The sequence below is a fragment of the Uranotaenia lowii genome, chromosome 2 (genome assembly GCF_029784155.1).
Source record: "Uranotaenia lowii strain MFRU-FL chromosome 2, ASM2978415v1, whole genome shotgun sequence".
Classification (NCBI taxonomy): Eukaryota; Metazoa; Arthropoda; class Insecta; order Diptera; family Culicidae; genus Uranotaenia; species Uranotaenia lowii.
The window spans coordinates 227,655,106-227,727,194 of record NC_073692.1 but is presented as its reverse complement, the minus strand read 5'-3'; the positions used below and the strand labels follow the sequence as shown (position 1 = coordinate 227,727,194).

General features: G+C 37.5%; 2 protein-coding genes and 1 long non-coding RNA gene across 4 annotated transcripts; all 3 read left to right on the top strand.

The window, feature by feature from the left end:
* The first annotated feature begins 37,663 nt into the window (after window positions 1–37,663).
* Window positions 37,664–38,741, top strand: LOC129749044 (uncharacterized). Of its 2 annotated transcripts, XR_008737908.1 has the most exons (3): window positions 37,664–37,889; window positions 37,958–38,188; window positions 38,525–38,741. It is a non-coding gene; the product is annotated as an uncharacterized LOC129749044 (long non-coding RNA). The 2 variants fall into 2 exon arrangements; XR_008737907.1 differs by lacking the exon at window positions 37,664–37,889 and having other exon boundaries at window positions 37,896–38,188.
* Window positions 38,742–44,857: 6,116 nt separating this feature from the next.
* On the top strand, window positions 44,858–47,677 carry LOC129742376 (uncharacterized). Its single transcript, XM_055734276.1, has one exon. It carries the CDS (start codon window positions 44,858–44,860, stop codon window positions 47,675–47,677), a length of 2,820 nt encoding a protein of 939 aa, XP_055590251.1.
* A 147-nt stretch (window positions 47,678–47,824) lies between these two features.
* On the top strand, window positions 47,825–50,212 carry LOC129742375 (uncharacterized). The gene has a single exon (XM_055734275.1). The coding sequence runs from the start codon at window positions 47,825–47,827 to the stop codon at window positions 50,210–50,212; it is 2,388 nt and encodes a 795-aa protein (XP_055590250.1).
* The last annotated feature ends 21,877 nt before the right edge of the window (window positions 50,213–72,089 follow it).

The following is a 72,089-nucleotide window of genomic DNA, read 5'->3' as shown; positions in this document are numbered from 1 at the left end:
AAAAAATCCATATGTTTTGGCCTATTGTTTAACATGATTACTATTGCAGATTTTATCAAGAGCCGGATTTCAAAATTAAACCTTACATTCGGATCAAGTTTGCAAGAATCAGAACCGTAATATTTCAATCTTATAATTTTATTTTTGAAAATTTGTTTTTTTCCATGAATGGTTAAAATATTTTAATTCGCTCAAGTTGATAGGCTCATTTGATTTGAGCATTGAATAGGTTTTTTTTAAGAAAGTGATGGATTCGGAATTTATAATATTCTATGTTCAAAACAAATAAGCTGCGTGAGATTTTTTTCTGAAAATTCAAAGATTTCAGTCATCGATGAAAGTTAGTTTCTTTAACATTACTGAAGGATTCCTTGGCTTACAATTTTGAAGATTTTAGGATGTATTGTTCAAAAGTTTTTATTTAATGCAAAAATATAATGATGAGAAGAACTTGAAAAGGAATAATCAAATAGTATTAAAGAATATTTCTTTATTATTTTTCTTTAATTCATGCATTGTTTGAGCAAAAACACCATAGAAAAAACCCCCGTCGCCATGGGACCCATATTGAGTGACGGGTGTATTTCCTGGGAGGCCACGTCACATCAAAAACGTGTGACGCTCTCTTACTCAAGTAAGCCGCTCAGTTTATTAGCCAGACGTTTCAAATGGTTGAGTTCTCTCTCTTTTCTTTCTCGCTCCGGAAAATTTCTTCGGGCTTGGATAGTAGGGTACTTCTGTCCATAATGCCCTTGCGAGGTAAAACGTCAGCGACTATATTTTGATAAATTGTGAAGATTTGCGAAGTTTTGAGTGGACTCTTTTAACACAAAAGTGTTCTTAAAATCAATACCTTGTAGATTGAATAAATATGATTACCAGATATTCATTTAAACACGAATAACAATCAAATTAAATTTTGTGATGGCTATCCATTACTTAAGTAGTAAAAAGTGATCAAATAAAACAGGCTTTTACATCAAGACGATTGCTTAACATCACATCACCATTGATTTTATTGATTATTCAAATTATTAATTTGAATTATCAATTGATGATGAAGATTTATTAAATTTTGAATATCCGATCAAAATTCCCCCATCAATTTATGGACAAATAGCCCTCCTCTCAAGGTGCTGTTCGGTAAGATGTAAACAAAACCACGTGTTTTGTTTTAAATTTTTGAGTGCAGTTTTCCATGAATACAGACCGATTATCGAAATGATATATCGATCATCTATTTTGCTCAGTCCTAAATTATCATTAGGATGCATAATAATTACAGCTTTCGATCGGGTTTGAGTAAAAGACGTGCACTGAAAATCGAATCGGTTCATTAAATTTGTCGCCAAAAGCAGCAGAAAAATTTGGTTGAAGCTGACACAGTTAAAAAAAAGTCAATAATTTCAACATTTTTCATTGTTTCACTTAGAAATGTTATCAAACCACTTGTTTTTATGTTTAGATAAACTTGGAAAAAAAATATTTTTTCACTTTTTCCGAATTTAATAACAGACTTAATTTATTTTCACTGTGAATATTGTGTTGCTTTCAAATCATTTTGATCCAATGTTTTGGAGCATCATTTGCCTACATTGAGGCGTTTTACATCACTGATTTCAAAAGTTGCTTTTAAGGGCATTTGTAAAAATACGAATATTTTTATAGTTTTTACAATAAAAAGTAATTTTATTGTAAAAATATGAGTAGAAGATAGAAAATACGAAGCACATGTTGCAATGTATTCGGGTGTAAAGCTGATGTATTCTGCATACAAAACTCGACCTGCCGGTTAAGAGGCGCGCACGCTACCACAGAACCATACCTGATGAATTGGAATGAGAGCTTAAAAATTCCAATAAAAGCTTTTGAAGCTGGCAAATTGAGGCAGGACTAATAGCTGTTTGAAATTTTTGAGCCTAATGCAGTTATTGAAGCAAAAAGTATTTTTTTCGTAAATGTTTTTTTAGGTCCAAAACTAAGCCTTTTCGAAACCAAACGTTGAAGAAAAAATAATTTTGCAGATAAATTACATAAGGGCAAAGCATTTTTGGTGTTTTTGTTTGAAAAACTGTTTTTGGAAGATTTTGGCTCTCTGTATCGAATCATTTCTGGAACTATGTCTAACAGCTCTTTTTTTTGATGATATGGTGTGAATTTTTTTTAAATTAATCGAATTCTAGTGAAATCGATCGTCGACATCTGACAACATGAAACCTACATGAAAAACAAAAACTGATTTGGAATGTATTCATTATCTTCCATTTAATCAAGGATTCCGATTTTTCCTAGAAACTCTGGTTACAGAGATACAATGCTTTAAAAAAATAAAATTCTGCAAATAGCAAAGATTACAACTATCATTGAAGAAAGTCTTTGCGTATTTGATACTGAAGATTCTAACTCACTGCAAAACTTTGTTGAAAACTGCAAAACAATTTTGCTTATGGTTTGTAAGATATCAAAAATTCAATTTGACTTCTAACTTCTTAAACATTTCTTCAAGATTCTCGTAATTTGCAAAATTGGAAAAAACAATAAGTTACTTCTTTAGATTTTTCTCAGATCAAAATTACATGCAGTTTTTGGAAAAGTTGATTTGACATTTTTGACATGTTACACAATTCTACCAAAAAATGCACAATTGGATTAAATTTGACTAATTTGCCGTAGTTATCTCGAAAACAAGAGCTGTTAGAAAAAAAAATTCCATATTTAAAATCAGCGCGCGCAAAAAGTCAAAATTATCTCTTAAGTTCTTTGCACCTCAGAAAAATGTTAATTTTGTTGCTTTGTGTTATTAAGGCCGAAACAAAATCAATTTCCTCTTTTGTCACCCCCCTTCCAAATTTCGAAAAAACATGAAGCGGGGAATAAATAAAGTTTAAAGTGTTAAAGCAAATTTTCGAAAATTCATCATCAAATATCCGAAAGATTACAAGAGCACAAATTGTGAAAGATGGGAGTATCTTTTGTACCCTTGATTTCATTGAATTTGTCGATAAAAAGTTTCTTGATTGATAGGTTTTGTGCAATGATATAGTATAAAATTTCTTTGCGTACAAGCTTTCGTGCAATTTATTCCAATTTCTTGTTTTTTGCATTATTTTTTATTATCCCCCTCCCCCTCGCGATGTTCCAATTCCGAATGACAAAAGACGGATTCGAAATTTATTCCGGCCTTAGTAGAAAAATTTAAAGTTCATAAAATGTCAACATAAATTGATAAAAATAGTTATTTGTGCAACAAGTTTGAAAAATATACATTTTTTAAGCACAATTCGTACATTCGTGCAACGTGGATCCAAACCGGATAACTATGACGAGTGATAAAAATCGAGTTTTGTACACAATTTAGTACACTCTAGGCCGATCTAACCCAAAACCAAGTTGAAATGCCGCAAAACCGGATGAAACTGGCTCCCGACAAAAATGAGTTTGAGGGGGTTTTCCCAAACTTGAGAACAAACGTAATTTTCGCAACTTAATTTTGAGCATGTCATGCGGCAGGGATTTTTTTTGGGATTTTTTCATCTGATGAACCAATAATCAAAAGGGATTATAAAAATTTGATGAAGACAATATTTTTGTTCATATTTTCTTAACATATTTCGTTTTCCAAAATTTTTATCACAATTGGCTGACCTCGGCAAGTTTTCAAAAAATGCAATTTATAGAAATCTGAGTCTCATTTTCCCCGGAGCAATTTTCAATGAATACAGTCAAGTATAAAAAATGTTGTTAGCATCATATTGAACGGAACTTATAGAAAACTTTCATTTTTCTTTCAAAATTAACCTGCACGATGCACCCGGAAGGAAAACCAGGCTCCAATCGTAACTGGAATTGACTTTCCTGTGGATAGCATCCACGACTACGATTGATTTTAGGAACTTCATGAGTCTTCACATTCTTTAGACCATCTACATCTACCATAATGATATCCGGAGCGCCCGTTTGAAAAATGCTGCGATTACTCCAGATCCTCATCCAGTTGTTCCGGTTCCCCAATGGTTTTCACCCTTCCGGAAATTCGCTGGAGGCATGATAGAAATGATGATCTGGTAGATACGACTTCTGAAGAAGGTACAATCACCAAACGATGAATAGACGTTTTCTGGAAAATTTTAAAGTAGAATTAATATTATAAATATAAATTTTATCAAATGATTAGAATTTTACCAGACATTGTTTTCGGTGCGGTACATTTTTTGTTTTGTTACAAAACGAAACTAACTGAAATCAAAGGGAATTTTTTTTTTGGGGTGGTCAGTTCGAGCTTCAAACTTTGCTTTTGGTGTTTTGACAGCAACCCAAAATTAAGAAAGCCAATCGAACTTTGTTTTGATGTGCTGGCGTTCTTATTTTTGGATTGTTTTGATTCTGAGTGTACAATGCCGCAAAATACCCTTCAGAATTTATTTTAATCCCTGAAGAAACAGACCACAACATTCTTTTCTGCACCCTTAAAGAGGCATAAAGAATCGACTTCCCCAGCAAAAAGATGCATGACCACTACATTCAATCGAACAAGAAAAACATTTTATGGTATTTTCATCCTATTGGATAATTCATCCAAAAAAATTAAAATGTATTGAGAATCGAACTCGCTGCATCATCTCATCTAGACTTACCAGTCCGATATCTTAGCCAGTGCCAAGGTTGCCGAAATCACAGAAAAATCTCTAATTTCACAGAATTTTGAACAAATTTTGATCACAGTATCTGTGTTACAGAACACAGAATTTTGGAAAGGTTTACAGATTTAACAGATTTTAAAAATTTTGCCCGTATTTCCAATATTATTGTTTTTCATATTAAAATACAGTTTCATTTTAAGCTATTAATTTATAAAATTTAAAAAGATCAGTGATGTAAATTGATTTTTCATGATTTTTCAACAACAATAATGAAAATGGCATCACAGAAAATCAACACAGAATTTTTTGATAAATTCACAGAAAATCGGAATTCTTTTCGTAAAAAACACAGAAATTTTTTTTCGGCTACCTTGCCCAGTGCACCATTTAAGTTGGTTACCAAATGAAAGTTCATTGTCAAAGCCCATCTGCCCTCGGATTCAGTCATATGCAATGCGGTTGCGCTTGTAGGACAATGCCAGTTTTTAAAAGTTTGTAATGCCGGTCCGACATAGAATCTTATATCGATAATTCCACCTCCAAGGGAGTTCATTATTGGAATAGAGTTTGATTTGAGGGTGTCTTGTTCATATCAGCTATTAGTGATGGGTTCGCAAAGGTGACATCAATAATTGACGTTCTGACTGGTATTCCATGCTTGCGATAGGTGCTAGTAGCTCCAATGCAATGTTTCATATGTTTCATTACAAGAAATCATATTGTACAAAAACTGACTCATCAGACTCCCAAAAATGGATGGTCCACGATTCCCCATTCTTCTCTACATGAATGTAGATAAATCTATGGCAAAATTATTGAAAACGGTCTCAATTGAACTGACATCAAGTCCCACTATCCATCCCACTGACCGTACAACAGTGAAAACTATCTGCATACTTCGCCTCATCGAGCAGAGAGCGTTTTAATGTACAAAGTAGCGCACTGGCAGCCCACAAAACAGACGGCAATCAACCCACTCTGGGGTACTCAGCAATTGTGCGAACAATCTCAACTGAACCCAAACACCGACCACCAGAAGAAACACGGTTCCGTTTTGTACCCTCAGCGTGCCTAAATGTGACGTGAACTATTATTAACATTCAAAATAATAAATTATTTTATAACATTTATCAAAGCCATGCATACCATTATTTCCCTTTTTTTCCCGCGCAACGCGACAGTGCCAATGAGCCAAACAAGCCAACATCAGCCAAGATGGACCACGGCGAGGGGTTTCAGTTTCACTGCCGGTATTTACCGGTTCTTGTGCCTTTTGGTCCCTCCGCGATGGCCATTATTCTGGAACCACTGCACTCGGCGGATTGTAATGGGTAGTCTTGTGCCTTCTGAGGTTGTCTCGAATCGGCTGACTGGTAGAGTACCTTCCTACCTTTGAACTCTCAGTCAGCCTCCGCTAATTCGGTGCTCAGTCATTTGACTGGCTGTCCATTTTTTTTTTGCTTCATTCCCCGAGTGGCCACAAAACGAGTGGCGGATCACGTGGAAAGGCAAACCCTAAACCCGCGGAATATCTGCGCCGTCCACCAACCATGGGGCAGCATAATCAACGTCTCTGTCTCTACCACTTCTTCACTTCGAAAGGACAGGACAGGAATGTGGTTGTTCCGCAAATGGTCTCCAAGAAGCAACGGCAGCAGCAGCAAAAATGAAAGACCAACCAACAAGGAACGACCGAAGTATAGATATTACACCCCGGCAGAACCCAGCCAGGCGGCCAGCAGTGCTTCTCCTAAAAGTCCAATCTGCACGCCCCCACTTTGGCTGGGATCCGTGGGAAATCGCCTCCGGTTACTTCTGAAAAAAATATTTTATTTTAATCATTATCATGAATGGCTTTCGTGGTTTGTGTCGAGCCTGCCACCATTTTCTTTCACCGCGCACAATTTTCCACCACTTTACATTTTTGCCCTTCGCTTGCCCTCCATGCCACCCACTGGTTGCCTGCTGCCAGTTTCCTGGACTCGGTGGAAGCAAGTCGCGATTGTGTCCTCAGCAGTGTGTTTACAGAATCCTGCGATGACGTGGATTTTATTGTTGCTTGCATATATGGTTCAGGGTATGCAAAGCCAGGGATGTGGAATTCGTTCTTCAATCGAAATTTCTGTTAGTAGAAAGCTCGATTATACTTTCTGGAGTGGTTGCAAAAAGTTGCCTAATCAATCGTGTGCTTTTAGATAAAAAAAATCTTTCTAGGTGGCCACAATAGATTTCATTATTTAAGTGATTTCAAGAATAAGCCAAGAATCAATTCAAAGATTAAAAAATTATATCTGTAGTCATGTTCCAAACTCGTTACAGCTCAAAGCTATGCATTAAAAAATAAATAAATAAAAACTAGAAAATAATGGTTTTTGTACCCAGAAAAACACGTTTACACATAAAAGATGAACTAGCTGGAAGCTGAAAATCTCTATAATACAGACATTTGAAAAAAACGTTGACACATTTCTATGTTGCTTATAAAAAAAGCAAAATCGAAGAATCGCCTTTTTGGTGATTAAAAATGTGTTTTTCAAATGTCATAATTTAAGCAGAAATTTAGAGTCAACACAGGCTCAACGATTTCTTAGCTCAAAATTGAAAACATAGAAATACAACATATTAAGGGGACGAATGACCATGTTGGTTAAAATCCTCTATAGGTAAACAATAAAAAAATTCAACATATAAGCATTGGCGCAGGCAGTGTTGGGAGCAATAATACCAGAAACTCTATTTTTCAAATGAATGTTGGAGGAAGAAATTCATTCCGAAGATATTTCAGTGAACCTCTATCATCAAAAAAGACAAAAAACACCCGGATTTTATGGCAGGGACAAAGGCCGGATTAAGGTGGGGAAGGCAATGGGAGCAATTGCTTCGGACCCCTTGTCTCAAGGGGGCCTCTAAGGAGAAAAAAATAAAAAACTAAAATTTGTTGCAAGTAGCTTCTTCCTCTGGATAGAATGAAAACACATGTTTTGGAGTTATTAAAATTACTGAAGAAACCATTATTTTTCCGACTACGCCAATGTGACAGGGTAATGGACTTATTTTGAACCGGGTACATATTTTGGACCACGTTGAAGCTTTTTTTCCAAAATTTCTCTCTTAAATCATGACTATCATGAAAATGTTGAACAAATATAGTTAAAGCTGCTTCTTATGATTCTAATCATATCTTATATTTCATTTAAACAAGCTGATGAGGGAGAGAAAATTGAAAATAATATTTTGATTTTTAACAGTTGGGTCAAATCAAGCCTATTTCAGGAGGATGTGCCATTATTGGAGTCAACTTTCAAGAGGTTTTCTGCATAACTGTGATGGATTTAATAACTACAAACATGTTCAGAGCTATGTTAAACACTTGAAAACTAGTGTGCAAGCTCGAAGACCAAGAAAAACTTGTATTAATAGCAATTTGACCTATGTCGAAAATAGGTCCTACTTAATTTCTTAAAGACTTATTTTGGACCACTCAACATAACCTGGGTATTAAGCATGCTGTTAAATGTTCATGAACGTAATAAGACGTTGTAAGACGATATGAAAATAATTATGCACACTATTTCAATCGCTTAAATATTATAAATAAAATTTGTAATTTTAACATTATTATTTTATTTACATAGTATTCCATGTAAATCCATTTTAACATTATTTAATTTAATTAATTCGCTAAAGCCAAAACCCGCCTTTAGACTGGGATCACTTCAATCGACAAAAACTAAGATAATCATTCATTTAACTTACTTTTTGTGCACTATACTTTAAACCACGTTAATCTAATAATCCACATTAATGGCAACCATTTGATAAGAAGTTGCCAAAAGCTACAGCTTCAAAAAGCTGTGAAAAAACTGGACATGCACCAAATTTTTATGAAGTCATTATTTTTAATGCTTCATGAAAAATTATTGACAGTTTGGTCTCAAAGCTACAACCATTAAGGGTCGAGTTTCAAAAAAAAAAATGGTTAGATAGAAGAGTCCCCCGTCTGAAGGAGGGGTTGGGAAAAAACGACATCAAATCGGTAAATATTTAGCGAGCTTCATTTTTGTATCACTTGAAATATCTGAACGAATAGTAGAACAATTTTAACAAGCCCCTGTGGTTATGCAATTTATTAATTAAAAACTGTTGTAAAATTTACTACAACGATCATTTTTTTTCGTAAAAAAAAGTTCCTAAAAATAATCCAACTGGCCAGTATTCAACACTGCAGAAAAAGTTTCTACTAGATTGCGTGCTGTCGGACTTTTCAAAATATTTGAAACACACTATATAAAGGAAGAGATTTTCTATGTTTACTCTATTCTTATCGAAAATTACTTTTTTTAAGCATAAGATGTTGTAGATAAAATAGATGGTTGTAGTAAGAAATATTCACAAACAAGTGTGCTTAAATGGAGGCTGGGTAAAAGTTTAAAAAAGTTAGTTCAGGAATGAATTAACGCGAACAAACAAAACTTGACTACAAGAATAAGAAAGGAAAAGATTAACTGAATTATTCGCATAATTGCTCGATCGCTGTGGTTAAAAAATAATATTTCTTCCTTTTTGGTCAAAGCGAACGACAGATTTTTTTTTTTAGATTTTTAAAATAAAATTTAGATACCCTGGTTTTAATTTGATTGTTGTTATGGAATTTTTTTTTTCGGACAATGGATCTTTTTTAGTTTTTCTTGAATATTTTGTTCTTATGCAATGCAATTGAAATTTCAAAATATGAAAATTACAGAAAAATTCTCTGGCTACAACTTTGCCGCAGACGGCAAAGCGGTAGAAGTAGCCTGAAAATAGTTCTATATCCCCGAACAGAGCACTATTTCTTTCACGGATGACAGATTTTCCATCCATCATTTAACAAGAATGATATTGGTTTCAGAGCATTGAAATGTTAAGATGAAATGATTTTCATTAGATCCTCTATCATTTGTAAAAAAAAATATGGTTAGCAGAAATTAAGAGTAACCTGACAGGGTTTTCAGCTTGATGGTGTTTTCTTATACGACTTCCTTTCAGTTAAATTTTTAGGTAGTTATACCAACTTTAATGTTTTATTTATTTATTGACGGATATATGGGCTGAGCCCATCATCCCGGTTATCTTAAAATTATCTTACATACAGTTGTCTTCTTAATAATAAAATGTAAAGATTTTTAATTATTAATAAACTTAAATTGAAATCAATGATACTGTTAACACTGTTTATTTCCCTCATGAACCTGAGGGCTAGCTCGTTGCGACTGTAATTTATTCGGCGATTCTCAGGAGTGTAAAGTCTTCGTCTTCTTAAGACCACATTGCTGGTGTTAGCTGTCAATCGGGAGCGTAGAAATGTTGAGTTGGTCAAACCGCGTTCAATTTTCATAAAAAAACATCGGATCATTTATGCGATGTCGGTTCTCTAATAAATCCAAATCCAAAAGGTGACAGATGTGTTCGTAATCTGGCAAATTTTCTCTCCAGCCTAGATTCCTGACAGCGAATCTCACAAAGCGTTTCTGTACTCCTTCCAGTCTGCTTATATGGACATTGTACATTGGCCTCCAGACTATACTCGCGAAATCGAATCTAGATCTTACCAAACTGACATACAGGCTTTTGATAGTGTATGGATCTTCCAATTCCCCAGCAAAGCAAGTGCAAGTCCATCCGATACCAAGTTATTAATGTGGTCTCTGAAACTTAATCCGGAATCCAAAGTGACGCCTAAGTCTAATACGCAGGAAACTCTTTGAATGTCATCACCGCCGAGAGGGTACCTGAACAGGATCGGAGTATTGCTTCTGGTAAACGAAATCGTTGAGCATTTGGAGATATTCACTTTTAGCTTGCATCCGTTCACAAAGCAGAGAGTGCGTTCAAATCTTTTTGAAGTTTCTTACAAGCTTCCATCTTTTTTACGGGTAAAAAAATTCACAGAAGTTCACATAACTTGCTAAACAGTCTCAAAAAGTTCTTTTGAAAATAAAATATTCCTTTCTCCTCTTCATGCGTGAATGCTTGAATTAATCGAACATATTTGTTACTAACTCACATTTTAAATACATTGTTTTTACCAAGTCTCGAACCCTGCTTAAAAGTCGACCTACATACTTGATGTTCTATAAAACATCATAAGTAGGAAACGGTTTTACTCAATTTAATTTTTTTTTCTAAAAGACTTAAGTTCAACTTTATTGCAACTTTAAAGTTATTAACAAGTTCTAATCAAGTAAAATTAAGCCTTTAAACCTTCTTTAAAGTTGGCGAAATTACAACTGCACGCCGGTTGATACTGATAAAAAACTTTAATGTTTATTAAAGAATACTAGAGAGGATTTTTATGAACTTTTAGGCAGTACAAAAAGACATGCAATCCTCTAATAGCTACTTTATGTTTAAAAAAGGGAAAGAACGTCACAAGTAGATATTTTTCTTTATATTAGCTTCAATGCTTCAAAACGTAGAAACAGAAACCAAAAAAGGACTTTGAGGCTTGTTTTGAGTAGAAACTGAACTTCATTAAGAATAAAGAATCATGGATCTTGAAATATTATTTAATACAGGCATTTTGCGTAATATAATTTTTACAATTTCACAAACAAATTTTTGTTTTCAATAAGATTTTTTTAAGCATGATAAAATCGAAAAACAAGCTTGATATTTTCAATATTGTGAAAAATCGTATTATTCTCGAATTTTTAAGCCTTTACGTTATTATCTAATAAATGTTCAATTAAATTGTTGAATAGTTTTCGAATTAAATAAACACTTAATACAATATAAACCTGTCATTTATATGCCTAAGAGACCTTCACAATGTATAAATTAGAACTTCTGAAATGTAATAATGGCCTTCGAGCGAACAAATGCAAATGCAATTATTTCAAATCATCAGGCCTTTGGAAAAGTCTTATTTGCTGTAAAGCGTATTATTATAAAACTATCTTTGGTATAGCAACCGTTATTTAACCCCATGATAAAACACCCTTCAATTTTAAATTCTAGTCAGTTATTTATATATTGGTTTTGAAGACCGCTACAAACCAATTTCGAAACCACACTCTAGATAGGGTAGGGGAAATAATGGCATTTCGAGCACCCGGGCATAATAAGCACTCCTATTTTCTACAAAAGTACGTATTTTCTTGAATAAATTTTCATGAGGATTTGTTGCGTACTTCCTGTAGTATTAATTTTTCACAAAAATGGAATCCCCTTATCATCTTTACAGAAATATTTAAAAAATAACCAGCTAGTTTCTCAAGTGACGAAAATATTATAATTTTTGAGCATCACGAAATAAGCTCTTCTGATCTTTAAATCATCTATAATGATCTATAATGTACGCACTGAAACATGATGTACATATTGTTCCTCAATTTACACCATCATTAAATTTTTCATTTTTCACTTTAATCAATTTTAAAACACGTTTTTACTTAAATTTGTTGGCTCGGGGCTAACAGAGCACTATTAATCGGGGCAAGATGGGCGCTTTCTGCAGTATAATCTTGCAGCGAATTCAACTCGATGTAGTCAACTGAATTATAGGTCTACAGCTTGACTAGTTTACATCTGAGGATGTGGCCTTTTGGTAAGGTGTCGGAGAGGTAATCAAAAGACTAGAGTTCGATTTCAGTTCGAGGTGATTTTTTGAAAATTGCCATTCATGGTCGTTTTTTTTTATATTTACATTATACGGCTAGTAGCATCATCCCCCAAACAAAGCATCAGAAACATAATGTATGAGCGTGTGTGAATTGTTTGTGTTCTACAAACAGACCTAGATTATTTTGTTATTGCATTGTTTGATGAATCTACGACTCACCTGACTTTACCGAGTTGAATTCGCTGCTGGATTCCCCGGAAGAAAACGCTCATCGTGCCCTGATTAATGGTGCCTATGCTGCCCCAGGGAGCATCTAAAATGCATCTTTAAAAGTTTTTATCTAGTTTTTCAAGTTTCAGCCAACTCGGAAATAAACTATTTTAGTGTTCGAACACGAAACATTGATGTGATTCATAAATTATGGCAACCAAGGTTGAATAAGCGTTTTCTTTAAGGTGGCCATTATGCCCTTATCTCCCCTACATATTGACTTGAGAAAGGCATAATTGCCTTGAACACAAATTTTACATTTCAAATCTTATCAAAGGTAAACAAAAATAAGAAGTGGTTAAAATTTCTACCCTTCCATACGCTGGAGGTAATTAAGTAAGGGGGCATCCATAAATTACGTAACGCTCCTAGGGGGGGGAGGGAGTAAGCTCGAGCGTTACGAATTGTGACATAGGGGAGGGGGGGAGGTATGCTCAACGTTACGTAACGATTTTTTCTTTTAAATTTCAGTTTCATCGCAACTTTTTTATGTCATGCAATTTTCGGAGGATGATATGCAAACCAAAATCAGTTTAAAATTTGTAAGCTTCAACATGATTGAAACTGGTTTGTAACCTTTCCTCTTTTAAGATTCATAGATAGATTTTTTAAAATGTGTATTCAATATCCGTGAAATAACCGTTGCAAAACCGAATATGAGGTACATCTACCCCCAAAACTCAATTCAACCTTAAGACGGAAATTTTACTATTTTTTCTCAATTGATTTAAAAAATGCAATTTTGTTTATTCTGACGAATATTACTAAGTGGAGTATATCTTGCATAACAAGCTATGCTCTTGTCACAAAATAAAGTAAACAAGGTGGATCATCAGTTAACAAACACAGAGCAACTTGTAATAAGACAATCAATGTATTTTATGAGAGAGTTATCATCAATGAGTACTAAGAAGCGATTTGTAAAGATATTAATTACGCTTTGAAGAACGTTAAAAAAATGTACGATAAAATTTTTTTTAACTTCGAAAATCAGTATTTAAAAACGAGAGAAGATGGGGGGGGGGTAATTATCTGAGTTACGTAATTTTCATAGGGGGGTACGTCAAAGCGTTACGATTTGTGACATACAGGGGGGAGGGGGTCAAAAAAGTGCATTTTTGCGTTACGTAATTTATGGATGCCGCCTAATGGATTCCCAGGGAAAAAGAAAACCGACACTTTTGGTACCTGAAACATGACTAGTGGTTTTGTATGTATGTATGTATGGTTCTCCCATCGGTAGCAAGGTCCAGCCTATGTCTGTGTGGCTTGGCCTTCGAATTGCTTCTTGGGATTCCACGGCCGATGGTTTGTCGAGGGAAGGCATCCAAACTTCAGAGACCTACAATGGTTGGCCATCCACTCCGCTTGCAATAGTCTCTTCAGATTAACCCCAGATATATTCCCTCTGAAACATATGATTATTTATACAATTAAACAAATCTCCACTAGACTACATCAGCGCTAATGTTTTACTTATTACTCAATTAATCGTTAGAAAATGTTTGCTTTATCTACACATCTTTAACTTCTTTGTGCTCGTGAATCAGTTTTCATGAAAGTCTTCTTCAAGTTGTTCGAGTTGTGTCCCATCTCTAGTTGATTTTGTATGGGAGCTCCCGTCCATAAAAAGTGAGATTCTTGGAACTATTATACAAACCATCTCTGACCCAAAAAACCCTCGGATACCAAATTTCACTTCATTCCACCGTCCATTTATACACAGAAAAAAATACTGAGCTTTACATTTCATGTAAAATTTGATTTCATGTAAAATTCGATCAGATGTGTTGTATACAATAACGCAGCCCTGAAAAAACCCGCGCGTTTCCTCATTTGGGTCAATTTGTTGTAATTTTACACGACTTTTGCATGAAATAACGTTTGAAATCAAACACGTTGCAGTCGCGCACCGGGTGTGTCTTATTGTTTGTCAATATTTACAAATATAAAAAAAGTTAAATCCTTTTTAAATTGTTCACCAAAAAACAATTTTTTATTTCTTTTTGTAAAACAAACTTAAAAATAGTATATTACTCGATAGAAATTTCTAAACTTTATTGGGTAAAAATGTCATTCTGTTCTAAGGTACGGTTCACCTCTTGTCTCTAATTCTAAATATTTTTGAAATATAAGAATAACTCTAACCGATAAGGTTGAAATGAAATCTAACAATAAAAAATGAATGGCACAAAATGTAGTCAAACTTTTCATTTAAATAAAAATTACTGAAAAAGGCCAACAATATTCTTTATTTGTTTTTTCAAAAGATTCAGCTCAATAAAGCTTTTTGATCTTTATTTTTTGACTTATGAACTGAAAAAAATCAGGTTCGTAAATTTTTAGACGAGTGGCTCGTTTTGATTTTTTTAATATTCACAAAACAAATGACAAGTTTCATCACCCCTTCCTCACATTCCATCATTTTGCAAAGAACATTTCAATGTACAACGAACAAATAACAAGTATGAAATAACAAGAAAAACATTCTAGACAAACTTAGTGCTACCTATTTTGAAAAGTAATGAAACATTGTTTTCAACATCATCCATTCAAAAAGTGTTAACGAAAGTAAAACACTGCAATTATCGCCCAATCTCCATACTATCGGTGTTCAGTAAGATCCTGGAGCAGTTAATAGCAGATCGTATCTCGCAATTCCTGAAGCACCATAACCTGCTATACAGCTATCAATACGGTTTTCGCGAAGGATCCAGTACCCAAACAGCAGCAATTGAACTGGTAGATGCCATACACAGTGCTCTTGATAATCGAAAGTTTATGGGAGTGTTATTCTTAGACCTAAAGAAAGCTTTCGACACGATTGACCACAAGATACTTCTCCAAAAATTGGATGCCCATGGAATCAGGGGTAATGCAAACCTTCTTCTTGCCAGCTACCTAGCCAACAGAAAGCAGTACGTCCAGATAAATCAGGTTTCTAGTGACCTTGGAGACCTGCCTGTTGGAGTCCCACAGGGTAGCAACCTAGGGCCTCTCCTCTTCGTCTTATATGTGAATGATTTGCACAAGCTACAATTACAAGGTAAACCCAGGCTGTTTGCGGACGATACATCGTTGTCATACGAACATAATGACGTCGGGACTATTATTTCCCAGATGTCAAATGATTTAATAGAACTGAAATCATATTTTGACAAAAACCTTCTTTCACTGAACCTGGATAAGACCAAGTATGTAATCTTTAGTGCAAACCATCGGCTTTCTAGCAACTATGGTCAGCTACTAGTTGATACGACTATCATAGAGCAGGTCAAAACTTTTAGATACCTGGGTCTGAACTTCGATGAACGTCTAAGATGGGACGCACACATAGATTATCTTAGAAGAGATCTAAGTGCTATTCACAGTATAATGTGGAAGCTTTCGAGGTTTGTACTGACCAAACATCTAGCGTGCCTGTATCATGCATTTGTGCAATCCAAGCTGCAGTACATGGTCTCGATCTGGGGCGCAGCTAGGAAGAAGGATATTAAACCGCTCCAAACAATGCAGAACCGATGCCTAAAAGCTGTTTATAAACGGCCCAGACTTTTCTCCACCTACAATCTTTTCCACGAAGCTCCACTATCTGTATTACCAATAGCTGCACTAAGGGAACTCCAAAGCGTTACTCAAGTACACCACCAGCTACACAACCCAGTCTTCCACCACAATCAACAAATTCAGCAGCAGAATCACAGATTTCCTACGAGGTCGAGAGGAAACCTGATGCTCAGAAGAGTAAATACAGAGAAAATGAAAAAGTCCCCTGAATACTTCAGCAAGATGAAGTACAACGCTCTTCGAGGATATCTGAAAATCACAACCAACAAAGCCAGCTTCAAACGTTCAGTTAAAACATACCTCAAAACCAACCTAGAAAACTACCTAGCATGATGTGAGAAAAAACAACTGAATTGTGAACTAAGCAGCTAACTAGTTCGTTAAGACCCCCTTAACAGAGAGTAATCTCACTGGGGGCCTTGGAAAAATCAATTTCCTCACCCAAAATTATCTAACCTGCCACTAATAGCCACAATACGACTTTGTTTATATCTCCTCTCTGCTAGCCACCGCCACCCACCAAAGCCGCCCACCACACCACAAAACCGCCCACCACACCACAAAACCGCCCACCACATGCCGCAACTGCAGAACCGCTAATTTAATGAAATACAGTAATACCTCGATATAAAGCAACTTCTTTTTAAAGCAACCTCGATATAACGTAACCCAATATAAAGCAACTTTTGCCTCTATATTACGTAACTTTTAAAAATGTTCTGATTTGAACAAATATGTTTAATTTCAATACTTTTTTGTCATAAAAATATAATAATGTTGGTTATGAGCCATGCGTAAATTCTCAGAGGCATTAAGAGCGAATGAGCGCAAGCGTTGAAAATGTAACTCCAGTACTTTCAGTATTGTGATAGTCGCTTTTGTGCTTTTGAAAATCCAGCCTACAGCATGTATCTCCATTTCAAAACTTGATGACTATATTTGCACCTACAGATAAGTTGCTTAAGCTGAAGTGAGGTTAGGGCATGTTATCTTTTATTCAAATAAGTTTTTATTATTGCTGACAGTTGATCAATCACTGTACAGACTTCTGTTCCATCGCGAATGCACGGATTTTATCACTTGCTATGAAAAAGTTCGGTATCCGCCTTCTTAAACTAAGCGGAGAAAAATTGTCCAGTAATATAGCCATTATAGACGAATATATCGCCTAATTTACAAAAGAAGTCCAAGATAAAAATCTATCTCCAGCTCAAATCTGGAATGCTTACGAAAGTGGGTTTGTTTTTTAAGAAAGGAAGTTCTTATTTAATTTTTGGCATTTCGGCGAGTTGTGAAAATTCAAGGTAGAATATTTAGAAAGAACATGAAAGTATTATAGGTGGAAAGATCAAAGCTAGAGCGCTTCGGGTAGAAGAAATTGAATAGTTGGTGAAAATGTGAGCAGGGCTTTTTTTGTTTTGTGAACAGCTTTTGAACTACTTGCGTGATTCTTTGCCGCGCGCCGTTTCAATGTTGATAGGAAGCGATGAAGAAACCCATCGCATTCCTACCCACATTGAAACACGGACGGGTCGAACACTTGAGATTGTGTCCGACCGGGCAAAAAATCACCCAAGCAGCGCTCACATGTGCTGTTCTATTGCTAAGCCAATTCTATCGATGCGTGCTACTTTTTTAGGTACATCGGATGGTTGCTACTTTTGTTTTCGCATATTATCCATCCGATGCCTTACTTTTTTGCCAAATGCATCGTGGTGAATTGTGTTGTAATTTTTGTTATCCCATTTCCCCCCTTCTTTAGCCAAGTGATTCTGTTATCTTATTTTAATCGCCGCTGGGATATATTCTTATTTAATTTTTGGCATTTCGGCGAGTTGTGAAAATTCAAGGTAGAATATTTAGAAAGAACATGAAAGTATTATAGGTGGAAAGATCAAAGCTAGAGCGCTTCGGGTAGAAGAAATTGAATAGTTGGTGAAAATGTGAGCAGGGCTTTTTTTGTTTTGTGAACAGCTTTTGAACTACTTGCGTGATTCTTTGCCGCGCAAGTAATTCAAAAGCTGTTCACAAAACAAAAAAAGCCCTGCTCACATTTTCACCAACTATTCAATTTCTTCTACCCGAAGCGCTCTAGCTTTGATCTTTCCACCTATAATACTTTCATGTTCTTTCTAAATATTCTACCTTGAATTTTCACAACTCGCCGAAATGCCAAAAATTAAATAAGAATATATCCCAGCGGCGATTAAAATAAGATAACAGAATCACTTGGCTAAAGAAGGGGGGAAATGGGATAACAAAAATTACAACACAATTCACCACGATGCATTTGGCAAAAAAGTAAGGCATCGGATGGATAATATGCGAAAACAAAAGTAGCAACCATCCGATGTACCTAAAAAAGTAGCACGCATCGATAGAATTGGCTTAGCAATAGAACAGCACATGTGAGCGCTGCTTGGGTGATTTTTTTGCCCGGTCGGACACAATCTCAAGTGTTCGACCCGTCCATGTTTCAATGTGGGTAGGAATGCGATGGGTTTCTTCATCGCTTCCTATCAACATTGAAACGGCGCGCGGCAAAGAATCACGCAAGTAGTTCAAAAGCTGTTCACAAAACAAAAAAAGCCCTGCTCACATTTTCACCAACTATTCAATTTCTTCTACCCGAAGCGCTCTAGCTTTGATCTTTCCACCTATAATACTTTCATGTTCTTTCTAAATATTCTACCTTGAATTTTCACAACTCGCCGAAATGCCAAAAATTAAATAAGAATATATCCCAGCGGCGATTAAAATAAGATAACAGAATCACTTGGCTAAAGAAGGGGGGAAATGGGATAACAAAAATTACAACACAATTCACCACGATGCATTTGGCAAAAAAGTAAGGCATCGGATGGATAATATGCGAAAACAAAAGTAGCAACCATCCGATGTACCTAAAAAAGTAGCACGCATCGATAGAATTGGCTTAGCAATAGAACAGCACATGTGAGCGCTGCTTGGGTGATTTTTTTGCCCGGTCGGACACAATCTCAAGTGTTCGACCCGTCCATGTTTCAATGTGGGTAGGAATGCGATGGGTTTCTTCATCGCTTCCTATCAACATTGAAACGGCGCGCGGCAAAGAATCACGCAAGTAGTTCAAAAGCTGTTCACAAAACAAAAAAAGCCCTGCTCACATTTTCACCAACTATTCAATTTCTTCTACCCGAAGCGCTCTAGCTTTGATCTTTCCACCTATAATACTTTCATGTTCTTTCTAAATATTCTACCTTGAATTTTCACAACTCGCCGAAATGCCAAAAATTAAATAAGAATATATCCCAGCGGCGATTAAAATAAGATAACAGAAAGGAAGTTGGAAAGTCAGTAAGGAGAGGATTACTTTCATGCCATGTAGCAATATGGATGGGAGTTTTAAACTTCCATTGATGTAAATAGAGAAATCCGCGAAACCACGAGCGTTGAAAAACATTAAAGAGCTGTCTGTATACTACAGGTCCTCCAAGAACGCCTGGATGACCAGTACATTATTAAAAGAATGTTTTTTGAGCAGTTTGTGCATTTTCTTAAAACCGTACAAACAGAATTTAGAATCAACTTTTTCACATTTACGATCACTATCGATGCTCCAAAGGACCCTTTTAAGTAGTGTTTCGATATAACGTAACTTCGATATAAAGCAACGAAAAAAAAAATTCGTTGCTTTATATCGAGGTATTACTGTAGTGTTGAAAAGAAAGTGTGAATTCTAAAGATTGTAAATAATGTTAGTTTTGAAAAGATATCAAACATGATCAATAAATGTGAGGAGGTTTTATGCCTTCGGGAGAATGGTGCTGCAAGAGAGGCCAACTCCCGGGGGCTTTTCCCTGCTCAATTAAAAAAAAAAAAAAAAAAAAAAACGAAAATTCAGATACACCCTAAAGCAGTATCGTTTCACCAACAAACACCAAACGGCCGACCTCTAAGCAGCAAGTTAGATTTGATGCGCAATGAAAATGCTCTTTCCAATCTGGAGCTCGCGGATTTCGAGTAAATATAACCATTATGAATATCTTTTTAATCATTGACATGATTTGTTATAAGACTGATGGCTAGAAGTTTATAAAGTAATGATTCAAAAACTAAAAAGGAATAATGAGCCGGAGCGGTTTCATTGTTATTGTCATGTAAATTCACAATAGCATTTTTTTCTTTTGGGAATTTACATTACGTTTAAAGTCATGTAAATTTAGAAGAAATAGCTTGTTCCAATTATTTGCAGGTTAAAACTTGTAAGTGTACAACATTATTTAATACTGTGTACGTGATGGGGTTACAAAGAAAGCGCCTCCATTTTTATATTAATCAACCTGTATTTAAATCAACCTGTAATTAACAAAACCTGTCATTTTAAATTGTTTTCCTTGAAAGTTAACGAAGATTCATTTATTATTACAGCAAATGTCCTGTAAAAAAGTTGTACACTGAAAATTAAATGCCACGTAATTTGTTTTTTGAACTGTAAAATTACGGTAAATGTCCTGCTCCTTTTTGTTACAGGACATTTGCGTAATTTACAGGAAATAATTTTTTCTGTGTATAAGATAAACAAATAGATTGTTGATTTCTGTTGAAATGATAAACAGACTAAAATATTCCAATTCTAAATTTTTCCTTCTCTACTTCTATAAATATTCCTAGTAGTTATTCCAAATATGTTGAATCTATCAAATTATCCCGTTGTTGAAATACTGTAATAAGAAAATAAGAAATGCATCAAGTTGTTCCAAAAAAAATTAGAACCGAAACAAACCGAACATAATTTCCTCTCAAGCAAAGCATTGAATCTAACTTTTATTTGATCTCAACTGCAAATAATTTACCAATATTGGTTCAACCCATCAAACAGTGTTGTGGCGCAAGGATCATTTAAAAGACATTGCACAAAAAAAATTCAAACAAGGCGGCTTCATTTGTTGCATTTTTTTCATTTGTTAAATTTTGTTGCACTTTTTAAAGACAAATTTCGTATGTTTTCCGATCGATACGCAACGCACCCAAAAAGCCCTTGTTTGTCAACAACAAACACACGCGATTGGACCTCCAATCCTCGGACGATTTAAGAAGAACCAAGCCTAGGTAAACAAACCGAAAGTTTCGCAAGTCCAGCGGGATCTTTGAGGATTCGATCCATTTCCGCTTGCAGCTTTGGAACTCGTAAAATCGATTAGCCGAAGTTGTTTTTGTTGTGTGTTTTCGAACAACAATTCTCGGGCCGCATGTTTTTTGGGCAATTGGACGCGTGATTTTTTTTGTAACGAGGTGGGAAACCGGCAGTAAATATTTACCACAGACAAATACTAGCATGAGTGGGAACTGTTGATAGGAGTTTGATGATGGAGATATTGTATCTACATAATACTTCAAAGAGTGCCTGAAGATATGCCGACACAGAATGTTGAGAGAGCTCGAAACCGGAAGGTCTGAGGTGGCAAACAACGAAAAGGCGCGTGATGAAAGTGTGCTGATGAATGGCGGCCGGTCGGTGTTTGTGGTTTTTTCAAAGATACTGAACGTTTTTAAGCACTTCCGATCCGAAAGGATGTTTGCTGATGTTGTATTCATACTGAGAACGATAGTAATAAAATATTGTTTTTTTTATGAAAGTATACTATCTGGAATGTTCAAACATGATGAATATATAAAAAAATATAATTAACGTTAGATGACAGATTAAAAAACTTAAGTTTTCAATATGGAGTTCAAATTATTTGAATTTGCAATTGGTCTTCAACTACCGATTTCTTAACCATGTAGTTGCCTGTATTTTCTATCCACTCGTTAATCCTAATGGAACTGAAAGACCGTTCGATGAAATCTTCTGCCAAGATGCATCTAATGGAGCAACTATTTCAAACTCCCAACTGACAGTTTACGAAGCAATTGCTAACCACCATCCATGGAGCAATTTCACACCCGATAGAGTACCACTACTCAATATTCGCTTCTTGGCCCCAAAGCGCCTCCGGTTGAAAAGTGTGCGGAAATTTGTGGCGGGGATTAGAACTCGTGCCAGGCCCGGTCACGATTTGTCCCACGGCGCCTTGCGCGATGATCCACACGGCCGGCGATGGGAAGCTCAAAGTACACAGCTAGGCGGAAAGAGAAATTGAGAAATAACACTAATCCAATTGTTTCTGTAAATTATTTGCTCGACACAATCTGGCTGCCAACGCCGGCGGGAATCTCCCACGGATTTCAATCCGGAGTCTGACTGATGGACTCCGGGTAACGATATGGTGATCTGCTGAAGAAATGTCGCAAAAGGGAAATCGACCGCAGGGATTTTTTTCATGTTTATACGTGGTGGAAAGCCAAAAACTGCAGTTTTAAAAGACAACAGTTTGAACGAATCACTAAGTTGAATTTGATCAATGGGTTCAAAAGTTTATGCTAGACAAGCTGACCCGGTGTGCTTTGCTGCACCTTTTAAAAATCAATAAATTGTGTGAACATAGTTTCATTATAAATAAATTTTCGATATCTTTACAATGAGAGCTTTCACATCACATGTTTTTCAATGATTGTTTTGAAATTTGATATTAGGTACTCGATTTTATTTGCTTTTCTCCCAAGCAGTGTGAGGGGAGTGTCCATGAACTGCCATAACAACATTTTTCGTAATCAAATAACATCATATTTAACATATGGCTCTATTTGCTTGATAAGTTTTCAAACTTTACATACTTTCCTTTTTCCCGTTTCTCCTCTGACAAAAGGAGGGGTCATGAATATTTAAAAAAAAAACCTCTCATGTAAAATATGGTTTCTATTGCTTGAAAAGTTTTTAAAACTAAGCGATAAAATCTCCGCCATTCCTGGCTCTGTACTGCATGGAATTTTTCTTTAAAAAAATAGAAACATTTTTTGTACTCGAATACTTTTTCTTTCAAATTTGATCCCATTGGTTGGATAAGTTCTCAAGTAATACACAAAATTGTGCGGAACTATTTTCATCTCTTAACCCTGACTGGAAGGTGAAAGATTTTTTTTTTTATAACCATTGAATCATTTCTCGTATTCTTATGCTTTCCCCTTCAAAATTTGGTTAAATTTATTTGATGAACTCTTGAATTTGTCAAAACAAACGTACGGCACCTCTCTTCTCTTTCCATCTCAAATCATCAAGATTCATCATCTTGAATTTAAATACTCTTCAAAATTTTTTACCATTTGCTAGATTAGCAATCGAGTTATTAAAAAAATTGTATGAAGGCTCCCCATCCCCCTTCCTATCGAATCAGTGAAAGGAGGTAGAAGCTTTAAATAATTATAGAAAAAAAAATCTACTCAAATACCCTTTGCTAATAAATTTGAATAATAAGTTCTCGAGTGATCCAAAAATATTGTATGAAAACCTCCCTCCTCCTTCTTCTCTTTCCGTTGGAGAGAGTGAGGGGTCTCAAAACATAAAAATAAAATTGTTCGTACTTGAATATACTTCCCTGTTAAATTTGTTTTTTTTTTGTTCGATTAGTTCTCGAGTAATGCATAAAACTGTAAGGGAGACCCTTTTTCCACATCTTATCCCCCAGTAAAAGGAAAGACGGACCTCAAACATAGTAGAAACTTGACTCGTAACCTTTTACCTTGCGATATATTTCGATGTAATTCATCCTTTCACGAAAAACTTTTTTTACATCCATCATTTTTTAGGAAGCTTGAATAGATTTGACCCTAATTTTTTTTTCTTCAAATTATGAAACTGTTTTTTTTTATCTTTCCTATCCCCTATCTAATGAAAATCTCTGATGGAGATTATCCCACTTTTCAAGATGGATAATATTCTTGTACATTGGTTTGTTTTAAATTAATAAATTCATAAATTTCTAAAAAGACTTCCGAACTTTGTTAAACCATGATAGAAACTTACTTTGCATGTTTTCAATTGAATGCGTGTATTTTTTTCCGCTTTTTTAATTTACACTGTTTTATTATTAGCTTACCTTAAATTTTGAAAGCTCACTTATAGTTTTTTTGAAGTTACCGAAAACAAATTATCTCTGAATCGAAGTCACCAATTCAAGTTTTATATTCTTGGTCACAAACATCCCATTAATTATTTTGAAGAGTAATCAATGTTTAATTCTAAAATATCATTTGTTTGAATTTGCAGTACTAAACAGTTTTACTATAAATTTTCTCAAAATTGTATGGTTGAATCGACTACATTGGCCATCAATGATAACTCAAAAGTTAGAAATTGGTCAATGAAATTGAATTGGATATAACTCAAAACCTCAGATTTAATAATTTTATCAATTTTCTAATCCCCCGTTTAAATTCCTCAAAGGCTGTTGAAGCTCTGAAATCGCACCTTGGCCTTATATCTCGGAATATAATTAATTTTTCTTTCTCTATGAAGATTTCCAAAAATATGAAACTGATTGTTTTTTAAAAGCTGGAATTTATGGAAATTGGTTCATCAGTTTTTCAGCACTCAGTCTAAATAGTTATTCAGCAGAAGAAGTCAATTCATTGTTCACTCTGTTCAGTTCACTGTTAGTTTTTGAAGACCCTAAAATCCCCCTAGCAGCGGTAAAGAGCACTTTGAAAGCCACTTCTATTTTAGTCAATATATTCCTAACAGGTTTGTAGTATTTTTCAATCCAACATGTAGGTTCATTATTGCATCCAAATATCTCGTACCGGTTCCACGTGCTTTAAACAGTAGAAGGAAAAAAAACATCCGTCAAAATTTCCCCTTTTCAAATTTTTAATGCTTGAAAGCTTTAATTTGCTATCTAGTACACGCAGGCCCGTGCGAAGGGTCCTTTCAGGGGGTTTCGAAAGTCAAATTCAGCTAACAATTATAACAATACCAAAACTACACAATAAATAAGGAAATGGATTACTAACATCATTTTCTTAATCATAGTTGTCACACAAACTCAAAAATTATAAATTTTACAAATAAAATTAATTAAAGCTTCCAAAACAAACCATAATGAAAGCTTCATATCAACGATATTTTCGATAAGTCATTGATAAATTTTTCAAAATTATGTTTCGTGTTGAGAACTAGAAATTTGCTTCAAAATAATTTCTAAGCACTCTAGCTTTAAAATTTGAAATAAATATTCCAAATACATAGATTTAAAAGAAAATTAAATTCTAAAATAAATGTCAAAACAGGTAAAAATTTATCATGATTAGTTGTTTAGAACATGATAATAATTGTTATTAATAATTATTAATTTTTATTTTTCCATAAAAACTATTTTTAACAGCTGAAAATGATGAGTACATCAAGAAAAAAATTAAAATAAAATACGATTTTCCTTTGTTTATGTATAAAAACACCAAAAATGCAGGATTACTTATAAAAAATATTTCTAAAAATTTAAATAGTTTTACTGTAAAATACAGTAAATTTATTTGAAACTTGGAAAAAAATCGGTAAATTAATTTGAAAAATTAAACAAAATATGAAGATCAAAAAGTTAAGTTTTGGCCATTTTAGAAAGATTTTTTTCTTCAAAAAACCCTTCTTAACATTATAAAAACTTATTTATATAATTTAATTGATAATTCAAGGGAAAAGCCTTTTGGTGCTTATCTTCAAATGATTGGTTTGGTAGATTTAAGCTTTCTGAACTCGAATCATTTGACAAATTTGGACTAACTCATTTAGTGTTTGTGATATGGAGTTTTAAAATGAGTCAGTTTAAGTGAAATTGATCATTGACGACTGATTAATTATTATCGAACCTACATTTAAGAAAAAATCTGTTTCTGATTTTTTTATTACAATTTATTTAATCAAGGAATAATATTTTTATGATGATGATGATGCATGATCTAAAAAAGTAAAATTTAACAGTTAATAAAATTATGAGAAATATGATAAGGTACAAATATTTTAGGCATAACTGCAGAAAATTAAAAAAAACCTTGATTTCATTGAAAAAATACTTGTTTAAACCAGCAAAACGATTGGGTTCGTGCTTTCAAAATTTTCTAAAATTCAATTTGGTTAAAAATTCGTTGAATGGGGATAAAACAAAAAAAAAATAGAAAACATCTATAACTTTTTTAGCGTGACTTAAAATTACATGAAGTCTTGAGGAAAGTTGATAATTTATTTTAAAGTTTTGTTTTAGTTTTTTCAAAAAAGTGCAGAACGTTCTTGAATAATTTTAAGGTAAAAAGTTATTTAAATAACTAAATCTGATAGAAAAAATGCATATTTAAATTTCAGAACCTTTTAAAATGTGATGTTGAGCATTAGAAAAGAACAAGAAAAAAAATCAATTGAGGCTGGAATTGGTTAATTAATTAATTTTAAAGTTAAAATGATTCATTTCAAACTCTGTTCTTGTTTAGTTACACTTCTCAATAAAAATTCATTCTCAAGAGGAGGTAGGGTTTTATGTCAAGTTTAATGTTTAAATACGAAAGGTTATCTGAAGTGCAAATCGAAATTTAAAATTAGAAATTAGTTTCAATTCGTGAACGAAATTTTATGGTCTTGTAAAATGAAATGTCTCAAGCCTGGGGTGATTTAAGGCTGAATTCCGCCGGAGGCGCGCCAAATTTCTGACTTACTTGTTAACACTTATTTTTAATTTTTAAACATCTTTTTCCTCCACCCAAAATCCAGTAATTTCCCGAAATTATTATTCGGAAAAAGGCTTCATGGGGAGGGGGAGGGGGGTTAAACCCCTAAACCCCCCCCCCCCCCGTTCGCACGGCCTTGAGTACACGTAAACTCTTGGTGATTGCTTCTAAAACCCGGCCCATGGTGATGGTGAAAATAATCCCGCCAAAGGAAACGAAAATTGCTTGACAAAATGGATGCATGACTTTTGGTTCGGGGGAATAAAAACAAAAGTTGTATGGTAGCCCCCCCTCCCTTAAGTCGGAGCGGTTTGTAACTAATAGGGGAAAAGTTCATATAACGCCCCATGTGGCTAATACGCGCCACTCTTGTTTGGAAGAATCTGGAACATTTTAAGCTGGCAAAATATTACCAATTTGTTTTAAATGCTGTGATTGGTCATGGCAAGTATGAATTTTTCCTTAAAATGCCCCTGTGTCGTGATGATTTTACAATTTAGGTTTTTCTTCATTTCGATCTAAATTTTAAAACACTTTCAAAAGGTGTCACCAAGCCGAGAAAAACGAATAAGACAATATTTTCTGACACAAAGATAGATAGAGGAGAATCTAAACTATGATTTTATGCTAAAAAATCATACTGAACTTGTTAAGGTATGCTTTTTATGGGTATGTTCTATCACGGCCCATGCGCTCGTTATAACGCGCCAATCGTAGTAGGCTGAAAATAGCATTAATTTTTCAAAAAGGCCAATTTTCATTGAAAATGAACAAAAAGTTGAAAACCATATTTTGAGCGTTAATTCAGCCCAAAAAAATCTACTTTTAATTTTTTTTTCAAATTTTGAAAGGCCGTTTTGATTTTCTTTTCAGTCAAAGTGTCTGTAAGTATTGGTGTGTTTTTGGTCTTCGGCTGCTTTCGGGTGGGTTCGGCTGCTATTCGCTTATTGAATACACAGCGGCGCGTATTTGCAACACAGTTTTGTTCTGCGGCTTTGAATATGGTTTTTAAAAATCAAGTTTTTGAAGCTACTATAGCAATTTGAGTAATAAAAAATCATAGGCATTTGTAGAAAACACTTTTCTTCAACGATTACACCCGTTTTTAAAACAATTTGTAAGTGGAATACATTGAACATGAGCGATTTGCTTAGGTGGCGCATAATAGGGCATGTTCCCCTACAGAATCATCTCCGGCCCCAAAAACCCTCAGATGCCAAGTTTCAGGATGATCGGTTCAGTAGTTTCCGAGTGTATAGGGAACAGACAGACAGACACACATTCATTTTTATACACCCAAAATTCAGCCTCTGTGCCAATGGCGTGTAGTCAATTTCATAGCATCATTGGTACAAGAAGATAACGCGACCGGCACTGATTCGATTTGCGCCCACCGGCATTAACCTCCCAGCGCAACCGAATTGCGTATGTCTGAATGAAACAAAATAAAAACGTTTTCGCGTCCCTCCCCATCGCATCACAAGCCGAAGAAGGATGGAAATAAATACCGGCCAACACCAGGCAGCCAGCGAACCGAGCACTGTGCGTGTGAATGTAGCAAAAGCAACAACAAAAACATCCTTCTAATTCAATCGACCGGCAAACACGGCTAAGCTGTGCGTGTGTATGAAGCAAAAGCAACAACAAACACATTCCTTCGATTCACCGGCAAACAACACCGGCCAAGCTGCCCGGCTTCAGCAGCTGTGTATATGTAGCGTGTGTATGTAATAGCAGGCAGTAAGCAAAGCACAGTTCTCATTCAATGGGTTTCCCGTTCCTTCACTCCCGTTCCCTTTCCCGTTTCCATCTTAAGACAAAGGAATGCATTGAAAGGAGGCCAAACGCCGGGAAGCCGCCGTTGTACGTTTTTTTTGTGATTGATCGGTAACAGAAAGCCTATGCCAAATATACCTCGTCCTGCATGAAGCTCGAATAGTACACTGGTTAGGATGTCGGACTGGCAAGACGATACAATTGGTGATTTGAGTTCGATTCTCACCACAGCGCTGTGGTTTTAATTTTTATTTTCTTGTTTCTGGGATGAATTATCCAATAGGAAGGAAATCCCATAAAATGTTTTTCTTGTTTCGCTTGAATGTAGTGGTCATCATTTTGGTTGGGAGCCGAGTCCTTATGCCAGTTACGGTTTTTCAAACATACCGTCTTCGGCACAGTGCACATTTCAGCGCATTATCGGCACAGAGATTTGCTAAATAGGCATAGGATTTTTGCAACCTCTTCTATGGGTGTATATATAGAGTGGAGCTTGGTTAAAATATAATCTAACAAAATTGCATGGTTAAACTTTTCTTTAAATAAAAAAAAATTCTTCAGCATAATTATTCTGAAATCAAAAGGTTTACATACACCTCGGAGTATTACACTTTCAAAAAATTAAAATGTGGCATTTGAATAGAAGCAATATGTCATGACTTTTTGAATCTTACATTAAATAGGTATGTGGTTGAAATTTGTAAATTTCCAAACTGATTTTTTTAGGAAAATATTTATTTCAATACAAAAATTACCATCACGTAAACATTTTATATAATTTTTTCAGCAGCATCAATCAGAGCAGTTCAATAAGTTTGAACGTTTCATAACATAAAAACATTTTTGTGGATATACGGAATGAGCATTATTTAAATTTTGATCCACTACCTGAAGATTGTGATTTTTGCATTTTAGTTTTGTTATAGTTCCTTAGTGAAACTCGTGCCCATTATGTCCAAACATACCTACACTTTGACCACTTTCTATAGCCACACATCGGTTGATCGCATTTCGTCATGACAGCTATCTTATCGATTTTAAGTAACATAAATAGGGGTAATTCCGATCATTTTTTCACGGTGTTGTTTAAAAGAAAAAAAAATAGTAGCTCTTATTTTTTCAGAAATAAAAAATAAAACCTTTTTTTTGTCATTTTTAGCAAACAAAAAATATTTGGTCTGTGAGTCCCCATACACTTATACTAACAGATAATAGTTTTAATAGATTTTCTGAGAACATATTTTTTGTTTTATTAATATCTGCGGAATTCAAAGCTTCCGTTAAAGAATCATTTTAATTTTTTTTTTTTTAATGTGAACCACAAATTACATCAATTCTCGACAACTTTCAAAGATTCTGAACTTGTTTCAAACAAAATTTCAGCCCGGCTCCATTCAACCGGTCTCCGGCTTCACAAAGGGGGCAAACGCAGTATTAAGTCGCACTTCATCATCGTAAAATTAAGCCTAAATAAGTAATTTTCAGCCTTTCAGCGGCTTCCAAGAACGCAAAAAGCTTTGCAACCATCAGCAGGCATCAGCAGATTGCGTTGCAACTCGATCTTGCAGCAGAAGGAGAAGCCCTTATTTTCTGCCAGGATCGTAAAATCTCGGCACCAACGGAAAGTGAGTGTTCAATTTATTTTACGATCTAGTTAGGAAATGAAGATTGAAGCGATGCCTTCCTGGCATTATCGGGATTCTGGTTTGTTGCTTCGAATCGATGGGTGTGCGTAAAGGTGACTTCTAAGGTTGGGAGTTGCGCGCAGAAAGGAAAAAAAAAAACTTGAGGAAACCAAGTCCGGCAGGCCTCCCGAAACAATGCGAACATAGACCGGAATCCGGAGATCTGTCAAATTAGATACGCGCTTGCAGTGTTTTATTTTATTATGTTTTTTTTTCTTTTTTCTTTTGCTGGGTCCAGAAGGTTTCGGTCTGGAGGTTTTATTTAGTTGCTTGGCCTGGCCACGGTTGGTGAAAGACGCCCAGAAATCTTTGTGTGGCTGGTTTTGTTGATTTGATGACGGACCTCAACTGTTAAGTTTTGAAAAGGATCCGCGCGAGGTCGTAAATTGTCAGATCTTCAAATCCCGGTTGCGGCCTTTGTGGTCAACTTGATCCAGTACCTCTACGAGGAATTGGCCGGGGCCACACATGTCCGTTTTCGGTTAACTTTTCGGTGAGGATTCGAAACGAGAGTGAGAGCCTTTTATTTCCTCAAAGAGCCCGATCGTGGGACCTCTTTCTCTAATGAAGGGGTGGAGCTGTTACTAATTTAATTTCTTGTTCAGCGGTCGTCTCGGCGTAAAAAAACCCTTCGGTGATAATCGAGGATTTCATAACTCCTCACCCGCAGAATTACCGATTTTCCGTGGAAGGATATAAATTTATGTTCGCTGCCACCTAGGTGGCATTTCCCATTGCCCATTGGCCATATGCTGCTGTCGGTATGAAAAAAAAAACATGTAGATTCTGCGGTCTCGAACAGCGGTTCGGCCTTTAAAATTGTAACAACTTTTTTACGACGTTTCTTTGTTTCGTCCGAAGCACCCAAACTAAAAACACAAATTCCGCAATGCCGCCAGTTATAAATTAGTGCAAATGATCGAGCAGCACTCCCCAAAACGTGTGCGCTCAACACTCCAGGGCCTCCAAAAAGCGCCGAACCTTTTGGCCAGAGCCGAATCCCAAAAACAAACTCTAGTAGTACCCTTAATTTATGCATGTTTTATGTTAAAATGTGTGTTCTACCAGAGGCAAGTCTCTCCCGTTTGCAAAATCCTTCGACTGTGCAAGCTTCTAATTTCAAATTTTGAAATAAGTTAACAACAACAAGCTGCAACAAGCGCCGAACATCATATCGAACCGGTGAATTGTTTTAGCAACGCCCACCCCTCGGGGGCATTTTTCCCGAAACAAGGAAACAAAAATCACGCGAAAAGATCCTTAAAAACGTGGTTTAAATTGGCTCCAGACTGAGAACATGCGTTCCACACAGACTTTTCAGTGTTTTTCCTTCCCTTCAGCTGTTTTCTAACAAGCGGCGCCGCCGCTGCTGTTCGACAGAGAGCGAAAAAAAGTGCCGAAAGTTCTGTGTTTATTCATTTGTACCAACAAATTAGTTTTTATGGCGATTTAATGCATTTTGACGCGTTTCTACATCATCGTTGCTGCACTCCACACCGGTCAGTGGCTGGTGAACATCATGCAACAAAGTGTGGTTAAAAGCTCATCAGGGAATTCGACTCTAGCCAGGTTTGGTACGAAATACAATGAATTATTGAGTTAAGTATTGGCACTGGGTTAAATATAAACCTTGTCGAACATTGAACTTTTAGTAAGGTTCCCGAATATGTTAAGAAGAAATCATGTTATTTTTTGGATTTTTATATGGAATTCAAGTGTGGATAATGTATTAACGAGCATCAAAAACTCAAACTAAATAAAATTGTAAGAATGAGCTGGTTCAGAAAATTAACCAGATCAGAAACCAGGTTGTTATGTTTTACTCGGAACAAACTGTTGAAGATCTACAAATAAATAATGCAGAAATCCATTAAAGTCTGTTTCACATAGAATCTGGTCGGATAAAATTGATCATTTCTCCGCATAGAAATAACGTACAACAAAAGTAAAAATGTCACTTTGTAGGGTTTTCATTGCACTTTAAGGAAAAAATACAAAAAAATCATTCGTCTGCTTTTCGGATGAATTTTCGGGTCCAAAATCCATTTTGACGTAAGTTTCGTCGTCCATCAAAATGCATCCGTTGTATTTGGTCAACGCTTTTTCGTACAACTTCCTTGCCCTGGTTTTGGCAACCAGGTTTTGTTTCAGCATCCCGTTGGGGTGTTTGCTTGCATAATACAACCGCAAGCCTTCTCGCAAACAAATTCGTCGAGCTGTACTGTGGTTCGTCTTGAACTTTTTCGCCAAATCACGCATGGAGATTCCAGGATTATTGTGAACTGATCGAATTACCTTTGCTCGCAGCTTCCGGTCATATGTTCCACATTTACGCCTGGTTTGTTTTGCTCAATCCACCGAAAAAGTCTCCCGGTAACGCTGCAGCACCGAATTTACAGTCGATTTTGGATATTTCAGGAATTTCACGATCTTTACCCCTGACCACGTCGATTTCTCTACGTGAGTGTGCAAAATTTTCTCTCGCCTTTCGCGTTACACCGTCGATAACTTTTGACTGACTGCTTCAATCTTGATGACATTTTCACCACTAAGTAAACAAACCATCCGGATCAAAACACTGTCAAAAGATTCACGATGTGACAACTAGGGGCGCTGCAGTAAATGAAAAGATGCGACCAGATTCTATGTGAAACAGACTTTAGTATGGTAAAGCTAAAGGGTGATACGGTCAAAATTTGGTCAAGGGAAAACGCGTGTAAATCGCTGAAATCATTTATTAAGAAAATCAAATTAAATTTCTTTTTCAAGTTTAATTAGTATAAAATTCAGTTAAGCTTCCGCTTTTCCAAATCCGAATTTCCGGGCCTTACGCTTAACCCCTGCCATCAGATTTTGTACAGCCACCTTGTCCACCTTCTACGCCACAGAAAGCCAGTTTGCCTTGAACTGCTGCTCGTCCTTAGCAGTTTTTTGGTCTTCTTTAGGTTCCGCTTGACAATAGCCCAGTATTTCTCAATTGGGCGGAGCTCTGGCGTGTTGGGAGGGTTCTTGTCCTTGGGAACCACCTGCACGTTGTTGGCGGCGTACCACTCCTTTGCCTTTTTACCGTAATAGCAAGATGCCAAATCCGGCCAAAGCAGTACGGAACAACCGTGTTTCTTCAGGAAAGGCAGCAGACGTTTATTCAAACACTCTTTCACGTAAATTTCTTGGTTGACAGTCCCGGAAGCTATGAAAATGCTGCTTTTCAAGCCACAGGTAGGGGAGAAGCGGGCTATATGCGCCTATTAAGCAGAATACTGATTTACTCAAATATTACAACAAATTTGTGTACAAAAACTATATACACATGAGCAGACATCTGTTTTCTATACATTGGAGTAAATTTTATGTTGAAATCTCCTTCAGTTTTTGAGACATTGATTTTATTCTAACTGTTGTCAAAATTGCCGAACCTCAAACCGTGCGGGCTAAATGCGCCTATTCATGTTTTAGGCAAAATTTCTGTGTTTTTGGCGATATTTCCGTATAATTTCATTGGAGATGCTACAAACTGATAATTTTCATACGACAAAAATGAAGTTTTATAAAAATCTATTTCTTTTATCAATTTATAGAACAAAACAAAAGTTAGGGTTGTCGTGTTATGGAGGCAATACATTCATAAAAAAAACTCCATCAAATCCGTTCAAAGATCTTCAATTCTCTCTAAAGGTGTTAGTTAGAGCATAAATTCGAAGTTTTAATGATAAAAATCAGATATTTAATCTATTTAACCTCTTATTTTAGCATAGCGGCATTTTACAAACATGATGGGGGCATACAAAAAACACTCTCTTATTCCACTTTCCAATAATTATGAAAACATCCTAAAAGCTTAAATTGGTTTTACTTTTAGGGTTAATTTGAATAAGAAACAAAAACCACCCAACTTTTCGTTTTGAGCTTCTTTACGTATTATTTTTAAAAGTCAAAATATTACATCAAAAGGTATCAAAACCTTATATGAATTTTTAAATTTTTTTGATTTGATTAATTCATAAATTTCTTTTTTGCCTTATGTTCTATGCGTATCACCCTCAAAATGCATTGATTAGATATATTGTCTTATCAGCCAGTTCGTCAAACGGCCGTAGGCGCATTTAACCCGATAGGCCCATTTAGGAAACCTTTCCCCTACAGATGGCTTGCCAAACTAGATATTTCTTCGCGAACTTCGACCGTTTCATGTGTTTGAAAATATCTGCTACCATTCCCCTTCCTTTTGCCGTATAAACCTCCTGTCCTCCTGTCCATCTAAACCACTCGATCGATATGGAAGCTTCAAACACCACGATGCCGGAGATGTCTTCACCGAAACGGGTTAACATGAGAACAGGTGATAATTAAAAAATCTTGTTAGGCCTTTATGTTGATACTTATATTTTTTTTTTAAACACAATGAATAATAAAAAGCATAATATACTGCACGATTCTCTGGATTCCTTATATAAAAATAGTCGAAATAAAAATAATCCCCACTTTCTAAGAGCTCTTCAACTGAATATCAGAGGTCTTAATGATCCAACCAAATTAGACACAATTAAGATTTTTCTAGAAAAATACCCTGCATCTGTTGACATCATAGTCCTTGGTGAAACCTGGTTAAAAGAAGAGAATAAACATTACGCAAATATAAATGGATTTCGTAGTTTCGTTTCCTGTCGCCCTGATTTCAGTAGCGGAGGTCTTGCTGTTCTTGTGAAAGAATCTCTAAAAATCTCGGAAGTGGAAAACACACACATTGAAGGTTTTCATTCTATTCACTTGCGACTTGATCCTGGGGGCTCTCCAATCGACATTCATGCCATATATCGCCCGCTCTCTCAGAATCCGCAGCTGTTGTTTGACAAAATTGACTCTATTCTTGCATCCGTGAAACCTGACTCTCGGTTCTTAATGCTTGGAGACGTAAATATCGCTATAAACAAGGAAATTTGTCCAGTTGTCCAACGATAATTAGATCTATTGACATGCTATGGTTGTCGTGTGTCTAACACACATGCAACTTGTCCAGCCAGCAGCAAAATACTTGACCATGTGGTATGCTCAGATTCATTAGCTGATCAAATATTGAATGAAACGCTTCCATTTGGCATCGGTGATCACAGCCTGGTGTTGACCACAATAAATTAAAAAAAAAACCATTTCGTATCAAACACTTGAAAAAGTTATCCTTCAACACGAGCAAATGAATGCAGCTTTCCGAATAGAATTCGAAAAAATACAAGCGTGCAATCCGTCAGAGAAACTTATCAAACTTATAGAATTATACACTTTGCTGAAAGAGAGGTTCTCAAAAACAGTATCGGTTCAAGTAAAAGTGAGAGGTTATTGTCCATGGATGTCGTTTGATGTGTGAAATTGATGCGTTTTAAAGACAGAACTCTTGCCCGATGCAAAAAATACCCCGCCAATGAAAACCTGAAAGAACTCCTATCGCACATCTCAAAAAAACTGCAGCGCGCCAAAGCTGAGGCTAAGAAAGGTTATTACCACAAACTATTCCAAAAAACTAACCAGAAAGCGGTGTGGAAAAATTTGAATGATCTGGTTGGACGTAGCATGTCACAAAGCGAAACTATTAAATTGGGAATCAATGGAGTGCTCGTGGAAGATGCGAAATTGGTTGCAAATGCGTTCAACGACTACTTCTGCAAGGTTGGGACACAATTAGTGGCCACGATACCGAGAAATGTGCAGGGTAGTAGTACTCCATCAGTTCACAATGCTAGAAGTGTATACCTGAGAGCAGCAATCGAACAAGAACTTATTGTTCTTATTAACAACCTCGCATCCTATAAAATTCCTGGACCGGATGGCATTTCTGCAGAATTTGTTAAAACTCATCATGTAATTTTGGCACCGCTGATCAGAGACATATTCAACGACTGTATTACGACAGGTCAATTTCCGGAGTTTCTCAAAACAGCACGAGTCATTCCGATATTCAAAGCAGGGATAAAGGCTATCTGCAGTAACTACCGCCTGATATCAATATTATCAGTGTTTAGTAAAATCCTTGAAAAACTCGTAGCAGAACGGATCTTGCACTTCCTAAAGCAGCACACACTGTTTTACAACTATCAATATGGGTTCCGGGAAGGTTCAAGCACATTAACTGCCGCAACCGAGCTTGTAGATGATATCCACAACGCACTCGATAATCGCAAACTTATGGGAGTGTTGTTCTTGGATTTGAAAAAGGCCTTCGACATAATCGATCATTCCACTATGCTCCAAAAACTGGATGCTTACGGAATCAGAGGTGTTGCAAATTCCCTCTTAGCTAGCTACCTTGCCAACAGGAAACAATTCGTTCAAATCAACCAAACTTCAAGCAAACTAGGAAACCTGCCAGTTGGAGTTCCTCAAGGCAGTAATTTGGGCCCTCTTCTATTCATCCTGTACGTGAACGATTTGCATAACCTGCGTCTACATGGCAAACCCCGACTTTTTTCTGACGATACTTCACTGTCGTACGAACATGCTGATCAACAAATAATTATGTCTCGAATGGCGCAGGATTTGGACACACTTCAAGGATACTTCAATTACAATCTTCTTTCGCTAAACTTGGACAAAACCAAGTACGTCATTTTTAGGACAGTCAATCGGCGCATTGAATGTGAGAATCTGCTTCAGACTGGTACAACAGTAATCGAAAATGTTAAAACCTTCAAGTACCTTGGGCTTATCTTTGACGAATTTCTGAAATGGGATGCGCACGTAGACAGGCTCAGAAAAGAGCTTCGTGCTATACACAGCTCAATGTGGAAAATTTCGAGGTTCGTACCCACTTAACAGCTGACGTACCTCTATCATGCTTTTGTACAGTCTAAACTGCAATACATGGTCTCTATCTGTAGGAAAAGCAATATTAGACCACTCCAGGCCATGCAAAATCGATGTCTGAAAGCAGTTTACAAACGACCCAAACTCTTCTCCACGCTCAGCCTATTTAAAGAAGCCCCGTTATCTGTTCTACCGATAGCTGCACTAAGAGAACTACTGAGTATAGTGCAGATTCACAACGTACTGTATAATCCACTCTGTCACCACAATCAACATGTCCAGCAACAGAGTCATAGATTCCTCACAAGAACGAGAGAAAACCTAACACAAAGAAGACCAAACACAGAAAACATGAAAAGATCCCCTGAATACTTCAGTAAAATGAAGTATAATAGTCTACCAGCACACTTAAAAATTATAAGGAACAAAGTCAGTTTCAAACGTCAACTCAAAGTTCATATCAAAAACAACTTGGAGAACTTCTTAGAGCAAGTTCACTGGTTGAGATGGAGTTGGAAATTTCGATGGTTTACATCACATCACAACACATTTGCCGTCCACCGGTGTTGGGAAAATCTGATATTCGAACAGTTTCGCGCTGCAAAATTTGTATCGTATAACACTTTTTGGCTGAGGGTGATAGAAAAACGCAATGTTTTGCAACACCGAACCGAGTGATAGAGTCGGCGTTGCAATACAGTATTCGTGCATGACACGATTCGGTGCTGCCATCTTTCTTGTGTTGAAAACCTCAGTTGAGGGGAAAATAAAGCAAATTTAGCAATGTCAGGATTTAAACATAAAGTGGTATTTTCTTTTTAAAAAAATACTTTTATCACTTGATTGGATACTTATTGCAAAGAAGTAAATCAACTCTTTAAAACATACAACCACTTTTGTTCATGCCCTTGCCAATCGAATGGGCTATCATGCATTTTTAGGGGCAGAGATGCCAGATAGATGTGTGAATACATAAATTCGGTTTGTTTGTTTTGTTTAAGCGGTTTTCGGGAGAAGGAAAGTGTTTCATTTTTTTTAATTTGAAACAGGTATTCCGTCGGAATGTCCGGTGACAAGTTCGGAACGCCGCCTTTAATGGTTCCATCATCTTCAGAACACGGAACCCTCGCTGTTAATTTGACAAGTGTTAATTATATCAAACGCAGGCGTCGTATCGGGAGTAAAATTCAGCTTCCAATCAATTTTTCGGTCCCAGTGCATCCGGACAAATTGCAACTTATTCCAACGAAGAGACATCGGAAATTGAATGTTTGTATCAGGTAGGTGTTCTCAAAAGTCGGTAAATTATTTAAAATCAAAACCCATATCACAGAGAACAGACGTACAAGCTATTTCACGAAACTTGTGTAAAATTTACAACGAACATTTTAACCAATTTTTCCTTTTTAGCTTTGTCACCAGATGTCTCCAAATACACCAAAGAGAACTGTGAAAATTTGATTTGTAACTTTTGAACGGCGCAATAGATGGCACTGTTTCAAGTCAATTTTCAACGTATTTTTTGGGTGTCAGCATTTGAACTTTTACACACTTTTTTAAAGATTTTTTGTTCGAGCTTGTACGTCTGTTCTCTGTGCCCATATCCCAAATTTCAGGTTGTGCTGCCGAAACGCACCAAGTTTGGCTTCCGATGGGTTGGATCTCTGATCGCTCTGTTCAAACACGGCCAGGAATGATTCTGCAATCGAAAATTTATATTCGAATAGTCCTTCAAATACCAAAATCACTTTCATGTGTGCTACATTGGTAGAACGTTACAATACCAGTACTATAGAATAACTATAATAACAACTGACTGATGATTTGAATACATTTTTCATGAGTTTTTTTTTATCTTAAGTGAACTGCAGAACAATCGTCCCATGCAACAGTTCCAAGCAGTAACATAGTTATGCTTTGAGACAAATTTGCAATGGTCATAAATTAGGCTAAATGACGTCTCGATCATGGCAAACCTAATACAGCTTCTCCAATTTATACGTTTTGTAATGAGAATTGATTACCTAAATCTTTTTTTTTAACCTTAAAAGAATAAGTTAAACAAAGTTAAAACAAAAATTTAGTTTTTAATTTTAAAAGCAAACTTATTTTTTTGAAGTTATTTGATTTTAATAAAAGTTTTTTTTATTTTTAATTTGAATGACGATTTCATGGAATTAGAAATGTGTCTGAAATACCTATACTTTCTATTCATCACTTATTTAATTATCACTTTGAAAATGAAAGTTTTTGGAAGAGATAAAAAAACTTGATCAACTCGTGTTATCAAATGCACTCCAATACAAAACACCTAATTCTGCAGAATATAGTTTAGTATTGGAATGCATAACTTAAACAATACTTATTCACACATATAAATAATAAAATTTTCATATTGACACTACTATTTCAAGTTAATGATCAAGTAAAATGAATTTGATTTCAATTTTCAAACGGTGAATTCAAAATTCAAAAAGTCAGTAAAATTACTGAAAAGCAAATTCTCTTGGCATCGCTGGTTGCTTTCGATTTTAACCTTCGTATTCTATCACACCGGTGGACGGCCAACATTTTTGGTCTATATTTCACGATAGAAAAATTCCCATCTGTGCTACAGACGTCAAAATTTCTATCACTTTTTCCCAACACCATTGGACTTGCTCTTAGTATGAAAGAACAGTAAAACAAACTAGATCGTTGAACCTGCCGTAGACCAGTTTTTCAAAGTCTCCTTAACAGAGAGTAATCTCACTGGAGACTTGAAAGAAGTCCAGTTCCTCACTTCAAACATATCTGCCTGCCACTAATTGCCTCCATACAATTTTGTTTTTATCCCTCTCCGCCAGCCACCGCAACCGCCCACCACCGCCACCCACCATCGCAACCTACAACAGTCACAATTTGAGGAAAATACAGCTCTCAAACAATGAGCCCGAATATTTGAAGCGTTTATTAAAAAAAATCTGTGTAATCATAAAAATTGTACGAAAAATATTGAAAAAAACAAATGAATAAAAAAAGTGAGGAGGTTTTATGCCTTCGGGAGAATGGTCTTGAATGGTGACCAACTCCCGGGGGCTTATCCCTGCTCTATTAAAAAAAAATCTCGGAGAGACAGGTTAGGGTTTCGCTTGAAACTACCGGCAACTACTATACTAATACTTACTATACTAAGACGGTTAAGTTGCATTTTAATTTATTCCCCTGTTCAGTCTAGCCAGAATATCTCTCTTCAACATAAATTTAGTTTTGATTAGTTTGCTTTCAATGGGTAAACGGTTCCAATTAGCAATGCCTCTTACCACAAAAGAATTACCATAATAAGCCGAACGGTGAGCCGGGATGACAAAGCTTGATATTCGTTCACTGCGTAAAGGGACTTACAAAGTGTGAAGGTAGTTAGGCTTTTTAAAAGAAATTATCATATGTATTGCTATTGACCAGATTTTTTTTAGAAATATTTTCCGTCAGCATAGGCCATTGTTACCAACTGAGTGCAATCCTAATAAATATGATTAACTAGCTGACCCGGTGTGCTTTGCTACACCTTTCAAAATCGAATGATATTTTCAGAATTTATTCAAATTTTTATTTTTTTTGATTATTTTAAATTTAATTATAATATAATTCATAAGCAACCGCTATAATATGAGAGCTGCAGCTGGAGTTTCGAATTGCAACCCAAAAATAACTTAAACTAATATTCTTGAATGTTAATCTATAAATTTGTGTTAAAGATCCGATCATTTCAATCTGTTTCTTTAAGCTTTGCCCTAAAAAGAAGGGTCTCAAATTAATCGTACGCAAACAATCCAACTTATAAAATATGGTTGTTTTTGCTTGATATGTTCTGGATTTATGCTAAAAAACTGATAAGAGAGCCCCCTCCGGTCCTTCCCTCCCTCACCCCCTGCTGAATGAAGATCGTGAAATCTTTTTGTATCAAATATTGTTCCATTTAAGTTTTTAAGCTTTACAATGAAATTTATATGGAACCCCCTCCTTTCTTCTCCTCTCTACATGTAAGGCGTAAGGGTCTATAACAATCGTAGAAACATATCTCGTAACCAAGTACCTTTCCATGCCATATTTGTTTCCATTTGCTGGCTTCGTTACCATAAATTGAGAACTTATTCTAAAAAAAATGTATTGGGCTCACCTTCCTCCTCCTATGTACCTACTCACTGAAAGGAGGATGGTGTGTCAGGTAATCATAGAATCATACCAACATGATTTTTATTGAAATACCATCGAATGCCAAATTTGGTTTTATTTGCGTTGTAAATTCTTCAGTTATGCATAAACTTGAAAGGAAGTACCATCCCGTTCTCCCCATTGAATGGAGGGGTGAGAACTTAATATTTATAAAAATATTTTTGTACTAAAATACTTTTTGATGCCATATTTTATTTCATTTGCTCTATTCATTCTCAAGTTATGCAAAAAAATGTATGGAAGCCCCCCTTTCCCCCTTTATCTTTCCGCTGAAAAAAGGTGGGGCGTCAATTTTATAATAGAATCATTTCTCATATCTCAATAACCTCACATGCCAAATATGGTTCAATTTGCTCGATCAGCTCTCCAGTTATACTGAAAATTGTAAGGGAGATTTCTTCTCCCCCTTTTCATCAACCTTTTTGAAGGAGTGAGGGATACCAAATATTCATAAAAGCATTTCTCATACCCAAATATCGTTCCCTGACAAATTTGGTTTCGTTTGCTGTTATAGTTCTTGAGTTATGCAGTAAAAATTGTATGAAACGTCCCTCCCTCTTTCCTTTCTCCCCGCTGGAAGAAGGAAGGGGTCTCAAACTCTCAAACAATCATTAGAACATGTCACGTTCCCAAATATCCACCCATGCCATATTTGATTCCATTTGCTTAATTAAATTTTGAGTTATGTACAAAATTAAAAAGAGGGCCCCTCCCTCTTTTATATCTCCCTATTGGAAAGAGGGAGGTGTCTCAAATAATCATAGAAATATTTTACGTATCCAAAAACCTTCCCATGCCAAATATGGTTCCATTTGCTTTATTAGTTTTTGAGTTATATAAAAGATTATGAAAAAGGCCCCTCCCCCTTTCAACTGGAAAGAGGGAGGGGTCTCAAAAAAACATTGAAATATTTTTCGTATCAAATTACCTTCCCATACCAAATTTGGTTCCAATATCTTGATTAGTGTTCGAGTTATATGAAAAATTGTAAGGTAGCCCCCCTCCCCCCTTCTTATCACCACACTGAAAGGAGGGAGGGGTACCTTATATTTTTTAAAATATTCCTCGTTCCCAAATACCACCCCATGCCAAGTTTGATACCATTCGCTTGATTGGTTCTCGAGTTATGCAAAAAATAGTCTTTTGTTTGGGAGGCCCCTCCCTCCCTTCCTGTTAGGGGGAGGGGTCCCAAACCATAATAGGAACCTTCCCCGGCCTCCAATACCCCCACTTGCCAAGTTTCACGTAAATCGGTTCAGTAGTTTTTGAGTCTATAGGGAACAGACAGACAGACAGACAGACAGACAGACAGACAGACAGACAGACAGACAGAAATTCATTTTTATATATATAGATTAAATAGGGAATCTGTTTTCTTTCATTTGCTGAACAACATATTCTATTCTCCAATCGGAAATAATAGTCAGTCATTGTAACTCCGGCTTCGCATTGTATTGGAGAGAAATTCGAATTAATATTTTCGACGACAAGTCCGTGTACATCATCAATAACGTCATTCCATTTCAATACGTCAATAAATATTGTCCTCAGAAGCCCCGGTCTGAACGATTTGGTCCCACCGCGGTCTGGTCTCTCGGGCAAAATCTCGGGAAAACACCGGAGGGGATTATTATTCTTCAAATGAGTAATGCTTTGGGAACCGCGACTTCACCGCAAGGAGTCGTTTCGGAGGTTTTGTGTGTGTCGCCCGTTTGGCGCTTCGAGATGCCTCTGCTGAGGGCCAAAGTCAGGCCCCATCATCAGTAGGTCGCATTACCAGCCGAAGTAAGTCACTTGTCTCTCGGGTAGAGTCTCCCGGTGAGGATTCCTCCCTTCTTGTCTCCTTTTTAATAAATATAAATACGAGATTATTAAAAATAATATGATAAACGGTTCCGCGTTGTCGCTGTGCTTGGCCCCTCAAGATGGGCTGGAAGGCGTCCGGAGACAGTCGCGCGGCCAATCGGTATTTCTGGAAATGCACTGTCACCTCGATTTTCAGAGGATCATATTGGCCCAAGCCTCGAGGAATATGGGCCTGTCCCATGGCTGGTGAGAGCTTTGATGTGAGCTCTTGCTGTTGGGCGACGTGCTGAGAATTCATGTCGCTTTTTTTATCCAATAACGCCCCCTGCCGGCGACGACGGACACACATTGCCCTTAGTCTGAGCCCGAGTAGTCACCGATCACAGATTCCTTGTTCCTTGGATAAATCGGGAAAGAATTTCTGGTTCATCGGTAGTGACTAATCAACAATCAAACCGCAAGCTCATAGGATCTAAAAAGTTGTTCAGAAATCACTGGTCATTCCGATGTTCAGCAGAACAAACTTGTTTGAAGAAACATTCCTTTCCAAAGTTTAAGCCATGTAGTTTTTGAAGAATTTTTTAAAATATTTTTCTATGAGGATTCAGGTTTTGTAAATGTTTGTTACCAAACCTAATACCGAAACGAAAAGTAACAATATTTGCAACCTTAAATTAATTAATTGTTATGTGTAAAATTTCTATAATTATTTTCTATTTATTGTAAAATGTAAAAAATGAACCATCCTAGTATAAGAAATAGCATAGCAGTGAGTTACCGGATGAACTGTTTTGAAACGGTAACTCACCAACCAGCTGATGCAACAACAACAAGTCAGCATAAACCAGTAGAAAATAAATCTCGTGGCGGCAACATCTAGTCCGTACTTTGATTGTTTGTTTTGTCGGTCGAGTTTGTAGAAGTAATAAAGTGGTGTTTTATTTGTAAATCGGTCGTCTATTAGTGCGTTCTAATTCACATCCGAAAACCGGAACGACGGATACTGTGCTGTGCGACGAATTGTGGACTGATTAAGTGCACACAAAAACCTTCCGCCCAACCTGTTAGCCAGTGGAGAAGCGCGCAACAAACCGAGTCAATAGCGCTAATTGATTGACTCTCCCGAGGTGTACCCGCTGCTGTTGCTGTTCATTGCTGTGCCACGGAAGCAGCAAATGGTAAAGCCTCCGATCAATTTGAACCCGGTAAGCTACCCCCTGAATCCTCAACATTGGTCCTTCGAGCCGGATCGGAGGAATTCCCCACACGGAAGGTAGCGGTGAGTACACCATTTTCTTTACTCGACGCGCTGGCTGCATCAAGTTGGGCCATTTTGCTTGCCTTTTGTACTGCTGTACATTGTTTTTCGAGCCAAGAAAGCGCAAAGTGAAGCCAAGCCAACAGCACAAAGCCACCAACAGCTGCTAATTTTGACCTGCTGCTATGTGGATGTTTTACACCGGTCAGCAAAAATTGGGAAAGTGGATTTGATTGATTTTTGGCGAAAAAGTTTTGGACTTGGAATTCTTCTGGCAAATTCAGTCCTTATGCACCTGAGGCTTATATATTGGCAATATTGATTAATATTATATGCGATTGGGTGTGAGTGGGTGGCAGTCTTCGCGAAAGAATTGTGTGTCGCGTCGGGAAGGATTTTTTCGTCGATTTTAACACACAATTCTCGGTTCCGTTTCGAATCAAAGATTGATACACCGCGACGGGAAGGATTGAATCGTACGATTTGTATCATTCTTCGTCGTGTAGAAGTGTAAATCCGCGACGGGAAGGATTTAATCGTACGATTGGTTTACACTTCCGCCGTCGTGTTAAAAACCAGTACATCGGTTCGGGAAGGATTTCGTTTGCGTTTTTTGTGCTGTGTTTTCGTTATCGTACAGTGGTGGTAGCAAGTGTCTGTGTATTTCATCATGCCAAAAACCAAATCCGACGAAAGGGTGGAGGATGCCATTATTCGTCGCAAGGCTATTTTGACAAACCTGTCGGATGTTGAGAGGTTTACAAAGGAATTCAACGTTGATCGAGACACAGGGCGCCTTCAAGTTCGACAAGATTTAGTTGATCGGATCTACGACCAGTTTCAAAAGGCGCAAACCGTCATCGAGAAGTGGGATGGGCCAGACCGGCTTGAAATGCGTTTGGCTGAGAGATCGACCATCGAGGAAAGGTTTTGTGAGGTGAAAGCATTCCTGTTGAACAATATCCCGGAAAGGTTGAGCAGTTCTACATCAGCAGAGCCGACCGCACCAACCAGCACAGCTATGTTTCACCTACGCCTGCCCAAAATAGATTTGCCGAGGTTCGATGGTGATTTTTCGCGATGGTTGTCGTTCCGAGACACGTTCAAGTCCATGGTGCACTCGAACCCAGATGTTCCAGCGGTTGCAAAGCTGCAGTACCTGCTTCAGAGTTTGGAAGGCGAAGCCAAGAAACCTTTCGAGTCCGTGAACGTTGAGGCTGACAACTATCTTATAACTTGGGACGCGTTGATGAAGCGGTATGATAACCAGCGGTACCTGAAACGACAGCTCTTCAGGGCAATGTACGACATCCAGCCTTTAAGGAAAGAGTCTTCAAAGGATCTTCATACGTTGACTGATGATTTTGACCGCCATGTGAAGGCCATGGCTAAACTGGGTGAGCCGGTAGGTTACTGGGATACTCCGCTAGTGAACCTACTGTGCTACAAGCTGGATCCTACGACACTTCGAGCCTGGGAGGAAAAAACAAGCGACCTGAGAGACATCACTTACCAAGAGTTGATCGATTTCCTGTATTCTCGAGCGATGATGCTGAAGACCATCGTCTCAGAAGAACAGCGCAACCTGCAAACTATTCCAGCGAGGATGACGGGATCCCAACCGAAGAAGGCGTTCCGATTAGTGGCCAATCCTGTTGCGTCTGATCCAAAACCCGATTTACCCGTGTGTGTAGTTTGTTCGGAACGACACCATCTATTTCGCTGTAGGAAATTCGCAAGTTTCTCTCCCTACAACCGACGGCAAGTTGTCACATCCCATCGTTTGTGTTGGAATTGTTTCAATTCCGGCCATTTATCACGATCCTGTTCCTCCAGACACACTTGTCGTTTCTGCAATGGAAAGCATCATTCTCTCCTCCATGATGCGATCAAGACCACCAACTTCAATTCGGTTCCGAAACCAACTTCGCTTTTGTCGAATCCACCACTCCCAGCTCCACAACGTAGCACCGCTCCTCCAGATTCAGATCCGCAACCATCTACTTCGAGCCAACAAGTTTGTATGACTGTTCAGGCAACGAACAGTACAGTTTTGTTAGAAACGGTGATGCTTTTGGTGGTTGACAGTACGGGGAAGGAAATTCCGGCGCGGGCGCTGCTTGATTCCGCTAGCATGTGCAGCTTCATGACGAAGAAGTTGGCCAACACTCTCGATCTCCGCCGTTCTACCGTTGACATTGCTGTTTCAGGGATTGGTGAATCATCCAAGCAGATCAAGCGCCAGTTAACAGCGAAGATTCGCTCAACCGTAACAAAGTACGCCACGAAGCTAGATTTCCTTATCCTCAAAAGGCCAACAGTTTGCCTACCGACAGTGAGAATTGATGTTGCTGCTTGGAAAATTCCCGACGTTGACCTGGCTGATCCACATTTTTTCATTCCTGCGGACATTGACCTCATCGTTGGCGGAGAAGTGTACCATGAACTTCACGGCGGCAGCAAGATTTCCCTCGGCAATGAGATGCCGACTTTAGTGGAGACTGTTTTTGGATGGGCTGTATCCGGATCGGCTCCGATAAATTCCTCCGTAACACCCCGGTTATGCCATCTTACGACCATCGATCGAGACCTAGAACAATCCATCGAAAGGTTCTGGGAACTCGAATCTCTGTTGCCGTCCCAAGCTCTGTCAGCTGAAGAAATAAAGTGTGAAGAAGTGTTCAGTGCTACCACCACTCGCGATTCGTCCGGTCGTTTCGTAGTTAGATTGCCACTCACTAGTGACCCCCTGGTACGTGTTGGTGAATCAAGATCCATCGCCGAGCGCCGCTTCCAAAGTCTAGAGAGGAGACTTAAGCGAGATCCTGCCACTCGAGAAGCCTACGTTTGTTTCATGGCCGACTACGAACGTTTGGGCCACATGATCAAGTTGACTGATCCAGTAGACGACTCTGTCCCCCACTGCTATCTACCACATCATCCAGTCTTCAAGGAGTCAAGCACGAGCACCAAGGTCCGTGTTGTTTTTGACGCTTCGTGCAAGACATCAACCGGCTACTCCATCAACGATATGCAGTTGGTGGGACCTACTATCCAGGACGATCTACTGTCGATCATTATGCGCTTCCGAACCCACCCAATCGCACTCGTAGCCGACATTGAAAAGATGTATCGCCAAATACAACTGCACCTGGACGACTGTACGTACCAACGAATTCTCTGGCGCCAAGGTCCCGAAGAGCCTCTCGCAACATTTGAGCTGCAGACTGTTACGTACGGTTTCGCTTCAGCACCATTTTTGGCCACCCGCGCTTTACAACGCCTCGCTGAGGATGAAATCAGTCGTTTTCCTGTTGCCGCCCCAGCTTTTAAGAACGACTTCTACGTTGACGATTGTTTGACTGGTGCCGAAGATGTCGAATCCGCTGTTCAACTCCGCCGAGAAGCATCCGCTCTAGCTGCTTCTGCCGGTTTACCACTCAAGAAATGGGCATCCAATGTTCCTGAAGCGCTTCGTGGTATTCCTTGAGAAGATTTAGCCGTATCCGAAATCCACAGCCTGCAGGACGATCAGGCTGTCTCTACGCTCGGACTTGTTTGGGAAACAAGGTCTGACGTACTACGATTTCGAGTCCAATTGCCCCTGCCAGCTCCAGTACTCACAAAGCGCAAGATTATGTCGTACATCGCCCAGATTTTCGATCCACTTGGTTTGGTTGGACCGATTATAACCGTCGCCAAACTGTTCATGCAGCGTTTGTGGGGACTTCGAACAGAGAACGGAGAATCTTTCGAGTGGGATCGCCCACTACCAGCGTCGTACCAGGCCGATTGGAAGGAGTTCCATAGCACGCTGGATACCATCGCCACGATCCAAGTTCCTCGATACGTGTCTTCCGCCAATGCCACATCCTTTCAGTTGCATTTCTTTTCGGACGCGTCGGAGAAGGCCTACGGCAGCTGCTGCTACATTCGGTCGGAATGTGATGGAGTCGTCCGTGTCGTATTGCTGACATCGAAGTCGAAGGTCGCCCCGCTGAAGAGCCACCATAGCATTGCCCGTTTGGAACTTTGTGGAGCCGTTCTGTCTGTCAGCCTATCGGAGAAGGTTAACCGTGCTCTCAAGTTGCCTGCCGAAATGTTCTTCTGGACTGATTCCTCGACGGTTCTTCAGTGGCTACAATCACCGCCCAATCGCTGGAAGACATTTGTGGCCAACCGAGTGTCTAAGATCCAGAATTCGACCGATGTAGATTTGTGGATGCATGTTCGCGGAGAATCGAATCCAGCCGATGTTCTGTCCCGTGGAATAAGTCCGCCTGAGCTCGTCAATCATCCGCTTTGGTGGACTGGTTCTCCATGGCTCCAGTTACCGCCTTCGCAGTGGCCACGAACCGAGTTGTCAGCCTGCCAAACCAGTTCGACGAGTGAGATGAGAGTTCCAGTTGCTGCGCTTCCAGCTGTCGTGAAGGATGACGAGTTTGCAGATCGTATCTTTGGAATGTACTCCAGTTACCAAAAACTTAGGCGCTCCATCGCTCACTGCATGCGATACTTCCGCTTGTTGAAAGCTGCTGCACGGAAGACGAAAATGGACCCATTCCAAGCGCTTACCACCGCCGATCTGCATGAAGCAGATTTGACACTTTGTCGTCTTGCCCAGAAACAGAGTTTTCCTGAGGAGTTAGCCACCCTAGCATCGACCGGCCGCCTTCCATCTTCATCGCAGTTGAAGTACATTCGCACAAAACTGGATTCGGATGGAGTCATTCGGATTAGAGGAGTTCTGGCCAATGCAATCGTTCCAGAAGCTACGAAGCATCAAATTGTTCTGCTCGCGAAACACCCACTTTCAAAACTGTTGGCGAAGTATTATCATGGGAATTTACTTCACGCCGGCCCACAACTAATGCTCGCCACGATCCGTCAAAAGTACTGGATCATTGGTGGACGCAATCTAGTGCGCCGCACATTCCATGAGTGCCACAAATGTTTCCGATGCAGACCAAAGATGATCCAGCAAAGTATCGCAGATTTGCCTACGTCCCGTGTTGCGCCCCGAAGACCGTTTGCCGTTTCTGGTGTGGACTATTGCGGACCAGTTTACATCAAGTCTCTCGTCCGTAACCGAGGCCCAACGAAGGCATACGTTTGCATCTTCGTTTGCTTTACCACACGTGCCGTTCACATCGAGTTGGTGTCTGATCTCTCCACGCCGGCCTTCATCGCTGCTCTTCGCCGATTTTCTGCCCGCCGAAACTTTCCCCACGAGATCCACAGCGACAATGGCACTGCGTTCCGAGGTGCAAACAACGAGTTGCACAGAATTTACCAGATGCTGAAAACCGAACACGGAGGACGCAAGAACATCCTGGATTGGTGTGCAGAATCTGGAGTTGCGTGGCATTTCATACCACCTCGATCGCCCCATTTCGGAGGTCTATGGGAAGCAGCAGTGAAATCAGCGAAGCACCATCTATTGAGAGAAATAGGCCACTCCAACATTTCCTACGAAGACATGACGACGTTACTAGCCGAGGTGGAGATGTGTCTGAACTCCAGACCCTTGATTCCGATGCCAACCGAATCCGACGAGTTAGAAGCCCTGACACCTGGACATTTCCTTGTCGGTGAAAGCCTGCGATCTCCACCCGAAGAAGACGTCGCAACTGTTCCGGACAATCAACTGTCGCATTGGAAGCTCACGCAGAAACGGTTCCAACGAATCTGGCGTAGATGGTACCCAGAATATCTGCAGCAGCTTCAAGCCCGAGCCACCAAGCACCGTAGACCATCAACTGTAATCCAGCCCAACCAAATGGTGATCATCCAAGACGATCTGCTTCCGCCAGCCCAATGGCCACTAGGGATCATCACAGCCGTTCATCCTGGGAAAGACGGCGTCGTACGAGTGGTCACCTTACGCACTGCGAAGCGAGATGTCGTTTCCAGGTGTGTCAACAAACTTGCTCTGTTACCCGTACCAGAACAACCCGAACCCAATCCAGCTGATGAGCAGCCCGTTGGAGAACCGGTCACCGCAGTTCCTGAAAACAACCAATGAGTAGAGCTGCACTCTAAGACAGCTCCTGTACGAAATTTCATGGATCAGGTGATTGCGGTTCCAATATTTTTAAAGGTTGTTTGTTGGTCTACTTGGTTCCCTTTTGCTTCCCAGAACCACTTGTCGTCGTCTCCGCCTGTATATTGCGGACCTCCCAGATCCAGTAGTCGCAGATTGCAGCCTGAATGAGTAGAGCTACACTCTAAGTTAGCTCCTGTATATCAATTTTGAAAATCAGGTGATTGCAATTCCAATACCCCCTTATTTTGTTTGTTGGGCTACTGGGTTCCTTCTTGCTCCGCAGAAATCAACGCTCCAAGTGTGGTCGCACTTCATCATTTCCGGCTTCGTGTGGTGGACATCTCCTCCCATCGGATTCCTAGCACTGGCTTATTGATAGCAGTAGTCGGTGGTCGCAGCTTATATGAGTAGAGCTACACTCTAAGTTAGCTCCTGTATGAAAACCATTAGCACCAGGTGATTGCGGTTCCAATCATTTTATTTTATGTTTGTTGGTCTACTGGGTTCCTCTTTGTTCCAGAAAGCAAAGCTCCAGATGGTGTCCGTACCGCCCAGTACCAATCGCTCCTCCTGCTCCCCTGGTGCCATGATGCGTCTCGTTGGTCCACGCAGCCGAAGATAAAGGAAACAGATGAAGGCTCCCCAATGTCACCGAAATTTATGTTGAAATGTCCGTGCCATTTCAAGGTGGCCGGAATGTTTGTTACCAAACCTAATACCGAAACGAAAAGTAACAATATTTGCAACCTTAAATTAATTAATTGTTATGTGTAAAATTTCTATAATTATTTTCTATTTATTGTAAAATGTAAAAAATGAACCATCCTAGTATAAGAAATAGCATAGCAGTGAGTTACCGGATGAACTGTTTTGAAACGGTAACTCACCAACCAGCTGATGCAACAACAACAAGTCAGCATAAACCAGTAGAAAATAAATCTCGTGGCGGCAACATCTAGTCCGTACTTTGATTGTTTGTTTTGTCGGTCGAGTTTGTAGAAGTAATAAAGTGGTGTTTTATTTGTAAATCGGTCGTCTATTAGTGCGTTCTAATTCACATCCGAAAACCGGAACGACGGATACTGTGCTGTGCGACGAATTGTGGACTGATTAAGTGCACACAAAAACCTTCCGCCCAACCTGTTAGCCAGTGGAGAAGCGCGCAACAAACCGAGTCAATAGCGCTAATTGATTGACTCTCCCGAGGTGTACCCGCTGCTGTTGCTGTTCATTGCTGTGCCACGGAAGCAGCAAATGGTAAAGCCTCCGATCAATTTGAACCCGGTAAGCTACCCCCTGAATCCTCAACAGTAAATTTTATTGAACACTTCTTCCTTCTTTTCTCTGTGCTGTTCAATCGATCCAACCCACTGCTGGAGTTGTTAATTCATCACACATTAACACCCCACATGGTTCCGTACAAATGATTTTGGTTGATGTACAGGAAACCCCTTGTATGTAGGAGAAATCTTTGAACATTAGGTGAACAGTGATAGTAACAGCATGGGGCCCAAATGGGATCATTTGTAACGAGTCAACCATTTAATGACAGTTTTTGTTCAATGTATCTCGCAGGGTCTGAGCATCAAGGTTAGCGAAGATTAATTTCCTTTCAACATTTCTAGGGATGCACTCGATGCCGTTTAGGTTCGTGGAGTGAAGTACATCTTAACACATAGATATGAACATATATTAAACAATCTGATCGATAACTTTTTTCCTTTTCTTATTGAGGGCATCAAACTGAACATTTGAATGAAAAAGGTAAAATTATTAATTACCAATAGATTCGTCCTGGATTCGGCTAAACATATACTTAAATTGGAACGATACTTCCATGAAGATTTATCGCATTGATTGGAATGTCGAATATCAAGTAGGGGAAAGGTTTCCTAAATGGGCCTATCGGGTTAAATGACCCTACGACTGTTTGATGAAATGGCTGACTAGACAGCTTATCTGATCAATGCATTTTGAGGGTGATACGCTTAGAACATAAGGCAAGAAAGAATTTTATGAATTTACAAACTCAAAAAAATTTAAAAAATCATACAAGGTTTTGATACATTTTGATGTAATATTTCGACTTTTAAAAATTATACGTAAAGAAGTTTATAACAAAAACTAGGATGGTTTTTGTATCTTACTCAAATGAACTTAAGAAATTAAACATATTTCAGCATTTGTGGACGTTTAATAATGATTACAAGTGGAATAATAAAGTGTTTTTGTATGCCCCCATCATGTTTGTAAAATGCCTCCATCCTAAAATAACAGGTTAAATAGAATAAATAAATGGTTTTTATCACTGAACCTTCAAATCTTAGCTCTGAATAACAACTTAAGAGAGAATTGAAGATCTAAAAACAGATTTGATAAAGTTTTTCTCATGAATGAACTGCCTCCATAGTATGGCAACCCTAACTTTTGTTTTATTCCATAAAATTATAATATACAAAGATTTTTATAAAACTTCAGCTTTGTCGTACGGAAATGATTACTTTCTAGCAGTTTCAATGAAATTATACGAAAAAATTGCCCAAAAAACAGAAATTTTGTTCAAAACATAAATAGGCGCATTTAGCCCGCACGGTTTGAGGTTCGGTATTTTAGACAACACTTACAATAAAATCGTTTTCTTGGAAACAGAAGAAAATTTTAACATAAAAATTACTCCATTATATAGAAAACAGATGCCTACACACGTGTATATAGTTTTTGTACACATATTCGATGTGATATTTGATAAAAGCAGTTTTCTTCTTAATAGGCGCATATAGCCCGCTCCTCCCCTAAGCTGGTATGCGTATGTTTGATTCAGCATTTAAAGCACAGAGAACAGACGTACAAGCTAGCCCACGAAGCTTGTTTAAAATTTTCTACGATCATTTTGAACCAGTTTTTGGCTGGGCCACCAGATGTCTCTAAACACACCAAAGAGAACTGTCAAAACCAAACTGAGAAAAAAAAAACAAGATTTCTATCAGTTTTGAGCACGTCTTGCGAAATATTTGGCATGTTTCAAGAACATTGCTGTTAAAGTTTTGTAACACTTTCGTCCGGTTGCATAATTGAAAACTATCTCAAATGTTAATCGCTTTTTCCTTCAAGCTAAAAGTGCTAAATTTTAGACAATGGAATGCAAAACTTTCTAATGGGGATGTTCCAAATTGACTGGATATATGAAAAATGGTTTTATAAATAGAGTTCAATTCTCTTGCCAAAAAAAAAACTATAACGAAGAAGAAGAAACTGGATATAGCCAATTCGTCCTCTGACGACTTCCTTTGAAGAAGTGCAAAAACTAATGGTAAAGCTGTTAGTTATTTCGACTGCTTCAGTGGTGCGGAAATAAAGGACAGAATAAAAGATTATCACCGGAACTTTTTATTCGATTTTTACTTATCAACTTTTTTCGGTCAGTGAAACAATTTAAAAAAAAAAACGTAACGTTTCGGGTTACTCTGGGGGACATTGATTATGGGTGAAGAAAAGTAACCCGAAACATTACGTCAACTAAAAAAAAGTTAATAAGTTAAACCCATATGAATAAAGTACAGTTAAACTCTATCTTACCTGTATCTATCTAACAAATACGGCATTAGAGAAAGGTATTGGATGCAGGAAGAAAGGATGTGTTTGACGATTAGAGGGTGGTATGATCCAAATTAGGTAAATATCAACTTGAAGTAGGGTAGAAGCACTAGTTATTGAACAGGTACCTGATATTGAACACTAGTAAAACACTCACCAATTAAAACAATAATATACAGTAGAAAAATGAATTAAAATTCGTTGTGCACCTGTTGAAGCATTTTCTACCTCTGTTAAATTTTTATCAAGAATTTCGGACTCTTAAAGCCACAATCCCCGAAATTAGAAAATGTGTTCAAATTTTGGCTTGGTTTTTCGACTGTATGAAAAAAATAGCCTTTTTTGATTGGGCGAAAAATTGGATTAAAGCCAAGTAAACGCCTTAGATAATAATATGAGTGTTTTTAACTAAGTCTTTTTAAATGATTTCTGGAAGAGTGGCAGCCTTCATTATCCCTATTTTCTTAAAATTTAACGAATCAAAATGTTCAATCATTGGATCACAGAAAACGCCAATGTTTCAATTATTGAACGTTCAATCTTGCAGGACTCGTTTCTAAAAGAAATGCATTTACCAGTTATTGAACAAACATCGGTTGGTGTTTGGAATTATAAACAAACTGTTTCTTGGATGCTAGCTCAACCAGAATCGCCCCTGCAAGGCATACTATCGACTGAAATACCCCTAAATATATGCAGTGATATTAAGGTTGCCAGAATTTTTTTCCCTACCATCCGGGCCTAGCAATTCCGGGCATTTTTTCAAAAAAACCTGGCAAAATCCGGGCATGGATTTCAATTTTTCAAATCCAAAAACCGGGCAAAAACCGGGCAAAATTTAGGGGTTATTATATATAAAAGCAAAGAAAAAATGCAAAAAAAATCGAAATTAATATTTTATTAATGTAATTGCAGACTTCCAACAACTTTTTGGAACACTTAAATATTTAAAGGTTTATAAAAGTAAATCAGCGAAATTGTTTGAAACAACATTTGAAAATTTCCATACCGATAATCGATTTTGCTGAAACGTACTCAAAAACTTTGATTTTTTTGGGTTTCTTTGTGAAAATTGTTAAAAAATCCGGGCAATATCCGGACTTTTTTCACGATATCCGGGCAACCGGGCCGGACCGGACTTTCTCGAAATTTTGCATCAAATATCCGGGCAAACCCGGATAAAACCGGGCAATCTGGCAAGCTTAAGTGATATTCAATGTTTACGTGTTCAATAATTAAAACATTGCCTGTTCAATATTTGAATCATTGTGTTCAATCATTGGGACAAAGGTAATTTTGAATAAAAAGCTGCTTAAATGATAATTTCAAAACAAATTTGCGCGAAAAAAATTATATCGATTCGAAGCTGAGAAACAAGTTTAAGCTACACTATCAAAATTTTATCAGAAAAACCTTTCGTTATTTCTTATAAGCCACAAATGCGGGAATCCCAAAGATGGTGTTCAATATATAGTGTTTTTAACCTATTTTTTTCAATTTTGCATTTAAAAACCTGAACAACCCTCATTTTGAAGGTGTGTGTGTGAGTGTGTGTGTGTGTAGAATGTTGCTCCTATTTTGATTTTGGAACTCACTCTTCAGTTTTCAAAATGCCGTCCAAGGAAGAAGAGCAGCGTATCAAAATTTTGCTCGCGCATCGCGAAAATCCAAGCAACTCGCACCCAAAGCTGGCAAAATCGCTAAAAGTTGCCAAATCAACCGTTACAAATGTAATTAAAGTGTTTGGGGAACGTTTGTCGACAGCCAGGAAGTCTGGATCAGGGGGAAATCGAAAACCGGAAGCCGCTGAGACGACAAAGAGAGTTGCCGGTAGTTTCAAGCGAAACCCTAACCTCTCTCTCCGAGATGCCGCAAATAAGCTGGGTGTATCATCTACAACCGTGCATCGAGACAAAAAACTAGCCGGACTATCTACTTACAAAAGGTAGTGACTCCATATCGTGATGATAAACAAAATACGACGGCCAAAGCGCGATCCCGGAGGCTGTACATGACGTTGCTGACGAAGTTTGACTGCGTGGTAATGGACGACGAAACCTACGTCAAAGCCGACTACAAGCAGCTTCCGGGACAGGAGTTTTATACGGCAAAAGGAAGGGGAAAGGTAGCAGATATTTTCAAGCACATGAAACTGACAAAGTTCTCGAAGAAATATCTGGTTTGGCAAGCCATCTGTACCTGTGGCTAAAAAAGCAGCACTTTCATAGCTTCCGGGACTTTCAACCAAGAAATTTACGTGAAAGAGTGCTCTCCTGAAGAAACACGGTTGTTCCGTACTGTTTTGGCCGAATTTGGCATCTTACCATTACGGTAAAAAGGCCATGGAGTGGTACGCCGCGAACAACGTGCAGGTGGTTCCCAAGGACAAGAACCCTCCCAACACGCCAGAGCTCCGCCCAAGTGAGAAATACTGGGCTATTGTCATGCGGAACCTAAAGAAGACCAAAAAAACTGCTAAGAACGAGCAGCAGTTCAAGGCAAGCTGGCTTTCTGCGGCGAAGAAGGTGGACAAGGTGGCTGTACAAAATCTGATGGCAGGGGTTACGCGTAAGGCCCGGCAATTCGGATTTGGAAAAGCGGAAGCCTAGCTGAATATTTTTCCTGAATTTGATACTAATTAAAATTGGAAAAGAAATTTAGTTTGATTTTTTAAATAAACGATTTCACCGATTTACACGTGTTTTCCCTTGACCAAATTTTGACCGTATCACCTTTAATACCACAATAGATCAACTTAAAGGTCGCAATGGACCCCCTCCCCAACAGGAAAAAATTGATCTAAAACTAGGACAAGTGTAGTTAACTGGGAAAAATCATTTTTTTTTTTTGAATCCCAACATGTTTAGCTCTGATTTAAAGTTTATTCATATCTATGTGATGATGTCTACTTAAAAAAAAAACTAGTAAAAAAAGTCAAAGTTTTGTTCGCCTGATCTCCCATAGACCGACACAGTGCCATGTTCGAGAGATTTTTCTATAATTTCTCTGATTTGTAGTTTTTCAATTAAATTGAAGAAAAACAGCTGTTTAAAAATCCTGCTTTTTGATATAAATCCTAGCTATTTTTTAATCTTTTATTAAATTTAGTTCTTGTCCACAAAATACACCATCTTAAGCAAATCGACCATCTTAAGAGATGGAGATGATAGAACTTCAACGAAAAGAGCTCGGAAACTATTTCATGCGGTTCATCCTATTTTACGAGCTCATATGGAGGTCAGAAAGTATTTTGAAGGATGACTTAAAAGTTCAACATACTTATCCCAAGTAACACACAAAAATAGAAAAAGTTTTATAATTTTTATAAGATGTTTTATAAGTAATGTATAATACCGTTAATGTATTTATTGGAAACCTATTCTCCAGGACAGCTAAAAGCGTCCTATAAAGCCAAGTTTTGAAACAGCAATAAACTTCTATGATTGCTTTTTTATTTGGCACTTGGTGCATGCTACAAAACATTTTTATATCTGAAATCATAGAACATTTGAAAAAGTCCTGAAATACCTGTAGAGATTGATGGTATAAAATAATAATAGTAAAACAAGTGAGGCAGGTACTCAAATAATATAAATCAATGCGATAAAATTATATGAATATTTCATCAGTGTATGTTGCATAAGTTAGTTTTGTGAAGAACAATGTGAAAATGAAAAGAGAGAATTCTCTGCTTTTCGCCCGAAATAGATGAACTGGCTGGCATGTATGGAAAAAGAGAGAGAGAGAAATGAACTTATCGAACTTCATGAACGAAATAAAGAGGTCTTCACATTGAGAATCAGTCTATTAACGAATCTTTTAGCGAACGGTTAGGTTTCACGTTAGTTGAATAGTGTATCGCTTGAAAAAGAAAATTCACGACAATGGCGACAGTCGGTAAGAACCATTTTTAAACACTTCATAGGCGCTTGCGGGAAAAAAGATTAGCGACCTGGATCCGGGTAATCTGGAGAACTTAAGGTGACGCTTGTGTGAAAAAAAAGGTAGCGACCCGGCTCTGGTTACTGCGGAGAACCTGAGGTGACGCTTGTGTGCAATTAAAAAAAAAAGAAAGCAGCGACCCGGTTCCGGTTACTGCGGAGAACCTAAGGTGACGCTTGTTTGGAGAAAAAAAATAATAGCGACCCGGTTCCGGTTAATCCGGAGAACCTGAGGTGACGCCTGTTTACAAAAAAAAAAAAAGAATAGCGACTCGTTTCTGGTTTATCCGAAGAACTTGAGGTGACGCATGTGAAAGAAAAAAGTAGGTATAGCTACCCGGTCCCGGTTACTTCGCAGAACCTGAAGTGGCGCTCGTGTAAAACAAAAAAAAATGAAAAGCGACACGGTTCCGGCTCGTTTGGAGGACCTGAGGTGAAGCTTGTGTGAAAAAAGGAATGGCGACCCGGAGGTGACGCTTGCCTGAAAGAAATAGCGAACCAGTTCCTGTGAACCCGAAAAGAGACGCTTGTTGATTGAAACCCACGCCACGCTGACAGATGCTTACGAACACCCGAGCTGTGTATGTTTTGCCAAGCTTAAGAATAATAGAGCTGAATCAATTGAATTGAATGCAATTGAGGCTGACGAATAATTTGTGAAAGATTGATAAGTGGCGGTAACATGCCTCCATATAATATGATTACATTTTGTATCTTCGTTTATACTTGCCATATTTCATTAATTTGTTTACAAGTACTGGGAGGCCTCAATAAGGAGGGACATGAATGAACACGTGGCATAGACTGTAAGATGCATCAAACTTAATAGACTCAGAAAGGAATTATGGCATTGAAAGATTCACTTTCTGTTGGTCAACTCATTAAAGATTGTAGAAAGTTGTAAAATGGGACGTGCGTGTTGAAGATCAACTAATTGTTGGCCAGGAGTAGAAAGTCAGCAGCCAGGAAACGGAGTCAAGAATATATAACCAGGTTGAAATGGTCAAGAGTGGAGAGCCGGATTTCATCAGGCAGGAGTCGAGAGTTAGACGTTGAGAATCAATGGAATAAAAATAGTTATCATAAGTCAAAAATCTGGAGTGAACAGACAGAAAGAAGTATGAACACATAAGGGAGTTCAGTTGCGATTCAATAGTCAAGGATTTGAGAGTCAGAACCATGAGTCAAAAGTGAAAGGTCGGGAGTCGAGAGTCAGAAACGTGAGTAGAGAGTCAAAAACCAAGATCAGAAAGTCAATAGATATGGATCAAGAATTAAAAGAAAAGAGAGGTAATGGTTGGGAAGAAATGGTAATAACGTCGGAGAAGGGAGCCATGAGTCTGAAGTCAAAGGTTAACAGCCGAAAAGAATGAGTAGTCGATCATGAGTCGGAAGAAGAAGGTCGAGCACCAAGAGTGGAAAGTCAATAAACATGGGTCAAGAATTAAAAGAAAAATCAATCGTCAAAAAATAAAATAAATAAATTGGAAGCTTTGAGTGAATTTTGGAGGAAAATACGAACTAAGAGACAAAAGTCTTGATTTAAGAATTCGAAACGCAGGAATCATGAGTGAATCTTAAACTAAGTATTTGAAGTCAGGAGTCGAGAGCCAAAACCATAAGTTAAAAGGAGAAACCTGAGAGTAGAAAGTCAAGGGTCAGGAATCAACAGAGCTGGTTTCAACAATCAAAAGATGAAAATTGAACTTTCAAATTTTCTTAATGTTTTACCACATATACTACTAGCAGATCACCGTTATCGACAGTGGAATCTAGTATTACGTATTGCATATGAACTCATTTGTTTTGATTCATAGATCGGAGTTATACGTTAGCCTAACGAGAGGACTGTCCAAGATTTACGCAGAGGGTCTGATGAAGAGTTAGTGTGTTATTACTTGGTCCAATGCTAAGATTTAAAAAAAAATCAGCACACTAACGCTAGTGGGAATACCTTGTAGAACACCAATGGTGGCGCTGGAATGATTATTAGCGGTGCTAGCTTCCTCATGTCCCGAGCCATCTGATAGTAGTTCGATTTCTAAACAAATCCGACAGATCAGTTAGTTAGTTAGTTTAGTGAAGAACAATGTGAAAATGAAAAGAGAGAATTCTCTGCTTTTCGCCCGAAATAGATGAACTGGCTGGCATGTATGGAAAAAAAGAGAGAGAGAAATGAACTTATCGAACTTCATGAACGAAATAAAGAGGACTTCACATTGAGAGTCAGTCTATTAACGAATCTTTTAGCGAACGGTTAGGTTTTACGTTAGTTGAATAGTGTATCGGATTGAAAAAAAAATTCACGACAATACCTAGTTACAAACTTGTTTTGATTTATAAAAGCATTTTTTAAATTATTTCGTAGTATTCGTGTCCTTATACGGTCTTGACAAGAAGCTTTGGTTTTATAAATGTTACTCAATAACTAATGGAGGCCTCTTTAAACCGGTTATATGAAACAAATCCCGCTATAGGCCAAATAATGCTTATAATATGCATCTGGCCAACTAAAGGGATTATAAAAGAAAATTATGCAGAATCAACCAAAATGTAAACAATAATATGTATTTCGGTGGCAAAAAGAGAAATAAATGTTTTTTGCATATGAAAGGAGCAACAACGGATGAAATTGACTTTGTCAAGCGTCAGAAAAAATAATTGGCTTGCTGCACAGTTTTAATTATTTGCTGGAAGTGTACATCTCAGTGGAATTCCTGATTGTCAGCTTAGTAATAATCATTTCAACATTTGTTTTGGTCCGTAATAACTGAAGTTTACCGATAATAAAACAGTGAATCCATGAATATATTTAATTGTCTCTCAAGAATATTAGAACAGTGTGATAAAGTGATAAGGGAATAAAAAAAATCTTTGCATAATTCGACAAAATGTGTTCAATTATTTTTATCATCTGCCGCCAACATCCTTTGAATTACAAAGGTTTCATAAGGTGCTTGTACTGTTCTTATCAATATATTTTCAAGGGGGTCTCTAGAGTTTTCGTATTTATAAGATTCTTTTAAATTACTTTAAAAAACTCATCAAGCCTGAAGCGGTTTTGTAGAAAAAATTTATAGATTGCTACATTGCTTTGTTGGTTTAAAGATTTCCGTTCAAGCTACCTTTTACAACTCAAAACACTTTTATAAGACAAAAAAGTTTTGTAAAAGTGAATAAGTTTGATTGACCATTTATAGATATCAAAATCGTTTTTTAAGTTGAAACTTTGCTTTTTCCCCAGGAACGGGTCAACCCAGAAGGGGCTGCCCAGCAACACCCAGTCCCTGGTCTAAAGCCACGGTGACTAAAGGGTTTGGGCGCTCAAGGCCTCTTTTGTTCCTGATTCCTAACACAAAAGTTACTTTTTAAAAAGCTGGTGTTTGGCGAATTCGGTTAACACGCGCAAAGAAAGCACACGGGGATCGGGAAGGCAACGGGGCAGTCGGCCCACTCGGTCGATCGTCTTGGCGTCGGGCGACGCCTGGATGGAACGGGAGGAGCGGCGCGGCACCACGCACCGAACTCACGGCTAGTTCGGTCTCTCTCCTCGGTTTGGCACGGCACGCTTTTGACTAGGCGTACCTCGGTCTTCAGCTGGATCGATCGTCGGGATGAGATAGGCGCGATAATGCGGTACCACGCACTACCGGCTGGATGATGCGGTTCTGTCTCTCTCGACTCGTTCGGGACGGGCAAACCAGACTGACCAACGCAAGCGTAATGCATGGTCACGCACACAAGGCTGGTCGTCGTTGATCTCGTTCGCGCAGCTGGCTTGTCGCGCTTGTTTGGCGCACATCTCGGGCTTGGATGAGATGCGGACGGAAAAATGATTGAGCCACGCGGAGTGCGAACACGCACACAAGACTGATCGCGGCTCAATCGCGCTGGCGGCTGGCACACAAAATCACTGAACCACACACTGCACGGTTTGTCGTTCGGACCGCTTTGGATGTTCGTCCACACACTTTGCGGAGCGCTTGCTGGATGCGTCCGTTCACTTTCGCCGCCGGGAACCAAGAGCCTTGGTGACTCGCCTCGACTCACCAAAAAACCTCTTGATGCTCCCTCGCTGATTTGCGTTCTTCCAGAACGCGTGGTTGTGGTCCTTGCGTTTTCGGTTTCGCCTACTTTTCGATGACCACCACGTGTTCAAATTTGAATTCGTCGTTTACTTTTTAACCTATCTATTTACAATATCTTACTCTAACTCCAACCCATTAATAAATATAAAAATAAAATTTAAGCAAAACAAAACAATGTTACCGAATTGGTAACAAAGTGTCCAATAACAACTATTAAAAAAAATTATAATATCGCCATTTTCATGGCCAATAATGATGAATTTACTAACGACTGTTTATTATTTTAAAAAGTATTCCTCATCTTATTCATGCTTTATGAGAGTTCAATCATCCTTATGGAAGAAAGAGTATTAAAAAAAATCTTGAACGAGCACAAATAGTTCAAGTTAAAAAATTCATAATTTTGATATCTATTTTATTGCATTTTAATTGCTTTAAGAAGCAATTTACAGCAGGCCCATTATTTTTTTAGAATTTTCTCATAAATATTTGTTGTAAACTTGAAAGCGCATGTTGATTAATGGTTGGAATCGAAAATTCTGATTGATAAAAACATGTTGAATTCCCTAACAGAATGATGACAAACAAATTTCAGCTTTGTGCATTCGATTTTATATTTTATTTGAATGAGATTCATTTGTTTTAAAAATTATTATTAAGAACCAAATGCCGGAGCAAAATTTTTTCTAGACGAAAATAATATAATAAATAGGATTTCTAAGCAAAATTCATACAGAACTTTTAAAGTTGATTTGGCTTGTCAAGGTTTTATAATTTGCTCTACAGAACCTACTGCAGTAGGGCCTTTTTGTGCTACTAACCGTTGTATTGGAGTTTTATAGATTCTTACATATCTGAACGCGGTTTTCTAGTTTTAATTTATAGTTGGCATGCAGTTCAATATAAAACCTAAATTGTTACTTGGGTATTCGACTTAAATGACCAAGTAATACTATTAAGTGCTATGAACACCTATTAATACGGAACAAAAAAATCTTATTTTGTTTATATTGAATTTTATCCTAACAGCTAAAAATTATGTTCGTACTACAACAAGCGAGTGTTCCAGTAGACAAATGAAGTCTCTAACTACATTAATCATCTAGCAAACATCTTGTACATCACAACGCAACAGTTCACATTCCCAGATGCATTGAGGGTGTTGTCGATGACGGATTCGAATATATTTAATCCAATCAACAATGAAACTCTTCGACGTCGAAGACTACCCACGAACTGACCATCAATGTGTTTTTTTTTCTCTTTTTTCATCTCCATTATTACATTAGCATCCAGCCGAAATTTCGTTGATCCGTCGATCAGCGGCAGATACATTTAATCGGTTAAAATTTTTCAGCGATCACCGACATTGTCCGGCAACAAAGCTGCCCAAATTGTTCGTTAGAGAGGCAGAATGCTCGTTTGGAACTTGGAGCTTCGATTTCAACAAGTCATTCAATTATTTGTGCCGAACAAAACGGATCGTTTCCAAAAAAAAACCTCTTCTCGACCATTCAATTGGCTCTCATCGTATTGCTATCAATCGATCGGACGAAACGGACGGATCTATTCGGAGCTCTTTTGAGCTGTTGGAAGTTGAATTTGTTAGATCGGGACCTATCAACATAATCATCACCGGACAGTTGAGGCCGCCCCCTTTGAGCTCCCATAAATGGACAACCTCTGGTGGCCACCACGGGCGATTCCCACCGATTCATGAGCCTTCCAATGGCTGAATGATGATGATGGTCAAACAAAACCACCCGAGAGGCGGCGTGATTTTCGATACCCTCATCATCGATTGGACCAATGCGATGGTTGATCTTGATCAGCCGCGGGATCTCGTTCAAAAAGTGACCGAACTGTAGGTATTACTTTGTTTGGAGATCAAATTCCTTGGCCATCATCATTGAGGCCGTCATGTCTGGCACGAACGATGCGGATCTTCAACCCTAGAAAGCGAGCAAAACCAAAAAAAAAATGAACCAAGGTGTCGGGATGTTGATAAGAGTGCCCAAACAGATCGAAGGAATTCCTTTCAATCCAATCCGATCCGATCCAGCCAGCCAGCGTGGAGGATCCAGGAATTTGTAAATTCCGATTGATCGCGCGAGAAAAGTCGTGGATAAACGAAGAGTTGAGGAATCCCTTTGTTGGGGTGTTGTGCCCGGGATTTATTGATGCAGCATGATAAATGATTTTCAATCATCATAATTTGGAGATATAAATCTCGATTGGGATGGTTTGTTTTGAAAACAAAGAAAGGAAAACAGCGCAAAGAAAGGTTGGAAGCATGTTAACATCATAGTCAAATTAGGGAAGGACTCACTCACTCACGCATTGAGCGTTCACAATGTTTGAATTCCTTCAAATATAAATGGTTGCAGAATTTCACTCAATCAATTATATCCTTGATAGAATGTATCCCATTAACCCGAAAACGTTGCTCAAAAATATTTCTCCTCAAAATGACAAATAAAGAATGTTTTCGAAAAAAAAATTGCAAACTTTGTTTTGTGAATAACTTTTGAATGCATGGATGCTAAATGGATCAGATTCTCAGTGAAGCTTTATGGTAATATTATGTTTATATGTGCAAATTTTTGTGATGTTTTGACAAGTAGTTTTTGAGATAGCGTCCAAAGAAGAAGTTACGTTTTCTGTTTTCTGAAGCTTGAATTCCAAAATAACTCAAAGTTTTAAATTTGGTCGAAGTTATAACAAATTAAGTCAATTATTCTCCTTCGGCACAAAACAACATATTTGACTTTTTATCACTCCACCACAGTTTTTGCGAAATGACACCATTTCAGATCCAACTTAACAAAGTATTCATGAGACCTATTGGAGGGCTTTGCAGGGAAAACAGTCGCATTTGGAAACAGTCTCCTCTCTATATTTAGCCGTTCATCGTGTCAAAACGTTATGAAACACTGAGCTATTTTCAGTTTACATAGATCGCTAACCTCCTCAAACACTTGTCATTAAATTGTTCAATTTTTCTCCTTATTCATCTCCGGAATATTCAAGCAAAGCTTTTTAACGAAAAATTTCTGGCTAAAGACCTGCCAGATGATCGCCAGGTTCTTTTTTTCTGTCCAAAACGAAATTTTTCGAAATATCTCCCCTCTAGCAGTCCGAATATTTTGCGCTCGATTTGACCACCGTTTTTTGTTTATTTTATCGCAGATCAGCTTTCTACCTTGTAGAAATGAAGTCAGGCCCGTTTATAAAAAAAATCTAGAAGATCAGGTCAGGAATTTTTTTATCACTTCCTCTATTGACATTTTCGGATTGATCTTGAAAAACCTCACATATTCCTTAATGTGGTGGATACAGTTGTGGTTATCAATTAAAAAATTAATACTGGAAAAAAAATAAAAATAAATTATAGCTCAAATTGGGTATGTTTGTACTAAATTCAACTGTGTGGCTGTGTAATATTTTAAGAGTATTTAAACTTAGCGTGCATTAAAAAGAATTAAAAGAAATTCATCTTTATCATTCTTAAATAAATGAATGAACAAAAGTAAAAAGTTGTTCCATCACTATGACACGATTACACGAGCACATCGACCCGGAATGATATCGATGTCAATATCGAAAAGGCTACACATACTAGTAGTAGTGATTTACGTGACGGATGAACTCGTTGGATTCGAGCTGGGGATGTAGTCCTGATTGATCATTCTTGTAACTAACTTTACGGACGAAGGTTGTTTCACTCGGTGGCCTCCCAATGTGTTGGACCGAAGGATTCGCGACAGTCACCACAATGGCGCAGCTGCTCCGTAACCAGGGATGTATAAAGCAACTATTATGGTATGTAAATTTGTGCTACGGCTGATGGGATGACGTAGATAAGTGGTTTTGCTGAATTTGCATACAAGGAACGAGAATGTGTCATCGATCTGTTTAAGCGGGGTATAACTGATTTTGTTTTCGAAATGGTATTCTGAGATTTGGACGGTCATAGGGGCTTTATTGTGATTTTTTTGCGTTATACGGTCGGAGTCTCCAGTTTTTTTTTTGGTCATTGGCCGTTCCGAAGTGCAGGGAGGGAAGTTGAATTGGTGTTCGATGGCGAATTTTCGTGTCCTTCCACAGTGGAACATGCGAAGTCGGTGTATTGTAGCGCCAATGCCGCTAATTTGCAGAAAAAAACTTGGCAACTGATCCGATTAAGAACACCAAGATGAATTTGATGTTCATGAACTGGCAAGCAATTTTTTCACACATAAATTGACTTCAAGTAAGTTCATTAATCCGCGCTCTCTAGGTTTGTTTGTGCTTTAGTGGATGACTCTTCGGGTAGCGTGTGCGTTTGACAGCAAAACCAAAAATACGAAGGTGTTCATCTTGTTTACCTTTTACCAACCGGAAAAACAAACAAAAAAAATCAATTTTTACACGAAATCCGAACAATATTTGCGGTGCAACAATCAATGTTATAAAATTAAAGTGTTGTGAGGGGTTTTTGTGCTAAAAGTAGCGTAAATTGCTTGTATGAAGTGAATAAGTGTCGTCGAAACGCGATGTCCGATATGGAAAGCATTCGAATAAATTTGTACAGCTTTTCAATATTTGAACAATTGTTTGATGTTCTCATCACTAAGTTGAGCTCCAGAGATTTGATTGAACTGTGTCTTTCTGTAAATATGAATTTAATGATAGTGATAAGTTACCAGATAGTGGATAAATTTGAGGATCAAGGCTTTCATTAACGTAAATTTGAGGTAAGTGAATTCATTGCTGAGATTCTGATATCAAAGGGTTGCAATTTACAAGACAATTTATCAAATTATTGGGTTATGATTCCAATTTTTAAACTCCTGCATGTATGGGGTGAAGACTATTTACCCAGTGTTGTTCGAAAAAAAAAAAATACTTGCTGATACTACGAGGAGTAACTTGCTAAGGTAGTACAGACGAGTGATCGATTGAAGATTAAAGTTAATACTGTTACATAAATTGCGACCTAGACCGTCAGAGTTGTTTGCTTCAAAGTTATTTTTAGACTAGAAGACTCATCATTCCAGACTTTTTTTTTATGTCCATTATTTAAAAATGGGTTTAAAGATCACTCACTCCTAAGCCCGTTCAGTTAGAAAGGTTGGGACCTTAAGGGTTAAAGAGTCAACTTGGAGAAAACCGAGTACTGGAAAATATTAATTCTGATGTTGCAACAAGGAGTATCATTTCAGTTTTTTTGTTCAGTTGTTTTTTGTTTCAGTTATTCAGTCAAACGGTTTTTGGTGCGAGAAGATTTGCAGTATACCTTCAGCTCTCGGTGTTATCTGTAGTGTTATAAAGTATTTCACGTGTATTATTATAATGATTGGTTACTGAAAGGTACATATTTATTCTGATCCAAATTATTTTTAAAATTTAAAAAAAATGCTAGCGTCAAATTCAAGACTAACTACAGTAAAGAAAACGTATAAAAAAAAGTAAACAGGAAAATTAGAGAAATGGGGAACAACGTTTCCGAAACGTACTACAAATGTCATGCATAAGTATGACCTATCGAACAATACATGATGAAACATGATCCAGGATGGCATGATGGATAGGCAAATGAATTTCAGAAAAGATGGCATGGATAAGCATGACCCAATTGAACTCATTAAAGACGGCATGACGAAGCATGGCCCACTTTCAAACGAAATTGAGTAAATATTGATATAACTGAACTTAATGTTAAATTCTCAAAAGACGACATTGATAGGCATGACCTAATCTGAACTTATTAAAAGACGGCATGGATAGGCATGACCCAATTTGATTTAAAAATAAAGATAGCATGGATAGGCATGACCCAATCTGATTTCCTAAAAAGACGGCATGGATAAGCATGACCCAATATGAACTTGTTAAAAGACGGCATGGATAGGCATGACCCTATTTGATCTACTAAAAGACGGCATGGTTAGGCATGACCCACCAAATAATGCAATAAAGAATAAATTATTAAAAATGAAATAGATGTCAAAGTTATTAAAGATTTAATGGATAATAATGATCCAATTTGATAAAGATAAAAGACGGCATGGATAGGCATGGCCCAATCTGAATTTGTTAAAAGTCGGCATGGATAGGCATGACCCAATTTAATTTATAAAAAGACGGCATGGAAAGGCATGACCCAATTTTTAAAAAAGACGGCATGGATAGGCATGACCCAATTTGATTTAAAAATAAAGATGGCATGGATAGGCTTGACCCAATTTGATTTCCTAAAAAGACGGCATGGATAGGCATGACCCAATCTGAATTTATTAAAAGACGGCATGAATATGCATGACCCAATCTGAACTGGTTAAAAGACGGCATGGATAGGCATGACCCAATTTAATTTATAAAAAGACGGCATGGAAAGGCATGACTCAATTTTTTTTTTAAAAAGATGGCATGGATAGGCATGACCCCATTAGATTTTCTAAAAAGACGGCATGGATAGGCATGACCCAATTTGATTAAAAAAAAAAAACAGCATAATTAAGTATGACCAACCAAATAAAACAACAAATTGAGAGATTATTAAAGAAAAATAAATTTTTTAAATTGATGAAAGGTGGTATTGTTGAGAAGAAAAGGCTGTAACTGATCCTATCGAAACTGCATGGATAAGAATGTTTCACTTAATAATTCCAAAGCTTCAAAATGCATCTCCAAAAAAAGCATCGCTGATGAAAAAAAACCATAAGACGCGAGATGTTGGAAGTCAACAGTCACGAGTCAAAGGTTGGAGTATTAGAAGTAAAAAGTCAAGGTTGAAGAGTAAGAAGTTGAAAGTCAAGGGTCATAAGTCTAAGGCTCAAAAGAAAGAAGATCAAGGTCAAGTTGCATGAGTCAAAGGTTGAAGTATTAAAAGTTAAAGTAAAGTGTTATGAGTCAAAGGTTTAAAAGCTGAAGGCTTCAAGAAATTAAAGAGTCAAGAGTGAAAGGTTGAAGAGTGAGAAGCTGAAAGTCAAGAGTCATGAGTCAAAGGTTGAAGTATAAGAAGTAAATAGTAAAGATTGAAGAGTGAGAAGTTGGAAGTCAAGAGTCATAAGTCAAAGGTTGAAGTATTAGAAGTAAATAGTAAAGGTTGAAGAGTGAGAAGTTGAAAGTCAAGAGTCATAAGTCAAAGGTTCAAATTTAAGAAGTTGATATTCAAGGGTCGTGAGTCTAAGGTTCAAAAGAAAGAAGATCAAGGTCAAGTTGCATAAATCAAAGGTAGAAGTATTAAAAAGTAAAGTAAAGTGTTATGAATCGAAGGTTGAAGAGCTAAAGGCTTCAAGAAATTCAAGAGTCAAGAGTTAAAGGTTGAAGAGTGAGAAGTTGGAAGTCAAGAGTCATGAGTCTAAGGTTCAAAAGAAAGAAGATCAAGGTCAAGTTGCACGAGTCAAAGGTTGAAGTATTTAAAGTTAAAATAAAGTGTTTCATAACAAAGTTTAAGAGCTAAAGGCTTCAAGACATTAAAGAGTCAAGAGTGAAAGGTTGAAGAGTGAGAAGTTGGAAGTCAAGAGTCAAAGGTTGAAGTATTAGAAGTAATTAGTAAAGGTTGAAGAGTGAGAAGTTGAAAGTCAAGATTCATAAGTCAAAGGTTCAAATTTAAGAAGTTGATAGTCAAGGGTCATGAGTCCAAGGTTTAAAAGAAAGAAGATCAAGGTCAAGTTGCATGAGTCAAAGGTAGAAGTATTAAAAGTAAAGTAAAGTGTGATGAGTCAAAGGTTTAAAAGCTAAAGGCTTCAATACATTAAAGAGTCAAAAGTGAAAGGTTGAAGAGCGAGAAGTTGGAAGTCAAAATCATGAGTCAAAGGTATTAGAAGTAAATAGTCAAGTTTGTAGAGTTAGAATTGGAAAATCAAGAGTCATAAGTCAAAGGTTCAAAAGTAAGAAGTTGAAAGTCAAGGGTCATGAGTCTAAGGTTCAATAGAAAGAAAATAAAGTTCAACTTGCATGAGTCAAAGGTCGAGGTTTTAAAAGTTAAAGTAAAGTGTTATGGATCAAAGGTTAAAGAGTTAATGGCTTCAAGAATGTCAAGAGTCATGAGTAAAAGGTTGAAAAGTTAGAAGTTGGATGTCAAGAGTCATGAGTCAAAAGTTGAAGTATTAGAAGTGAAAAGTCAAGGTTCAAGAGTTAGAATTTGAAAGTGAAGATTTAAGTCAAAGATTCAAAAGTTAGAAGTTGATAGTCAAGGGTCATGATTCTAAGGGCAAAAATTTAAGTGTCGTGAGTCAAAAGTTGAAGAGCTAAATGCTTCAAGAACGTTAAGAGTCATGAGTGATAGGTTGAAGAGTAAGAAGTTGTAAGTCAAGAGTTGAACCAAAGGTTCAATAATTATAAATCAAGAGCTTAACGTCTAAAAGCATAAGTCCAATGTTTGTAAAAAAAAAATTCTATAAACTCTTGAGTTAATATTTCAGAATTAAAAGTGTAAAGAAAAAAAAACCTAAAAATAAGGAAACTGCTTTTCTTAGCTAAATGGGTTCTTAGATTTCTTTAGAGTAGAGGAAAGGGCGAATGTGGTGGATACAGTTGTGGTTATCAATTAAAAAAATTAATACTGGAAAAAAAAATAAAAATAAATTATAGCTCAAATTGGGTATGTTTGTACTAAATTCAACTGTGTGGCTGTGTAATATTTTAAGAGTATTTAAACTTAGCGTGCATTAAAAAGAATTAAAAGAAATTCATCTTTATCATTCTTAAATAAATGAATGAACAAAAGTAAAAAGTTGTTCCATCACTATGACACGATTACACGAGCACATCGACCCGGAATGATATCGATGTCAATATCGAAAAGGCTACACATACTAGTAGTAGTGATTTACGTGACGGATGAACTCGTTGGATTCGAGCTGGGGATGTAGTCCTGATTGATCATTCTTGTAACTAACTTTACGGACGAAGGTTGTTTCACTCGGTGGCCTCCCAATGTGTTGGACCGAAGGATTCGCGACAGTCACCACACTTAACTTCATAGATTCAATCATCTTCTCTTTTATTCAAATTTTAGCTCACTTTTGGATTCTCTTGGACTTCTTAAAGAATTTACCATGTGAACTTTGGTCAAATAGATGATTTTTTGCTGATTTTGGTTCTCCCACTGGAACTTTTTCTGGTTTTTCTCGATTGTACCCCAAAAATGTTGTCAATGTATTGAATATTGGACGCTATCTCAAAAATGACATGACAGATTGTCACCAAACTACCACCTAACATTACATAATCAGGTAGCTTCTCTAAAAATTTCATCAATTTCCATCAAAAGTTATTCACAAAACAAAGTGTTGCATTTTTTTTTTCGAATAAACTCCTTTCCCGGAATTAAAATCCAGAATGAATCAACCCTCAGCGAAAACTTCCCTATAATGCACCATTCACCAGAAAAATTTTGTACAGCATGGAACAGTTCCAAAAGTTTAGTATTTTCCCCAGAATTGCTAAAAACATTCATTTTTTCATTCAGTAAAGTTTAAATTTTTATTTTATACTTCAGACACGTTAAAATTGAGGCCCTTGGAGCCAATGGATATACGTGCATGAAAGCTAAATTCGAAAAAACATGCTTTAAGATGGTAATTTGCCAGAAATTTAAAAAGAAATTGTATTTCTCTTACAAACCTCAAAGCATGTTAATTTAAATCTAAAATTCTGAGAAAAAAACACCACAAACAGTTTAGAAATATGAAGAATCGTTTGGCATTATTTAATCAAAATCGACCATTTTTGCACGCATCCCGAATTTAGCTCTGAGGACTTTAATGGATTTATTCAAAAATGATTTTTTTTGAAGAAAACGCTTTTTAAAAAAATGGTAGTTTTAGCAAAAAATGACCAAAACTAAAAATACTGCCTATTAAAAATATCTTAAACAGCTCCTCATGCTGCGTGTTCAAACTTAGAGGGAACACCCCTAGCTGTAAAGCACTTATTTACTGTCTTGGAAATAGTTTTTCAGGCGAAAATTTTCTGGATCTTTTTCGAAACGCTTCTTTGCTTCGCTTAAATTATGCCGGAAGAAAATGTTTCACAAGTTGTTAATGTTTTGGAAGACTGTTTTAAAACACTAACAAAATCAATGTGAAATGACTAGAGATATAACGGCCGAATACCGAATATAGACCTTCTCTACTTTTTGTAAAACGAATATTCGACCGTATATATGGTCAAATTTTCCATTGCGTTTTTGTTTTAAACATAAGCGATTATTTCATTTGTATTCATATTGAATTTTTTTTA

Bases quoted from the DNA above. Each gene is read 5' to 3' on its own strand.
- LOC129742376 (XM_055734276.1), top strand. From the start codon at position 44,858: ATGCCAAAAACCAAATCCGACGAAAGGGTGGAGGATGCCATTATTCGT.
- LOC129742375 (XM_055734275.1), top strand. From the start codon at position 47,825: ATGTCGTACATCGCCCAGATTTTCGATCCACTTGGTTTGGTTGGACCG.